Here is a 72089-nt window from a genome sequence, read left to right as displayed (position 1 = left end):
GATATTGAACAACTCACAATCAAACCGAAAAACAACCGAGGCCCTCGGGACCCCGTCCAATCACACGTACCAGTCCTAAAACATAACAGACCTACTTGAGGTCTCAAATCGCCCAAGCTAACATCAAAACCATGAATCGCACCTTAATTCAAGCTTAATAAACTAATTGTAATGACCAGGCCGGTCGTTTTGAGATTTGTAGTCCCGTTCCCCCATTTACTGCTCCTTTTGTGCTTTATAGCTGTTATGTGACTTGCCGGGTTAGTCGGTTCGGGTCCGAAAGGATTTCGGAATGAATTGAGACACTTAGTCTCAAAGTTGGAAGCTTAAGTTTAAAAGGTTGACTGGATGTTGACTTATGTGTAAACGAACCGGAATGGAGTTTTGATGGATCCAATAGCTGCTATGGGTGATTTTGGACTTAGGAGCGTGTCCGGATTGTAATTTGGAGGTTCGTAGTTGAATTAGGCTTGAAATAGCGAATGTTGAATTTTTAGGAAGTTTGACCGGGAGTAGACTTTTTGATATCGGGGTCAGATTCCGATTTCGAAAGTTGGAGTAGGTCTAGGGTGTCATTTTTGACTTGTGAGAAAAATATGGGGTCAATCGGACGTGATTTGATAGGTTTCGGCGTTGTTTGTAGAAATTGAAATTTCAAAGTTCATTTTAGGCTTGAATCTATGCGCGAATTGTGTTTTTGATGTTTTTTTATGTTATTTGAGGGTTCTACTAAGTTCGTATGCTGTTTTGGGACTTGATGGTATGCTTAGTTGAGGTCCAAGGGTCTCGAGTGAGCGTCGGATGGTTATCAAATCAATTTTAGACTTGGCATTTCAGCTGAAGACTGCTGGTTTCTGTTACTGGCTTCCTTGTATGCGATCGCATGAGAAGGTCCGCGACCGCGTAGGCTTTGTTTGGGCAGTAAGGATTTTTACCTATGCATTCGCGAGTGAGGTTCAGCGATCGCGAAGGTGTGGATAAGTTGTAAGTCACGAATGCGTGGGCAATGCCGCATTCGCGAAGAGATGAGGGGGGCACTAGGTGTCACGCATTTGAGCTTCGCGATCGTGTCAGGTTGGACGCGATCATGTAATTCGGATAAGGCTAAGGTACGCGTTCGCGTGGATGTTTCCACGTCCGCGTAAGGCAAGTTTGAGGGGCAATCTAGGTTGTTCCGTGCAAACTCGGGGGAATGGTTGCGCTCGCGTTGAAGGCTTAACTGGGCAGAATATAAGTTTCAAAAATGAGGGTTTTGAGTTCATAACTCAAAATTGATTTGGGAGCTCGATAGATGGCGATTTCTGGAGAGATTTTCACGTAAGTGCTTGGGTAAGTTATTTCTATCTAGTTTTTGTTAATTTCCATGATTATGCCTTTGATTCCATCATTAAGTTTGCGATTGGGATGGAAAATTGGGAAAATGAAGAAAAGTTCTTAGGCTAGATTTTTTGAGATTTTGATTGGGATTTGGATATCGGATTTGAGTAATATTGGTATGGGTGGACTCGATGCACTACAAGAAAATCACATATTACATGGGAATTTTTCTGGGGATTATGTAGGAAAATCCGCAGGAAATTTAGTTTCCTGCGGATTTTCCTTCTGAAAAAATTCCGATGGAAAAACCTTCGTAGGTAATTATTGCCTGCGAAATTCACAAATCCCCAGGTAGATTACTTGCAAATTTTCGAATCCGTATGTAAATTACCTGGGGTTTTACATTCGCATGTAAATTACTTGCGGATTTTTTTGTAGGAAATTCTAAAAATTCCATTAAATTTTTTAAAAATTTATGAAAATTAGGAGTTTTCTTGCGGATCATAGGGAAATATCTGCAAGTAAATCCCCATCAAAATTCCGAAGTAAATCTATATAATATTTTAGATAAAAAGAATTAAAATTACTGCTATAATATTGTTTTTATTAAAATTATTTTTATTATAATGACTCTACTCTACTATACGTGTATATGCCCCCATACATACTGAGATATTATGGCACCACCCCACACTTTTAGTTTTAGTAATCACTAATCATCACTAATCACTTATTAATTACCAATCCACTCCCTGCGTTTTGTAACTTACTCAATATATATACAAATTTATTTATTACGTTAAAATACAAGAAGGCTTCTACCACAGAAGCCATTTACCGTCGAACACAATTCCAACATGCTGAGCTTATAAAGTGGAGAAGTCCACATCTCTTTGCCGATATGGGACGAGATGTTCCCACTGTAATTTAAACGTAGTACTAGTTTAATATTATTATTATTATTATTATTATTATTGGTTTTTTTTTTTTTGGAAAAGGATACATTAATTAAGGATTTCATAATCAAACAAAAAATTATTTTTAGAAGTAAAAGCAAGTGAATTAAATTACAATTATATTACTTTTAAATTAATAATATTCTTAGTTTTTTTAAGTTTCATTTGTATTACTGGAATACCACATTAATTTCTTTTTATATAAATAACATATTGACTAACAAGAATTATTATACATCACAATTGGAAAGAATTATTTTGTTAATCCTAACAACATATATACAAGATTAAGTTATTTTAATATATTAGAAGTTAATCAAGAGATGATGTAAAAAGTAAAATATGATCACTTGAAATTAAGTTCCAATACTAAAATTTACAAACTAATATCATTTTGTACATACTACAATCAAATTTTATCATTTTAAATTCATGTAAAAACAATAACATACCTAAGATTAAAAAGTTAGTTATATTTTTATAAATGCAACATATTTTTCTCTGCTTAAAAATAAAATTAAATTGTACACTTATGCACAATTTAATATATTTTCTGATGATATTAACTGAAATATGCTAGATATAATTGTATCTTAGTTTTGTTATATCATTTTTTATCGACCATATTAAAACTTTAGTTCTTAATATAACAAAATTTATAATACTTATTTTTTTATTAAATTTATTTTAAAACTTAATGACTGACTATGTTATACTTAATGGCTTGCAATGTTCAATCCGAATATATACATCCTTAAGTCTTATATAGAGTCAATATTTTAATAATATTTATCTTAATAATCGATAAAAATATATAATAGATAAAATTAATACGGAATGATGTGTTTTGAGTTATAAAATAAAATTTAAAAATATAAGCTCTTCAAAATATTAAATATTGATCCTATTTAGTTTAAAAAAAATGCTAAGTATGAAAACAATTTAGATAACCTTAAAAGATTATAATCTATTGCGTATCCACTTCTTTTATTATAAACTTTGTATGAAAATGATTGTATAGGTACTGTGTATTCTAGACATATCAACTAAAAGAAAAATCACGACATATAAATTTTGTAGTTAAGCAGCAAAGTTTTGTCGCGCAATAAACGATTAATTATCAAAAATCATATCCAATTCAAGGTCTTATATTTTAGTAACCAAATAAAAGAAGAATAAAGATCTTATTTGATCTTCTTGCAACAATCTTACAAAATTAAGTTATTATCGCCATCTTCTAAACACCATGACCATAAGAAGTTATATAAAATTTGTCAAATTCAATTTGTATTTAAAAAATTAGAAGAGATAGAAGTGGTTAAAAAAGAAAGTGGTCAACACCTACGTAATCCGCACAAGTAATTTCTAGTTAATTTCTTACGTAATAACATTTCTAGATAAATCCCAAGCTATATCATCAAGAATAAATTTCTAGTAAAATTACAATAATAAAATCTCTATGCAATTCCTCAAAGAAGTAAATACCCAAGAAGTTTATTTTAACCAAATTCGCATCGATAAAATCTCTAGGTAATTCCCCAGGTAAGAATATTCCCAGGTAAATCCCCAAGAAATTATTCCTAATTAAATCCGCAATAATAATATCCCCTGGTAATTCCCCGGCTAAGAGAATTCCCAAGTAAATCCCCAAGAAAAAATTCGTAGCTAAATTCTCAACAACAATATCCCCAAGTAATTTCCCAAATAAGAAAATCCCCAGGTAAATACACAAGAAAATATCCCCAACTAAATTCGCATGTAAAATTACCTAGGGATTTTCCTTCGGATTAACATAGGATTTTTTTCTCATTTTCTTTATTGGTTTACCTGTGAATTTTCCTACAGAAATGTACGTGCCAATTCGTGTCCCCAGGTAATTTCCCAGGTAATATTTTTGGCGCATAATGGCGCCAAAATTACCTACGGATTTTTCTAGGAAAATATTTTTTTGCAGGTAAAATATTTTAAAGTTAGGATTTTTAATGTTTCCCATGAAAATCCATAGGTATTATTTGCAAATAAAATCCCCAGGTAATATCCCCATGTAATTAGCACTTTTCTTGTAGTGATGTCTAATTGGTTTTCGGATTTATGACTTTTACCTGATTCATTTGGTTGTGAACTGTGGAAGTTTGCCTTGGATTTGACGGCTATTCTTGGTTGTCATGGGGAAAAGATTATCGTGGATCCTAGCGAGGTTACTAGCCTAGTATGGTGCGATCAGAATTGGCTTGAGGTCCGTGGATGGATCTAAATGTGAATGTTGGCTCTATATCAGGCCGGATGTGTTCATTTCACCATAGCGCTCATTGCGGAGGAGTCTTCGGGCCTTGGATGCTACTTATGTCGTCAGCCATTTCGCGTAATCTCTATTCTGCCAAATGGGTTGTGAGGCGGTTTGATTATTCGCGCTCGTATTAAGATCCCGTGTAGTTTGTGGTGTTTTGAGAGCAGGATGTCTCTCAAGATGCAAGTCATTTATTGCACCTTAGTTGTGCTTGAGTTTTGTAGCATATGGCGTTATCCATCTCCCCAGGATTTGTATTATGCACTTCGCATGCTTGTGGTTGATATTCGGGTATTTCGTAGGTATAAGCATTTTGGCTTGATGGGTACTTCCCTATTTATTGTCATGTGTGTATCGGGTGACACGTCGCCACAGGTATATGGTTGGATTGGGTGGCACGGCGCCACGGGTATGTTGTTTGGATCGGGTTGCACGCCGCAACGGTATCGTGTGTGGATCGATTTGCACGCCGCAACAGTGAAATGTTGAGCACGATTTCTTAGATGTCTTTTGTGTGTCCTGTTTCTTGCCTCCAAGAAAGACTCATAGTATTTGATGGCCATTTTATTCGTTACGCGGGCTGGATAGTCCTTTCCAGGATTCGTTATTCCTTATGTATTACATTCGAGCTAGTAGCTTACTGGCGCATTATGGCATCATATGAGATCTTGGTCAATGTTTGAGGTGGCTTATTGCCAAGCAGCTTGTACTGGGGGAGACGAGAATATTGAACCTGGGATCAGTGCGATCAGATTTATATAAGGTATATTAAAGAGCAAATATTGTTATGTAATTCAGGATGAGGTAATGCTTCTTGTCATGAGAAGGGACTCAATGGTTTGTTGACTTAGCAGGTGGTTATGAATTTCTACATATCTTTTCTGTCGTGGCAGAATTGCGAGAGTTGGAGCAGGATTTATATGTGTCATAAGGTGCGTTGTGTGCATCGAATTCTTGGAATTTCGGCTATTATTCTCAGAGGATGTTATTATGGTCATGTGAATTATGCGGTGCATGGTGTGAATTCAGCAAAGGTATGTTATCACATTTTGGTACAGTGTGTAGTGACTGATACGGTGTTCGTATGTTGAAAGCAGGCCCGGTGGAGAATTCCGGATGTTGAAATTTGGCTCTACGGCTTATTTGACTAAATAAAAGGGAGGATCTTCATACCGGCTCTAGCTAATGTGCTCAACAAGGTTGTGGTAGCACGAGTAGGTGCTCAAGGGGTTAAACAGTGATTTCGGACAACTCCATAGCAGTTCTTAGCACGTTCGAGGATGAACATATGTTTAAGTGGGAGAGAATGTAACGACCTAACCGGTCACTTTGAGCTCTAGCATGTCGTTCGGCGGTTTGAGGCCATGAGTAGCTTCACTTCAGGTATTATGACTTGTACGTCTGGCCGAAATTGAATTTCGGGAAGTTCAGAGTTGATTTGGAAAGAAAATTCTAATTTTGGAAGTTTTAAGTTGGAGGGATTGACTAGGGTTTGACTTTTGAGTAAACGACCTCGGAATCGAGATTTGAATATTCCAATAGATTTGTATGATGATTTTGGACTTGGAAAGTTGGCATTTTGGAAGAATTTGGGTCGAAGTGTTTTTTAATGTATCGATTTCCGTTTGGGATTCCGAGCCTTGTAATAGCTTCGTATGGTGATTCTAGTCTTAGGAGTGCGTTCGGATGTTGATTTGGAGGTCCATATGTTATTTCGAGGTCATTTGGCGAAAGTTGGAAATTTGAAGGTTTTTAGGAAGTTTGACCGGGAGTGGACTTTTTGATTTCGGGGTCGGATTCCAATTTCGGAAGTTGGAGTAGGTCCGCAATCTCAAATGTGACTTGTGTGCAAAATTTGAGGTCAATCGGACGTGATTTGATAGGTTTCGGCATCAAATGTAGAAGTTAGAGGTTTTAAAGTTCATTAAGCTTGAATTGGGTTGCGATTCTTGATTTTTGTGTTGTTCGATGTGATTTAAAGGCTCGACTAAGTCCATATTGAGTTTTAGGACTTATCGGTAGGTTTGGTTGAGGTCCTGGGGGTCTCGGGTGGATTTCGGACGGTTAACGGATTGAATAGTGTTTGGGGGATATGCTAAGGCTGTTGATATCTGGTGCAATCGCACCTGCGTGGAAAAGGCCGCAGATGCGAGCCTGCAGGTGCAGAGATGTGGTTGCAGAAGCGACATTTGGACTGATTCGAGAGGGCCGCAGGTGCGAGGATGTTTCCGCATCTGTGATCGCGCAGATACGAGGAAAGCTCCACAGAAGCGGAATGCGAGCTGGGCAGCCGGAGTCGCAGAAGCAGAATGTCTCCGCATGTGCGGGACCGCAGGGGTGTGTTTGGCTTCGCAGGTGCTGAGCTGTGCTGGGCAGATGGTATGTGCGGTTGCGAGGTTTTGGCCGCACATGCGAGATCGCAGATGCGGTGGAATGGCCCAGGTGCGCTAGTCGGGCTGGGCAATATCCTCTTTAAAACGAAGGGTTTGGCTCAATTCCACTTCATTTCGTCCATGGGAGCCGATTTTGGAGCAATTTTGGAGTGCCATCATCATCAATTATTATGGGTAAGTGATTTCTTCGCTTTTTTAGTTAAATACAAGGTTTATATATGGATTTAGACATGAAAATTATTAGAAAATTGAGATTTTGAAGAAAAGACCTAGAAATTGGTATTTTGGATTTTGCCACGATTTTGGGCATGAAATTGAGAATAAATTATATATTTGAATTCGTGAGGTTATGGGTAATGGTTATCCTCGAAAGGTTTCGAAATCCAGGCATGTGGGCCCAAGGGTTACTTTTATCGACTTTCCAGGCGGAGTTGGGAATTGTTTAATTTGATTAATTATGGGTATTAGCACACATTTTTATTAATTTGCACATCGGTTGCGTAGTTTTGGGCCGTCAGCTTTGGGTTGAGATGTTAGAGTGGCGTCGGAGCTGGCTATGGAACTTCGGAGCGAGGTAAGTCTCTTTTCTAACCTTGTAAGAGGGAATTAACCCCATAGGTGAAATGATTTAATATGTGCTTCTATTAGTGGGGGCTACGTAGGCACGAGGTGACGAGAGTCCGTACGAAGCTGCTAATTATACTTATGCCCGGGTAGTCTAGGACCCAAATCATGTTATACTTGCGATGTTTGCACCCTACTTGTTAATTTAATTATTTAAAACATATTGGAACTTAATAAAGGAATTGTAAAAGGTTAAACTTTATTTACTTGAGTTTTGGACGGGTCATTAGACCGTTAATGAGAATTGATATTTCTTTGAATATTAATCCTTAATAAATCTTGAATTTGTTGTTTTAATGTATTTTATCTTCTTGTGGAGCGGGCCGAACGCCTCGGTAGCAGATAGATGCATCTGTGGTTTGTGCCGCCCTCGGCAGTGCACAGTTTAAATATTTTATGTTGGATCGGGATGTACGACCTCGGCATGAGTTGCGCATGATAAATCTTCGGAAATAATAATAATTGATATTGCTTCATTGGCTTGAAATATAAATTGTTAAATGATGAAAATAATGTTTCGGAATTCCTATTAGTAAAAGAATTGTTTATTTATTTTTTTGTTCTTGAGTTTTCAGTTGTTTCTACATAACCATGCTTAATTATAATATCGACATTTTATTGTTAGCCCATAGTAAGTGTCGGAGTCGACCCTTCGTCACTACTTCTTCGAGGTTAGACCTGATACTTACTGGTACCCATTGATTTACGTACTCATACTACACTTGTCGCACATTTTGTGTAGGTACATATATGTCTAGTGATCTTATCAGCACAGGCGCGGTTATTGCGGAGACTTATGTGAGCTGCATCCCATGCTACGAGCCCACGACACACAGAGTCTCCATCAGAGTTATTTATACTCTCCTGTCTAATTGTATTCCAGATAGATATTGTATTTTACTATATTTCCTAGTTGATGCTCATGCACTTGTGACACCGGGTTTTGGGGGTGATTATGGGTTGTTCAGTATTGTAGTTGTGAAAATATTATAATTAATCTATAAATTCTATCTCTTACTATTTAATTGAAGGAAATTATGATTTCGAAAATACTAAAATGAGTAATTAAGTTAAACATTTATTATTCGCTTTCCTGACAGCGGTGTTAGGCGCCATCACGACCTAATGGATTTTTAGTCGTGACAGACTCAGTCGCTTTCTTGGGGAACGTAGTATCGGCAGAGGGCAGAAAGGTGGATCCTAAGAAGATTGAGGCATTTTAGAACTGTCCTATACCCACTTCAACTACAGAGATCCGGAGTTTCTTGGGTTTGGCGGAATATTGTCGTCGGTTCGTGGAGAGGTTTTCATCTATAGCAGCCATTGACCAGGTTGACCCCGACGGGTGCCCCTTTTATATGGTCAGACGAGTGTGAGGCGAGCTTTCAGAAGCTCTAGACTGCTTTGACTATGACGCCAGTGTTGGTGTTGCCCAAAGGTTCAGGATCTCACACGGTATATTGTGATGCATCTCATATTGGACTTGGTGCGATATTAATGCAGAATGGCAGGGTGATTGCATATGTGTTGCGACAGTTGAAGGTTCATGAGAAGAACTACCCTATTCATGACTTAGAGTTGGCAGCCATTGTTCATGCATTGAAGATTTGGAGGAGCTATCTATACGGCGTGTCGTGTGAGGTATTCATGGATCATCCGAACTTGTAGTATTTGTTCAAACAAAAGGATCTCAATTTGAGGTAGAGGAGTTGGTTGGAGCTGTTGAAAGACTATGTTATCACCATCTTGTATCATTCGGGGAAGACCAATGTGGTGGCCGATGCCTTGAGTAGAAAGGCAGTGAGTATGGGCAGCCTCGCGTACATTCCAGTCGGTGAGAGAACGCTTGCATCAGATGTTCGAGCTTTGGCCAATCAGTTCGTGAGGTAGGATGTTTCAGAGCCTAGTTGTGTTCTAGCTTGTACAGTCGCTCGGTCTTCCTTGTTTGAGCGCATCACGGAGCAGCAATATGATGACTCCCATTTGCTTGTCCTTAGGGACATAGTGCGGCACGGTGGTGCCAAGCAGGTTATTGTTGGAGATGATGGAGTTTTGAGGATGCAGGGTCGTGCCCAATGTAGATGGACTTTGTGAGTTGATTCTTGAGAAGGCCCATAGTTCCCAGAATTCTATTCACCCGGGTGCCGCCAAGATGTATCAGGACTTGCGACAGCATTATTGGTGGAGGAAGATGAAGAAGAATATAGTTGCATATGTAGCTCGGTGTCTAAATTGTCAGCAAGTAAAGTATGAGCATCAGAGACCTGGTGGTTTGCTTCAGAAGATAGAGATTCCTGAGTGGAAGTGGGAGCGTATCACTATGGATTTTGTTGTTGGACTCCCACGGACTCAGAAGAAGTTCGATGCAGTATGGGTTATTGTGGGCAGGGTGACCAAGTCAGCGCATTTCATTCTTGTGGTAGTTACCTATTCTTCAGAGAGGTTGGTTGAGATTTACATCCGCGAGATCGCTTGTCTTCACGGTGTTCGTATCTATCATTTCTGATCGAGGTACGCAGTTCACCTCGCACTTCTGGAGGGCAGTACAGCGTGAGTTGGGCACGCAGGTTGAGTTGATCACAACATTTCATCCTCAGACGGACGGACAGTCCGAGCGCACTATTCAGATATTGGAGGATATGCTCCGCGCTTGCTATAGATATCGGGGGTTCTTGGGATCAATTCTTGCCACTTGTAGAGTTTACCTACAACAAAAGCTACAACTCGAGCATTCAGATGGCTCTCTATGAGGCATTATACAGGAGGTGGTGTCGATCGCTAGTTGGATGGTTCCTGCCGGGGGAGGCACGGTTGTTGGGTGCAGATTTGGTACCAGATGCCTTGGATAAGGTCAAGATTATTCAGGATCGACTTTGCACAGCTCACTCTAGGCAGAAGAGTTATGCTGACCGGAGAGTTTGTGATATTGCATTCATGGTCGGAAGGGGGGTTTTGCTCCGGGTTTCACCCATGAAGGGTGTGATGAGGTACGGAAAGAAGGGCAAGTTGAGCCCTAGGTATATCGGACCTTTTGAGATTCTTCAGAGAATGGGTGAGGTGGCTTACAAGCTCGCATTTCCACCTAGTTTGACGGAAATCCATCCGGTGTTCCATGTTTCCATGGTCCAGAAGTATCACGGTTATCCGTCCTATGTGTTGGATTTTAGGTCGGTCTAGTTGAAAAAGGATTTGACTTATGAGAAGGAACCGGTGGCTATTCTAGCATGGCAGGTTCGACAGTTGAAGTCAAAGAGTTATCCTTCAGTTCGAGTTCAATGGAGAGGCCAGCCAGTCGAGGCAACTACTTGGGAGTCCGAGTCGGACATGAGGAGTAGATATCCACACCTTTTCACCAGCCTATGTACTTTTGTATGTCCGTTCGAGGACGAAGGGTTGTTTTAGAAGTGGAGAATGTGCTGACCCGATAGGTCCTCTAGAGTTTAAACCTTAATTCTATGTTTCGAAGACTCCAATAGCTTCTTTAAGCCTTCTTTGATTTGTGTGCGCAGTTCGAGTGTTTTTCCAGAAGGCTTTTATGTTAAAAGCTGATAAAATATGAAATTTTACCTTAAAAATCTATTTGAGTTGACTTCGAACATTTTGAGCAAACGGACCCGAATTTGTGTTTAGATAGTCTCGGTGGGTCCGCATCATGATTTGAGACCTGGCGTATGCCCGGAATCGAATTCAGAGGTCCCTAGCTCGAGTTATCACTTTTTGTCAAAAATTGAAAGTTTAAAGGTTTAATGACTTAAAGATTTGATCGATGATTGACTTTGTTGATACCGGGTCCGTACTTCGTATTACATATGTGGATTCCCATATTGTATAAGGTTTCCTTTCTGATTCAGCTTTGTATTCATTGATCATAGAGGTTCTTGTGATTTGAATTATTTATTTGACTGTGCTCATTGAATATTTGGTACTGGTATGGAGGGATCGGGTTGCACGCTGCAACAGGTGAAATAAGGGTGGATTGATATGGTGGAATAAAGGTGACTTTGTACTGATATGGTAGGATCGGGTTGCACGCCGCAACAGGTGAAATAAGGGTGACTTGATACGGTGAAATAAGGGTGAATTATGATACTGATTCTGTTATATGGTGGGATCGGGTTACGCGCCGCAAAAACCTACGTGCTTCTATTTCTCTGTACGGTGTTGGTTTTCGGTTTTTCATACGGAACTCTAAGGATTTGTAATTCTGATCGGCACTGGTTTCCTTTGAGGATTTAGCTATTTTTTCAGTTGACTGTCTTATGTGGTTTTGTATTTCTTTTTCCTATTTTATTATATACTGCGTACAGGTTCTAGTGTAAGTGACCTGCCTTAGCCTACTTCATCGATGTTAGGCTTGGCACTTATAGAGTACATGGGGTCGGTTGTACTCATACTACACTCTGCACTTCTTGTGCAGATTGCAGCTCTTAGAGTCCCCTTTCCTTTTATTTAGCTATGTATTTTCCTTCAGACAGCTATATATTTATTTCAAACCCTTGTTTGTACTATTCTAGTAGCTCGTACACTTGTGACACCGGGTCCAGGGTTGTATTAGATATTTTAGTTATTATAGCTTCCGCACTTTACTTTGGATTATTCAGTTATTTAAGTTCTTTCTCATTATTTAATTTAAACTGTTGAAAAATGGATAAATTATTATAATATTGGCTTGCCTAGCAAGTGAAATGTTAGGCGCCATCACGGTCCAGAAGGTGGAAATTCCGAGTCGTGACAGTTAACAGCATTACTTAGCTAAAATTAGTGTCGTAATTCTCCTTTAAAATAATTAGGTGGCGACTCTATTCAATTAATTAAACCCCGGATTTACTAATATGTTATACTCTAATTTGACCCAATTAAAGTGGGGTATAACACTCCACAACAAGCAAATAGGCACATAGTTGAAACATTACTACATTAAGCACTTGTGCTAATGCTTCACTCAGAATGCCTAAGAGGTCATACCAGTTAATTAGGACAATAGAGACATTAACATGAATAGGAAAGTTAACTGCACTCTTATTTAAACCTAACATGCATGGAATCTAATCATGATAATGCACATTTGAAGATTAACAACATTCCATCAAAACTTTCAAGTTATCAGGACTAGTAGTGCTCAAGTTCATATGTGAGGATCTTCTAGACAGTGTTACCAAGTGATCATGAGATAACAAGAGAAACACTCATTTTTCAGTTTTTCAAGGCAAGCCAGGCATGTGATAGCATGTTACCATTTTAGGTAGGAAAACAGGATCATTATTGAACTTGAAAGTAATCATGCAACCAAAGTTTACCACACATTTCCCTTGTTATTCAAGTTATCATGGAAAACACATGCTTGCTAACATTAACCATATTATCTTAGCTAGACAGAACAACGTGTTGTCATAACAGGACTACCTGAAACCACTTCACTAAACAAGCAAGTCAACATGATAATTTGGGCAAGGCCATCAGTGGGAGTCATTTAATCAACTAAACACCATCAGCATGGTGCAATAAACATGAGGATCATTTGAGCAGTTAATTGAATGATGTAGGCATGGAGACTTCAGCTAATTAAACAGGATATCATGGAAGGCTTAAGAACATTCTCCAGTCAGCTTAATAAACATGACAATATAAGTATATGTATCTCTCAATCAGCAGAGTATAGTCTACATATGTCCACTAGCACATTATTCATTCAACCAACATGAGGAGTTGATAGAACTTTCCATAAAGATAATAATAATGTAAAAAATCATCTCAATGAGTTAAGCATGAAAAACAGAATTCAACGACCATCATGAAGTATTAATTCAACAACAACACGGGGGTAAACATATATAATTATCGAGAAATTATCGTTTGATTAAGACAAGAGTAACACAAAAGGGCGGATCAATATAAGAAAATCCAATGTTTACTGGTATCATAAAGAAGAATGGTCAAGTAATTAATAGAAATATCAAACAAACAAAACTACACGACAAACTTGAACGATTTAATAATAAAGAGGGGGATCATTGGTTTACTGACCTTCTTCGGAACAGCAAACCAGTTAAGGTAATCACAAGCCGTTTAGGAACCCAATCTCATAATCAACTCGCAGTGGTCGAAATCAATAATAAGTGAAAGAAAGAAACGAAATTAGAGAAGAAATTTAGAGTATTTAAACAGATACTACCTTCGTTTCAATTTATGTCAACCCATTTGACTGGGTATAGATTTAAGAAAAGAGAGGACTTTTAAACTTATAGTGTAAAATGAGGCACATAAATTTTGTGTGGCTATAAATCATTACATAAAGGTAAATTGTTTCCAAATAAGAAAAGAGGTCATTCTTTTTGGCATTGACTAAAAAGGAAGTAAGTTCACATATATTGAAACGGAAGGAGTAGTATTTATTACGTTTTTTAGGTAGTTCGTCCTGTTAGGTGAGAGCATTAAAGCCTTTATTTATAGTGGACATCAGAGCCTTTAGGGTTTATTTGAATTCAAACAGATAGTGGAATATGACGATTGAAAGCTGATGATAGCAAGAAGGGGGGAAAGGCGGGAAATCACAGTGAAGTTTTATCTTTCATTGATGAAGAAAATCGGTCGTTGCAAGCCAAAGGACCATCGGTCAAAGCCCATGTCCAGAGGTCACTATGTTTGACATCTGGACCGGCGCTTATCAAGATATAGTTGAGATTTTTGTGAACACACACCTGCATGTGACCAATTATAAACGAGCAGAGGAGAAAATAATTTTATTCTTACTCTTTCACTTTTAGGTCTAGGGTTTGCGGGTTGAGATTCAAATTGGATGATGAAAAGGGTAAGATCGATGATATTCGTGATTGACAAAGGAACATGGTGAAGTTTTGGTTGATTTTGAGTGACCTTGCACATATTAGTGCAATGTTTCAGGGATTGATGGGGACTGTGGAAAAGAGAGAAAAGAGAGAGGAAGGGGAAAGAAAGGGCGGCGATTCTCCAAAGAAATGATTAGGGTTTGGGAAGGGGTGGTTAATTAAATAGAGATATGGGACGGGATGAAAAGCCCTACAAAATCTTTCCTAAAAGCCGAGGTTTTGTGGTGTCGGGGTAGGCGTAGGTGTTAATAATAGTAGAATGTTCGGACTTTTTGGATTGAACAGTGCGTTCGGGGAGTTGATGGAATACATTTGCAGAGTTGGGCGTTTCTGCGGCTCATTATGCGGCTGCATAATCACTCTGCGGGCTGCAGAATGGCCACAGAGTAAGGCAGTCTTTGGGCCTTTTTGATTTTATTTTTGTGGCCCATTAAGCAACCGCAGAACCATTTTGCGGGCCGCACTATGATCGCATACCCAACCTTGATATTTTTCAGATGGAGGTTCTGCGACGCATTATGCGACCGCAAAATAGGTTTGCGGATCACAGACTGGTCGCAGACTGAAGCAGAAAATGTCAGTTTCGGGAGGACCAATTATGCGGCCCACTTTGCGGATCGCAAAAGCATTATGAGGTCGCATATGCGACCGCAGATCTGTGTCGGGGCTCCTATTTTGCTAATTTTTAAACCCGACCCTATTTCGTTAAAATGTATGCCATAGTCCATTTTAAGCATATTTTTGATACTTTTAGAGTGAGAGAGAGTCCTTAGAGTGGGGGAGTAACCTTCAACCTATTATCCAATAATTCTTGCTCGGTCCTTGAAGATTAAAAAAAAAATCCCCATCTTAAAGGTAAGAATCTATTCGCTAGCTCTTAATTTTGAAATCATACTGAAAAGGAAATAATTAGAAAGACATTCTTAGGTGTGGGGGTTGTTATCTTGCATGCATGTGTTATAAAATAATGTGGGAAGATTGTGAGCTAAAGATGGTAGAGAATGGGTTAAGGAATGATGGAATCTTTCACGAAAGGGCCTTAAAATATTAATTCACACCTAGTGTTTGACGATGTGCTCAAATGAGCTAGAATCATGATCATCTTCCTAATTTTGGTCCAAATTGTTATATTTCTAAAATAGATCGAAGTTGATAAGAATTTCGGAACGTTTTAAGTTTAAAGGAAACTCAATCGAGGTATGCTGGCTAAACCTCCTCTTCTTAGAATTGAATCCCATGGTATTAATGTAATCAGTGTAAGTCCTAAATTGATCGTTATAGAAATTACTATTCCGAATGTGCTTCCATTGAAAAATATATGTGCAATATGTATTCCAATGCTTTCATCATGTTATCTAATCATTTGAGGATGTGGTCAAAACATGGAATATGTGCTAAAAATGCCTAGACTTCAAGTCAAATTCGAATAAAGATTGTTATGCTAAATTGTGTGAAAAGTCTCTATGTGCCTTAGATTCTAAATTGCTCACCTGTGTAATCAAAGTCTTGAATGAAAAGCCTTATTGTTGTTGATGATGATAATAATGTTGGAATGTGGAAAAGAACTTGAATTGTGAAACACGGCCAAGTGCCAAATATGATATAACAATTGTGGCCACTAGTGCCGATAAATTGAAAGATGCGAAAGAAGTATGAAATGTGATGATTGGTAGAAAATGATAATGTATCGGGCGAGACAGCCTAGCCGATCGGGTCGTGATCGGACGCCATGCCGCACACATGGTGGTGACTGTGCTGGAAACTGTAATTGAAATTGTGATTATGGTTGATGTCTCGAATGAGACGATCTAGCCGATCGGGTCTTGATCGGACTCCGTGTAAGAATGTGGTGGTATTGTGGATGATGGTGTATCGGTACTAAAGATCTCCCAACCTAAAATCATGGAAACTTACTTGAAGGCTTATGTGATTATTAACTTGATGTTTTGGTATTGTTGAGGCTTCTACTGAGTTCATGATTGTTCCTTCTTGTATTACTGTTCATTCTATTGAGATGGTATTTAGTTATACATACTAGTACTATTCGACGGTACTAACGTCCCTTTTGCCTGGGGCGCCGCATCTATAAATGGATGCAGGTGGTCCCACAATAGGTAGCATTGATTAGTGATAGCGGTACATCCTCCTCCCAGCAGTCTTGGTGAGCCTCATTTCATTTTGGGGTCATGCATCTTTTGTTCCTTATGTATTGTACTTGAGGTATAGCCGGGGCCGTGTTGCTGGCACTTTTGTAGTACTCTTTTGTATCTATTAGAGGCTCCGTAGACATAGTGTGGGTTGTATATGGGTGCTGGGAAAGTCAGACAAAATATTGTTGTGTTTGAATCATTTATCCCACTTCAAACTATGAAAAATGTGTGATTTTGAGACTTTTATATGAAGTAACTAATGGAAATGATTTGGTACTGTATACATGATCTCCGTATTGCTTAATGAATGAGAATACGTCTTCTCTTTATTCATGAATGAGTTTGGGTAGAAAGAATCTAATAGGCTTGCTCGGCCAGGTTCACTCGGTTGAGCGCCGATCGTGCTCCCAAGTTTGGGGAGTGACAAGAGCCGTGAGATCTCTTTGATCAATGGCTCCGGATTTTTGTGGATAAAAAGAAAGAGAAGAGTTTTATTGGGAATAAACGGGAGTCGTTGGATTATTGGAGATAAAATGTTGCGAGGTTAAAAAATAAGGAGATATTACAGTTAATTATGGACCGTTATGATTTAGATCAATGGTCCACATGAATTGTGCTAGTTCTATGAGTGAATGGGAATGTGTGACGTGGAGCATTGTGATTGGCTGAGAGTAAATAGCATCGATCGCCAAGTAGGATAGTAGTGGGGTTGATCGGACTGGGTCAAGATGTTGGGCCAATGTCTTTTGGGCCATTTCTTTGGTAGTAGGCTCGAATTTGATAAAAGGCATGTTCATTTGAGATAAAATTAAGCAATTGAAAATGTAGCAATTTTAAGTTTTAACCCCCTTTTTAGTAATTTAATTAGCTAGACTTATTTAATCTCAATAGAATGTAATAAAATATAATTACCAAATGTATGATTAATTAGTTTTAGATTGTCAAAATAATTATAATAATTAGACTACTCGTCTATTAAATTATGAAAGCTAGTTTTATTTAATTAAAGCAATATAGGTAATATAATTATAAATATTTAAGACTGAATTGTTATTAATTACATAATTAATATTATTAACTATTAATATACTTATTGTTATCTATTAGATTATTTATATTTTGAGAAACTAGATATTATTAATTATAAAAATATTCTACTACATTTATTGCCGATTAATAAGAGTAAAGATTTAATTTTAAAAAGCGGAGGGTCAAAATTGATCGTCAACAGCTATTACATTGGCCTTCCTCGGATGATAAAGAATAGTGATATCATATTCCTTCAATAAATCCAATCATCTTCGCTGCCTCGAATTCAAATCTTTCTGTTTAAACATATGTTGGAGACACCGGTGATCGGTATATACCTTACAGGACACGCCATATAAGTAATGCCTTCAAATCTTGAGCGCGTGTACAATAGCAGCTAAATCCAAGTCATGACTAGATAGTTCTTCTCATAGGGCTTCAACTGGCGCGACACATGAGCAATCATCCTACCATCATGCATCAATACACATCCAAGACCAACCCTCGAAGCATCATAATAGACCGTATATGATCCCGATCCTGAAGGAAAAACCAACACTGGAGCCGCAGTCAATGCTATCTTGAGCTTACGAAAGCTCTCCTCACACTCGTCTGACCACCTAAATAGAGCAACCTACTGAGTCAACTGATTCAATGGTGTTGCGATAGATGAAAACCACTCCACAAAGCAATGATAATAACCAGCAAATGAGCAGGGGAATGATGAAGCAATGTTGATTAAGTTGGACTTGCTTGAGGAACATCGAAACCTAACCTATATAAGGATGGTGGCATAAAAGCAAAGGATCAAACTTTATTATAATCGCAGTGCAAATCTTCGATATTTCAAAGTCGGAGATTTGGTATTGCGGAAGGTAACTCAAAGTACTCAGAAAATAATTGCTGGAAAGCTAGGACCAACATTGGAAAGGCCTTACCAAATTTCATCTATAATCGGTAAAGGGTCATAGCAACTGGAAAATATAGATGGGGTAATATTACCAAGTAATTGGAACGTTACTTACCTCAAAAGGTATTATTGTTGAAGATATTTGATGATAATGAAAGTATGTGTTGCACTATTTTTTCCTTCATTCAGTTTTTGTCTCAATTGAATATTGTTTTTGCAAGGTTTTTAATGAGGCAGCAACGTAGAGCATACTACGAAGAAGGATCGTTGACAACAACAAGAAATCCAGTGTTCGAATTCTCATACTTGCATCCGAACACTGGGGGGAACTATTGTACATCATCGCACTAAAATGTCAATAAAACTTGGGACTGTTAGTTACGGAAGTTGTATCTTGAAGAACTTAAACTTATAAAATTTCAATTATTTTGAAAGACCCATGAGTTAGGACCAGGGGCTGGCTGAATGATCAGCCCCGTAGAAATAAACAATACAAGTTAGCCACATGTATTGGTAGCTTTATTTACTTAAGCGAATTATAGCTCATGTAAACGTAATTTTGAAAATGGAAGGAACAAATTAAAGTCCTTTTTGTTGTTATCTTATTTCTTTTCAAAATGATATGTGTGACGACCCGATAAGTAAATTTGAGAACTAGCCCTAATTTTTGTGTTCTGAGACCTCTCGTAGATCCATTTAGTATTATATGAAGCGTGTGTGATTCGTGTTACTTTTCGGAAAGCTTTTATGTAAAAATTTGAAGCAAAGGTGATTTTTGACTTTAAAAAAGTCTAGAGTTGACCTCGATCAATATTTTAGCTAAACGGCTTTCTATCAGAGTTTTGACTATTCCTGTAGGTGCGTATCATATTCTTGGACTTGTACACACGTTTGGTTGGGGTCCCGGGTTACTCGAGCGCCTTTCGGCACACTATGTGAAAATTTGAAAAAAATGAGTTTTTAAGTTGAAATCTTGAGTTTTGATGATCGATTCTTGTTATTTGAAGTTTTTTTATTTTATGATTTGAGGTAGTGAGTAGGTTTGTAGGATGTTATTATACTTGTGTGTAAGTTTGGTTTGGATCCCGAGGGTCTCAGGTGAGTTCCGGATGCATTACAGACTGATTTGGAACAACTGATGCATAGTTGATGCTGCTGTAAATTTGCAGGTCTCACATTTGCGAAGACCTGATCGCAATTGCAAGCCTCGCATTTGCAATGTAAGGCTCGCAAATGCGAACATGGTCTGGGGCCTGGGACTTCACATTTGCGAAGTAGAGTTTTCTTTTGCGAGCAGAGCTAGGATCACATTTGCGGTCTTGGTGTCGCATTTGTTACATTGTGCATGTAAGGACAACTTCACATTTGCGAACCGCCCATTAGGTTAGGTTTGCAACTGTTGGAGGAGCCCAATGGGCAGCTAAAATTAGAGAAAGAAAAATTAGGAAAAACGGGAAATTTCTTCAACACAGTAAAATAGGGATATTCAAAAAACTTACGAGTGTAGTTCCAAGATTCGGGGATAGGAGGTTCTGACACCAGTTTGCTGAGTTAGATCATGCTGATGACGATGGCATGATGATCGCGTTTGCTGTGTTACACCTTGCAGTATTATATTACGATGATGTTACCCCTGCAGTATTATATTGCGATGATGTTACGCCTCGCAGTATTATATTACGGCGATGTTACGCCCTGCAGTATTATACGTAAAATTATCGTAAGATAATTGACCTCAGTTCAAGGACAAGATTATTTGGAGATTATAAGTATTATGCTATATCAAACAAGTGATGAGTAAATTCGTGAAGGTGAGAGGGTAAGCAAATCGAAGAAAATAAATTTTCGTCAAAGTATGACATTTTGGGATAAAATATGGCCCGAGCTAAAATACCCGCTACTTATGGACTAGTACTATACAAGGTGCCAAATGACAATGATAGTAAGGTGTATAAGGTATGTCAAAATTGAGTAGTATTTTACGTCATTTGAGATAATTCCTAATTATGTAGATAATTGAATAATTATTGGTTAATGAGGGATTAACAAATAATTAATGAGTTAAGTGGATAATTTTTGGATAAGACCAAGTGCTCCTAATGTGGCAGTCAACAACGAACAAAAATTTGACTCTTAAAATCACATAAAAGGTGGCAAAATGTGGAGGAGTCTTTGGCCAACTATGCCACAAAGTGGGGGCCCACAAATCTCCAAGATAAGAGATTATTATACACAATTCAAGAGGAAAAAAGCTTATGGATGAAGCTGCCAAGAAACCTTGCAGCAAATAAAAAGGTGATGTTTTCTTCCTAGCGGTCACGGCAAAGAGGGCACGTATGATTTAATTGTATGGAGCTTGGCACTTTCAAATATTCTTTCATGGTTATTTGGAGCTTTACTTGTGGAGCCAAATATTAGTAGTACAACAATGCAGATTAAGAATATGATAAAGTGTGGATGAAGCTACAACAAAAATCCATACGAGATTACGTTATGTAATAGCAATGTGACTTGCAATTCTAAGAGAACATGATACAATCTTTCTCAAGAATATCATATGGATTTTTCCCAACTCTGATCCTGTTGTCACGCGTTTTGTCGCGATTGTCATGCGTTAGACGGATTGTCAAGAGAACTGGTTCAGGTATGTTAAGGCTACCCCTTCTTTCTTTTTGGCATGATGTATACGACACAAACGAAACGAGCAAATGCATAACTTCCACAAATGATTCTATTCATAGAAATACTAGAGGTGTCTATATTCTTGAATTCCCATGTGTCTTATTATCACAACTTCTGTTCATGGGTCTCAGAAAATACGTAAGTTGATTTCATGATATTAATCAAAGGCATAATGGTCTTATGACACTTCGAAAGATTTTATTGACGTACTTCTCATGCGTTGCATTCATTTACATTGACCCATGACCAGCTGGCGTTATATACGTGTATATATATATATATATATATATATATATATATATATATATATATATATATATATATATATATTATATGTATATGGGATATGGCAAAAGGTTATTGCGTTATATACGCACCACCACCTAATCAGCTGGTATACGTTGATGATTTTGCCCATAGTGGCCGAGATGATATGATCGGATGCCCTTAGAGGCTTGATGATGTTATGAACACGTGTATCTATGCACGACATGACATTCATACGCATATGCATGACACTATAAGTATGTCATGATTTATAGAGTTATCCACACTTACAGGTTGAGTCATTTACTCTATATTTCTTCCTTGTCTTTTATGTATTTATTTATGTGCCTTACATACTCGGTACATTATTCGTACTGACGTCCCTTTTACCTGGGGACGCTGCATTTCATGCGCGTAGGTCCCAATAGACAGGTCGAGAGTCCTCCAAGTATGCTATCAGCTCAGCGAAAGATGTTGGTGCACTCCATTTGCTCCGGAGTTGCTTGTTTGGTCAGTATGATGTAGACGTGTATTGTTTGGTGTGGCAGGGCCCTGTCCCAACCTTTATGATAAGTATGTACCTTAGAGGCTTGTGGACAGATGTCATGTATACGAATGCTTGTATGGTCTTGCCGACCTATGTTTTGAGTTTACAAATAATCATGTTGGCCTTATAGGCCCGTATATCACATGTATAAGTTTTCATATCAGGTTGGGTCGTTCTATATTGAGTATTCCCCTCTGTTTATTCTGGTTAGCCCATGACGGCCCGTTTTGCCCATTTGCCAATGAAAGTATAATAAGAAAGATATGGTATGTTGGTACTCGGTTAAGTAAGGTACCGGGTTCCCGTTGCGGCCCATAGATTTGGGTCGTGACAAAAGTGGTATCAGAGTAGTTCAGTCCTAGGGAGTCTACAAGCCGTGTCTAGTAGAGTCTTGTTTATGGGTGTGTCGTGCACCACACTTATAAGCAGGAGGCTACAGGGTATTTAGGACGGTCACTCTTTCTTCTTACTCTAGATCGTGTTGTAGAGCTCAGTTGTAAGAATCCAAACTATTAAACTCTATTTTATTCATAATAAGGCGATACCTACATCTAGAAAGACGCTTGGTAAGAGATATAGCCGTTGAACAGTTGAGTCAGAGGAACTCGATTTTTGCATCATGCTTATGATGTATAAATGTAATGTCTTCAGTAGATCATGTGTGTGTAAGCTCCTTGGTAAGAATCCCTAAGTCAAGAATACTTATCCACTCTTACGGTAAAAAAGGAATAACAGAATCGGAAGGAAAAGACGAGAGGTGACAGGCCTTGAGGAAACAAAAGAGTTAGGTCATAAAGTCATATCCACATTTCGAGAAATAAGTTCGTGACTCCAACGCGACTACCAGAAGAAAAATCTAGACCTACAAAGTAATAGAAATCAGTATGGGATGGTAAACAAGATAAACTAAACATGGATTAGGGACTGAGTGATTTGATAGTGGTTGACATCATGAGAATTTCAGATTGCGTTCTGGTGATAATAGAATGAACAACAGAAGAAGATTCATGAGAAATTTAGAGAATGGTCTTTCAGGAAGACGTTTCTCTAAAGCAAGCAATGCAAGCAAAGTTAAGCTTAGGGACTGGATGTGCCAATTACACTAAGTGTCACCCTCATGAGTAAGGAATTTCATCATCCTCGGTGCAGAAGGATTACCGCAAGGCGAGTAAGGATCATCAATGATGTGAAAAGACGATAAGGATGAAGAGGTAAAATATCTATATGTAGATCATCGTAGCGCTAAATCTCAGTACTCCCCTAAAGGGGGGAATATGGAGTGATGTGGCATTAAGTCAGAATTAAGTAGTTCTAATGATTATGGAATGGTGAAGGAGGAATGCGATAAAAATAAGAAAGGAATGAGATTGCACTTATTCAAACCCTACAGATATGCCACGAGTTATGCAAGAATGACATCAAGGAGAGGAAGTAAGGGTTCCTTCCCGGGATGTTATTGATAGATAAGAAGCCAGTGGGAGACGTAAGTTAGGGCAAATGAAATAACCCAAGAACGATTACGCGAAAATATTAATATGAGGACGGGCCAACGAATAGTTAGTAGTTGATTCAGCAAGAGCCTAGTTATGGCTAGACAAGAGGATACAGACAAATCAATAGATCGTGCAAGATAAACATAGTGAACCCCAACATGGAGAATTCAGTCTTGTCGATATGACATCGGGACCCTTGAGAAATATTCAGATAGGAGTTGGGGCAGTTAAAGGTATCGTATGAATGTTATGGAAATAAAAGAAAGTGCCACTGCGAAGATAATCAAAATATCAGTTCAGAAGCAACCCTACAAGCACAAGGGCATGGAGGTAAGTAACTACAGAATATTATAGGCGAGGAAGGACATCAAAAATTCCGACAAGTATGCGATATAATAAGCTCGCAACGCTACAAGAGTCAGAGGGTCCTCCCTAAGTACTACATTGAAAGACTAGCTGAAGAAGAAAGGAAGATGGCTTCAACCTAAGCTGAGTGACCCAACGAGGCCATGGTCTTATAATAACAAGTCTCACAACAACGTTGTATGCACTCCCTAAGAAAGTGGCACCTACCGTGGCTAATGGATGGGAAGTAAAAAAATCAGAAGTGATATTCAATATCATATGAGTTGTATGGAATTCCAATATGTATGGTCACTAAGATAATTTAAGTATGCACGTAACAAGTGGCAGAACGGCCAGGAAAAGCAATTGCTTGCGTTTACAGAAAGCTGAGAAGGAACGAAAGGAATTATTCGATCAATGATCCTGAGTTGGTTACGTTATGAATGCACTTAAGAGTTCGGAGTATTATCCATGCAGCATATATGTTGACAATCATACAGCAGTAGAAGGTTCCGGTATAAGTTAGAAGGAAGAATTGAGCCCGGGTGATAGACAAAGGATTGAATTTTTAAAGGGTTGTATCATGGATATTGCATAACGCCCATGAAAGACTAAAAGTAATAGCTAACACCACGAGCCGCAGGTCAGAAGATAGCTTAAGCCTACATAAAGTTGATCAGAGGAAAGAGGAAACTAAAGAGTTACATCAACTAAGTAAATCAGGAGTTTGATTATTGAACCTAGAAAATTATGGACATAGTGATTGAGAACACTGCAGGGTCATTCTTAATATCAGAGGTCCAGTTAGAAGAATACGAACCTCATAAGAAGTCAGTATAAACCTCTCATCGAATCATGTAAAAAGGTGCAAGTATTATAATAGAAGTTCAAGTTGTGGATGTGAATTATACCTATATGGAGGGGAGGTCGTGAAGGAGATAGAAGATGTGATGCAAGACTTTAAGGTAAGTAAGGTAAAGGTGTACAACGTTTGAGATACTCAAATGCAGAAGGTTGTGAATAGTCCATACTTCATATAGAAGGCTAGAAACGCGGGGATTCAATATCCAGGAATGATAGCGGCATCGTCAGCGGCATACCTTATAGCCTATGGTTTCTAGGTATCGAGAGGTCTAGTTAAGAAAGTAAAACAAGAGTTAGAGACGATGTGAGGTCTCACTTGATGTTCCATAATAACACAAGGAAATCTATGGTGCAAGGAAGTTGAAGGAAGGTTGCGAGTAGTATAAATGGATATGTATGGGTCACAAGCTAAAGTTTGGTAGAGCGACAAGATTGTAGGAAGACAGGAGTAAGGATAACAAAGGGCGAGTGAGAAGGTGACGCGGATGGATAAGCCCTCGGGATTAAGCCCACGAAAATGAGAGAGAGATGATGGGTGCTCTAAATTATATAAAGCTCAGTATATCCTGAATGAGCTCAAATGAGTCTATGACTAGTAGCATTTAGGAGAAATGGAATGCTGACCTGGTAATAAAATGAGGGTGCATTGGTGATAGATAAAAGATGATGTTTGGGCCTTTGATTGAATAATGATTTGAAGAAAAAAAAGGAGAAGGAGAAAAGATTTCGCGGACGTCACAAGATTACAATACCTCCATAAGGTGAATCATATTGAGATACTATGAAATACGATTATGGAAATCACTTCAAATATTTCTCGATGCGATATAAGCCCTAGTGGAAAGGTATTACGTAAGAAGTTTCAAGTTATCAGTGGTATATTGTAGATCAATATTGAAGCGATTCATAATGGATGGACAATAGTCACAGAGTATGGGCTGAAATTAGGTCGTCATTCTAAGATAAACAGTAATGAAGAAGCATTAAAGGACAAAGATTTATACATATAGGATAAGCAACAAGAGTAAGCTGGAACTTGGTAGCAGACCTCAGCAACGATAAAATTAAAGTAAGAGTTATGGTATAATATGACCTACCTAGATGCAGTAAAATCATGCAGATAGATAACCAAATCTATGAAACAAGATGTAGCAATATTCGCAATTTCAACGAAGTACGAACAAAGAACTTTAGTATACCTACAAATGCCCAGAGGGTCATTTTATCAAGCTTTGTATGTGTTTGCAAAGTGATGCCTATAGATTGGCTAGAAGCTAGAGCAAAAAAGGAAAGAAGAGTCGCATAGGCGCACTTACAAGGTCAGAGTCATACAGGCTGCATGGTAGAAGGTAGCAACAGTTACGAGATTGGAAAGATTTCGACCACAAGTCGTGGTATGAGAAAGAGGACTAAAGGGGGAATGCCCTGCCTTTGGATTTATTAAAAGAACAATTGCCTAAATGGAAAGGAGAATATTAAAGTATTCGCAAGAGCTATGGGTTATGAGAATGATAAGTGCATCAGTTAACATTCGAGGACGAATGTTCCAAATGGGGGAATGATGTTACGCCCTGCAGTATTATATTACGATGATGTTACCCCCCTGCAGTATTATATTACGATGATGTTACGCCTTGCATTATTGCATTATGATGATGTTACGCTTCGTAGTATTAAATTACGACGATGTTATGCACTATAGTATTATACGTGAAATTGTCGTAAGATAATTGACCTCAGTTTCAAGGACAAGATTATTTGGAGATTATAAGCATTATTCTATTTCAAACAAGTGATGATTAAAGGTGAGAGGGTAAGCAAATCGAAGAAAATAAATTTTCGTCAAATTTTGACATTTTGGGATAAAATATGGCCCGAGCTAAAATACCCGGTACTTATGGACTAGTAACATACAAGGTACCAAGTTACCATGATAGTAAGGTGCATAAGGTATGTTAAAAGTGAGTAGTATTTTACGTAATTTGAGATAATTCCTAATTATGTGGATAATTATGTAATTATTGGTTAATGAGAGATTGACAAATTAATTAATGATTTAAGTGGATAATTTTTTAATAAGACCAAGTGCTCCTAACATAGCAGTCAACAACTAACAAAAATTTGACTCTTAAAATCACATAAAGGGTGGCAAAATGTGGAGGAGTCTTTGGCCAACTAAGCCACAAAGTGGGGGCCCACAAATCTCCAAGATAAGAGACTATTATACACAATTCAAGAGGGAAAAAGCTTATGGATGAAGCTGCCAAGAAACCTTGCAACAAATAAAAAGGTGATGTTATCTTCCTAGTGGTCACGGCAAAGAGGGCACATATGATTTAATTGTATGGAGCTTGGCACATTCAAATATTCTTTCATGGTTATTTGGAGCTTTACTTGTGGAGCCAAATGTTTAGTAGTACAACAATGCAGATGAAGATTATGATAAAGTGTGGATGAAGCTACAACAAAAATCCATATGAGATTATGTTATGTAATAGCAACGTGACTTTCAATTCTAAGAGAACACGGTACAATCTTTCTCAAGAATATCATAAGAATTTTTCCCTACTCCAATCTTGTTGTCACGCGTTTTGTCACGATTGTCATGTGTTAGACGGATTGTCAAGAGAACCGGTTCAGGTATGTTAAGGCTATCCCTTCTTTCCTTTTGGCATGATCTATACGACACAAACGAAATGAGCAAATGCATAACTTCCATAAATGATTCTATTCATAGAAATACTAGAGGTGCCTATGTTCTTGAATTCCCATGTGTCTTATTATTACATCTTCTGTTCATGGGTCTCAGAAAATACGTAAGTTGATTTCATGATATTAATCAAAGGCATAATGGTCGTATGATACTCCGGAAGATTTTATTGACGTACTTCTCATGCATTGCATTCATTTACGTTGACCCATGACTAGATGGCGTCGTATACTCGTATATATGTATATTATATGTATATGGGATTTGGGAAAAGGTTACGGCGTTATATACGCACCACCACATGATCAGTTGGTATACGTTGATGATTTTGCCCACAGTGGCCGAGATGATATGATGGGATGCCCTCAGATGCTTGATGATGTTATGAATACGTGTACCTATGCACGACATGACATTTATACGCGTATGCATGACACTATAAGTATTTCATGATTTACAGAGTTATCCAGACTTACAGGTTGAGTCTTTTACTCTATATTTCTTCCTTGTCTTTTATGTACTTATTTATGTGCCTTACATACTCGATACATTATTGGTAATGATGTCCCTTTTACCTGGGGACGCTGCGTTTCATGCGCGCAGGTCCCGATAGACAGGTCGAGAGTCCTCCAAGTAGGCTATCAGCTCAGTGGAAGATGCTGGTGCACTCCATTTTCTGCGGAGTTGCTTGTTTGGTCAGTATGATGTAGGCGAGTATTGTTTGGTATCGCGGGGCCCTATCCCAACCTTTATGATAAGTATGTACTCTTAGAGGCTTGTAGACAGATGTCATGTATACGGATGCTTGTATGGTCTTGCCGACCTATGTTTTGAGTTTACAAATGATCATGTTGGCCTTATAGGCCCGAATATCACATGTATAACTTTTCATATCAGGTTGGGCCGTCCTATATTGAGTATTCCCCTCTGTTTATTCTGGTTAGCCCATGACGGCCCGTTTGGCTCATTTGCCAATGAAAGTACAATAAGAAAGATATGGTATGTTGGTACTCGGTTAAGTAAGGTACCGGATTCCCGTTGCAGCCCATAGGTTTGGGTCGTGACATGGTAAGTTAGATCATTCCTCCACAAAAAATCTTTGGGGCGTAGAGGTTTATCAAATGAGCAAGAGTAAGGGTTTCGCCGGCCCGGGAACACAGAAACCGAAGGCAAGCTACCATTCGTCATATTTACGGACCTACTTGAGCTAAGTAAACTTGGTAGTTTTGGTAAACTTCTAAAATGATGGGATTGATTTCCCGACCCATTCTTAAAGTGAAAGGGTACATGAAAATATGCATGTACCTGGTTTACTGAAAGTGATCCTTTCAACTTCATTAGGGGCTAAAACCTCAATGTTGTTCCAGCCACAATCTTCTTTTACAACGGGAATTCTAGCATGACGTATGGAAGAAGGATACCTACTAACATCTCTATTTCCGCCGTTATTAGGGTTAGGGGGTTCCTCCTGAACTTGGAGATTCGTCTCATAATTTAGTTGAGTAAAACTGGTAAGAAGGGAAGAAGTTTATAGGCGTCGGAATGCAAGACCATTATTACCTAGGTAACTGGCGAAAGTATTTGTCGAATCACGGGATAACACGTGTTCGTCTCATTAAATGCAAGGAGACGTGCATCCTTTCAAGTGTCAAAAATCGTTCAGGAACTTTCTCGCCAAGGAAAAGAGTCTTATCCATTTACCGGTAACATAAAGTTTAGTTAACAGAAAATAGGAGGTCTATCTTTATTGAGTGAAAGTGATGAATGCCAGGTGTATGCTCATCGAATTGTCACGTGGCAGTAAAGATATGTAGGATATAAGTCAACAAATAGCCGGCACCGGTTACGAGCATGTGATCGGTGTTGTGTGAATTCCAAAGACACTAGAACCAGGAATGAAAGTTTGAAAGGAAGATATCGGTTGAAGAAGATAGCATTCAAGGAGCAGCCGTTACAAAGAATTTTTGCATTTATACTCAGCCGTTATGCACCTATCAAGAGGGGTCTTTACTCATATTAAAGAGGGGTTTGATTTGGGGATCTTGTCTCCTTGAATTTAGCTATAAATATAGGAATTTGTACTCATTGTAAGCACGAAATACTTGTATGCAAAAAAGGCTAAACTTACTCTTGTTTCATTAGCATTCTTTCTGCTATATACTCTATTCTTGCTCTTGCATTCGGAAAAGCTCATTTCGCAACCAGGCTTGTATTTTTTTCAAGTTTCCTTAATTAATTTATTTATGTTCTTAATTATTTTACATTCTTGAATCAAATTAATTTATGTGTCTATAAAACACGTTATAAATTAAACTGTACCGTTTTACGGGTCAACAACCATTGTTTGTCATTTCTAAAAATAATTACACCATCAATTCTTATAAATTAAACAAAACCTTTTTTAAACGAACATTAAAAAGGACATTCCTTTAACCAGTGTGAAAACTACTCTTCCATCTCCGGCTTAATAGATGGGTAATCACATGGGGATTAACACTAACGATAGATATATGTAATCCCTGAAAATATTATGCTTCACATGGCCATCATAAATGCATTTGAAGGAATAAATGTGACCCGCAAAAAAAACAAAAAAGCACAATAATTGGATAGCTTTATTATAATGTGAATATGGAAGGGAAAAAAGTCAACGTTATCATCCATGAACTATCTACTATCGTATATATAATCCTCCAATCCTTTCTTGAATATGCTTTTATAATATGAACAATCTTCCAGGTAAACAGAAAAGGAAGTGAGATCATGCAATTAAATTAATATTTTTCTTTTCGAAATGATGGAACTATTGTATAGGGAAAAAACTGAATTTATATTGAAGGTGACGTGGCATGACACGTGGACTGGTCAAATGGTCAAAACATGATGATCAGTTAAGAGGCACGGACGATATCAGATACGAGGAGAAGAAAGTTAAATAGGCACGAGATGCTATTCAAATGATACGAGTCTCGTATCTATTTAACTTAATTAAAGCCAGGAGGTCAGAAGGAATTGAAGATATGAATCTGAATGGCATAAATGAGTCTAAATTCAGTATTAAATGTCAAATACGTTAGCGAATCAGTATTGAATAGGAATGATTGTGTAACGTTTCATTTAATGTCATTTAATGCTCATAATTGCCTCTTTAAGGCTAAGGCATTATACCTTTTCCTAGAAAAATCAACTATAAAAGGAGGAGGTCTCAGCATTTGTAGGGATAGGAAAAATCATTGAGATTACATTAAAATACAAACTTATTTACTGCTTTATTATCCTCAAAAATTTCTTATTCTTTTCGTCTCCTGATTATCAGTAACCCGATTTTTTCTCTTAATTTCTAGTTTTAACCGAAATTCTATTTTTTGGTTAAACAAATTGGTTCCGTTACCGGAAATCTGATAATCTATTCCTTTTTAAGTTACATTTTATTTGTTGTTATCATCATGTCAAACGACAACAACAACAACAACAACAATAATGCTGATGAAAATCAAATCCATCAGAATCAAGGAGATTTACACAACATTAACGTAGTTCCTTCCCCTCAAAATTCACCACATCAATCTCGTGAAGGTACTCCTGCACCAGAATCTCATGCTGACGAGCAAGGACAATATGAACATTTTGAGGGACCAGATGAAGCTTTACAAAAAATAATTGATGCACGGGTTAGCCAAGCTCTTCAAGCTCTAGTTAGCCGGTTACCTGCTGCATCACCCACACCTACGCCTAATAACAATACATTGGAGAATCCACGTTCTGGCCTTGTTAATTCTGCAAATAAGGGAACCCCCAGCGAACCACGAGAAACGGATCCAGATTCTTTTATTAAGGCGCACTCAGGAGCTCAAAAGGTTGAGAAGAGAATGGAAGACATTTTCAAAATCAAACAAGGGGACTCAGAATTGCTCAGAGATTTTGTTGATAGATTCCAATGGGAAAGGATGACTTTACCCCGTGTACCTGATAATTGGGCTGCAATAGCTTTTGCAAGCAACTTAAATAATAAAAGTTCAGAAGCCACTAGAAGACTTAAAGAAAGCCTTCGAGAGTTCCCTGCAACCACGTGGAATGATGTTTATAACAGGTACAGTACAAAGTTGCGAATCGAAGAAGATACCGTGCCTCGATTTCAACATGAAGAAAGGAGCAGTTCCAGGAGATCCGAAACTGAAAAAAGATCAGGTAAAAACAGGTACGATCCTTATATGGGTCCTGCAGGAAAATCAACGATATGATCAAAAATCAAGAAACAGGGAATCTGGTTCTTCATCAAGGTTCAGGAATGATCGAAACAGACAAGAGTCACGAGATGATGATGGAAGTTTGAAGGCAAGATTTGGTGGATATAATTTCAATGTCACTACCTCCGAGCTCGTAGCTGTTTTGAGGAGCATGGGAGATAAGGTACGGTGGCCGAAAGAGATGCGGTCAAATCCAAATAAGCGCAATCCAGATCATTGGTGCGAATTTCACAATGATCACGGGCATAAGACTTCGGAATGTAGATTCTTGCAAAGTGAAGTGGACAATCTATTGAAACAAGGGTATCTCACTGAGTTATTTAGTGAGAAAGGTAAGCAAGCCTACATAAAAAATAGGCAAGAACCACCAAAGCCCCCATCACCCAAGAGAACCGTGAATGTTATAAGTGGGGGAGAAGATATTTATGGAGTAACATATACGGCTTCAAATAAAGTTTCCAAAGTAACAATCACGCAAGGGAAGCGAGTGCGACAGACCTTAGAAGATGAAAGTATCACTTTTGATGATACAGATACAGAAGGAGTGATCACCCCCCACAACGATGCACTGGTAATATCTTTACTTGTACATGACATTAATGTAAAACGAGTTTTGATCGATCCAGGAAGTTCCGTAAATATTATACTACTAAGGGTATTACGTGAAATGCAAGCTGAAGACAAAATGATACCGAAGGCGCGTACCTTGTCCGGGTTCGACAATTCAAGTGTAGTAACAAAAAGAGAGGTAGTTCTAACAACTTTTGCTGTAGGTGTTGTTAAAGAAACTAAATTTCAGATAGTAGATATAGAAATGGCTTATAATATGATCATGGGGAGACCTTGGATCCATGATATGGATGCTGTCCCATCAACTCTACATCAAGTTATTAAATTCCCATCTCCATGGGGAATATGCCAAATCAGAGGCGATCAACAAACATCTAGAAGCATCAATTCCGTTGCAGATTCAATTGTTAATGGTGGAGACAAATAGCAATTACAGAATTTAGGTAAGGGTAACACGGAGTCAACCTCACCTGAGCAAAAGCAAACAGATGTGGATTCGAGACCTGACACCATTCAAGAACCGGAGGAGAACAAAAATATCAAAACAACGATAGAAGAGCTAGAGGCCGTGGTGTTGTTTATACACTGGCCCGAGAGAAAAGTATACATAGGAGCTAATCTTAGCCCGGAGGTAAAACGTAAATTGATTGAATTTTTAAAAGCTAATGCAGACTGTTTTGCTTGGTCCCATTCTGACATGACAGGGATAGCACCGAAAGTCATGACTCATAAGTTGAATGAAGATCCATCATATCCTCCCGTCAAGCAAAAGAAAAGAAAGCAAGGAACTTTGAAAAATAAGGTGATTCAAGAGGAAGTTCAAAAGTTACTAAAATTTGGTTCAATTCGTGAGGTAAAATATCCTAACTGGTTAGCTAATACTGTTGTGGTTCCTAAGAAGAACGGTAAGTGGCGAGTCTGTGTAGATTACACAGACCTTAATAAAGCCTGTCCAAAAGATTCTTTTCCTTTACCGCACATAGACTAGTTAATTGATGGTACTGCAGGACATGAGCTATTAAGTTTTTTAGATGCATATTCAGGCTATAATCAAATCAAGATGGATCCAGGTGATGAAGAAAAAACTTCTTTTATAACAGACAGGGGGACTTACTGTTACAAGGTAATGTCTTTCGGTCTTAAGAATGCAGGTGCAACGTATCAAAGGTTGGTCACCCAAATGTTTCAAGAACATTTAGGTAAATCCATGGAAGTATATATAGATGATATGCTAGTTAAAACTCAACATTCAGAAGATCATATATCGCACCTATCTGATACGTTTAAAATTTTACGAAAATATAATATGAAGTTGAATCCAGAAAAATGTGCATTTGGAGTGGCATCAGGAAATTTTTTAGGTTTTCTTGTTTCTAACCATGGAATTGAAGTGAATCCTGCACAGATTAAGGCCATTGAAGAAATTCCAGATGTACTTACGAGTAAAAAAGAAGTTCAAAGACTAACTGGGAGAATTGCAGCTCTGGGGAGATTCATTTCCAAGTCTTCAGAAAAATGCTTCAAATTTTTCTCAGCTTTAAAGAAACAGGATCATTTTGAATGGAACGAAGATTGTTAGCAAGCACTTAAGAATCTGAAAGTATATTTGTCAAATCCACCGTTGTTGGCAAAATCAAAGGTAGGAGAGAAGTTACTCATCTATCTTGCCGAGTCAGAAGTAGCGGTAAGTGCTGTTTTAGTCCGGGAGGATCAAGGTAAGCAATCTCCTATCTATTATGTAAGCAAGTCTTTGCTAGATGCAGAAACACGGTACCCGCAACTAGAAAAATTAGCGCTTGCTTTGATTATGGCATCTAGATAAGACCTTACTTTCAATGTCATCCCATTGCTGTGGTTACTGCTTTTCCATTACGAAACATTTTGCATAAACATGAATTATCAGGTAGATTAGCGAAATGGGCTATAGAATTAAGTGAGTACGACATCACTTATCAACCTAGGACTGCTATAAAATCTCAGGTATTAGCTGATTTCGTAGCTGATTTCAGTCAGGGGATGCAATTAGAAGCTGAAAAAGAATTGCAAGTTTTTAATGGTGCAAACCCGGGGACTTGGATTTTATTCACTGACGGTTCATCTAACGTAAAAGGCGCAGGTTTAGGAATAGTTCTCGTACCACCCACGGGTGAAACTATTAGACAAGCTATAAAGTGTCATTCGATAACTAACAATGAAGCAGAGTATGAAGCTGTCATTGCAGGTTTAGAACTGGCACGAGAACTTGGCATATCACAGATTATAATCAAGAGCGATTCTCAACTTGAGGTTAATCAAATACTGGGGACTTATACAGCCAGGGAAACTCGAATGCAAGAATATCTTGAAAAGGTACGAGAGCTAATAAAACAATTCCAAACTTGGAAGGTAATGCAGATCCGAAGAGACGAGAATGCAGAAGCAGATGCTTTGTCTAACCTCGCGTCTGCAGCAGACGTAACAAATGATGCAAATGCTTCAGTCGTACATCTATTTCATTCCGTTCTCGAACCTGATAAGAATGAGGTAAATTTTAATCATTTAACATGGGATTGGAGAAACGAAATTGTTGCTTTTTTACAGCATGGAACCGTGCCTATTGACAAAACAAAGGCTCATGCACTTCGCAAGAAAGCTGCTCGTTATTGTTTGCATCAAGGGAATCTTTATCGAAAGATGTTCGGTGGACCATTAGCAAGGTGTCTCGGACCTTCTCAAACAGAATATGTGATGAAGGAAATACATGAAGGACATTGCGGAAGTCACGCTGGTGGGAGGTCGCTAGTAAAAACATTGATTCGAGCAGGATATTATTGGCCCAAGATGGAAGAAGAAGCTAACGATTTCGTGTCTAAATGTGATAAATGTCAAAGATACGGCAATAATATGCATAGACCAGCTGAACTACTCCACCCTGTCATAGCTCCGTGGCCCTTTATGAAATGGGGAATGGATATCGTAGGTCCATTGCCACAAGCAAAAGGTCAGGTAAAGTTTCTACTTGTGCTTACAGATTACTTCACTAAATGGGTAGAAGCAGGGGCATTTAAACAGGTGCGGGAGAAAGAAGTTAAAGACTTCATTTGGAGAAACATAATATGCCGTTTTGGGGTACCAAAGGAAATCGTGTGTGATAATGGACCACAATTCATAGGAGCCCAAATCACAGAATTTTTTCAAAGTTGGCAGATTAAAAGGATAACATCTACACCATATCATCCAGTGGGGAATGGACAAGCGGAATCCACGAATAAGGTTATCATCAACAACTTGAAGAAAAGGTTACAGGATTCGAAAGGTAATTGGCCCGAGGTATTACCTGGGGTATTATGGGCTTATCGTACAACGACAAAAACAAGCACGGGAGAAACCCCATTTTCAATGGTTTATGGTGCGGAGGCTTTGATTCCAGTAGAAATAGGAGAACCAAGCACACGGTACGTTCAAGCAACGGAGGAATCAAATGATGAAGAGATGCGGGTGAATCTTGATTTGTTAGAGGGAAGAAGAGAAGCTGCACTAATAAGAATGGCGGCACAAAAGCAAGTAATTGAACGATATTATAACAGGAAAGCACGCCTCAGATTCTTTAAAATTGGGGACTTCGTGCTTAAAAAGGTGTTCCAATCTACAAAGGCTGCTAATTCAGGAAAGCTGAGTCCAACATGGGAAGGACCATACAGAGTTCGTGACATTGCAGGAAAAGGAGCATACGAGTTGGAGACAATGGATGGCAAGCTGTTACCCTCACATTGGAATGCTGTCCATCTAAAAAGATACTACTTTTGAAAAATGTATCCACGGTTAGGTATCTCTATGTTAAAATTCATTTTTTAATCATTAACAATTTTACTAACGATTTTAGATGCCAGGCAAAAACCCTAACTCGTGCCAAATGATGAGTCACGACCTGTACGGCAAAATGGAATATTCTTAAATTCCCAGCCCAGGGTTACAATTAATCTGATGGAAATACACACGGGTTAGGTAGTCTTCATCTCTAATCGCACCTCCGAGTCCCGCAAATTTTTCTGTTTCAGGAAAAGGACAAAGTTAAGAGGAAAAACAAGTGCTCGAGGCTTCATACTTCACCGCTCAAACACTTGGGGGACTGTATAATGAACATAGAACAGATACGTGCGGAAAATAGATGCGTAAATCAAGAGATAAGTGTCGAGCAGAGGTTATGGAATCCCAGCATAAGCATACATCATAGTATTCTTTCCCATGAGAACAACAGAGTCACCTCTCAACACTCATGAGAACAATAGAGTCACCTCTCAAACCCTTCCTAATACATGAAGATGGGGTCATGACTATATACTGAAACGGGTTATAAGGGAAAACCTTGTCTAAATTATATTTACTTTGTAAAAATCTGTTACAAGAAAAACAGTTACGAGAAAGTTATAGATGTACTTCAATACATAAAAGCTTGTTCAAGTTCATGAATAAAAACTTGTCAAAGTTGTGGCATACAAAACATGTGTATTCCTATTTCTTTCATCGTATTATAACACCATTATGAAGTTGAGACGTCTTCTTCATTAAGTGTCGATATATGAAAAGGGCCCTCTTTTATAAACCTCATGTTAATAACTCATGAGAAGAATCATAAAGCAATTTCAAAGGATAAAAATGCTAAACTATTCTATAAGTCCTAAATAGATAAGAAAAAGGCAAGAATAGAACATATTGAAGTACCAAAAAAAACTTCTTAAAAAAGACTAAGTAAAACTTAGTCAAGCAAAATGTTTTTACAAGTGCCCCATTATGATAACTAGGGACTTAACCAAAAAATCTCTTAAAAAGGTCAAGGGATAAAACCACCAATTAATAAATAAAAAAAACAACAAAGGAGTAAAATATTCAACTTGTCACTAAAGGGGTTGGAACTTCTGAAGTTGCAATGTCAACTTCACTTTCAGAAGCAATTGTAGGCACGGTAGCAATTTCTGAGGAAGTAGCGGCAGTTGGGCTTGAAGTGTTAAAGTCACCGAGGGAAGCAAGAGTCACGGGAGCTTCAGCTTCCACGGACTGTATCAGTGAAGTTTCACCCTCAGGAGCTGGAATTGTAACATTTTCAACTTCAACAGAAGCGACTCCTTCATTTAAAGGTTTCTCAGCCACGTGAGTTTCATCTGCCGGAGAAGGAAAGTCAAGTGGTTGTTGAGTCATTTCAATGGTTCTCAAAACCTTGGCCAATTCCGATTCTAAATCAAAGTTTTCTTGACTGGCCTCAGTTAAGGCATCATGGCGGGAGTTTAGAAAGGCCAAGCTCACCTCTGTGTTAAAGTTCTCCTCAAGAAGCTCATAATCCCTTTCCCACGAGGCAAGATCATTTTTTAACATTTGATTTTCAGCCAAAGTGGAATCAAGGGTAGCTTCAAGGGAGGCACGAGAATTCTCTAAGGCACGAACCTTATCAGAGGAAATTTGCAAGTCAGCCTGAGCCTGAGACAAGTTTTGAACCAGCTCTCCCGCGTACTCTTCTTTCTTGCTCAACAATACCTTAAGTTCTCTAATCTCTCCGCCGGACTTCCTTAAAAGACTGTTATTAGTAGGAACCTCAAGTGTTACACTCCTCATAGCCATGCTTCTGCTACTAGAACCCTCATCTGCATAATGAGAAGAGGAAGGGGGAACTATAGAAGGAGGAATGGTAGAAGAGGTGAAAATAGTAGTAGTCGAAGGAGTCGAGGCAGGTAAGGGAGCAGAAATTGATAAAGAGGCAGGAACAAACAAAGTGGGTAAGGAAACACTTGAAATTAGAGGAGGAACAGAAAGAACAGGAACAGAAGATAAAAGAGGAATTTCATCTAAAACCGGACCTAATTCACCACTTTCGAAGCCCTCAATAAAGAGGCGATGAGTGGATTCAGGGGTGTCCCTTGGAATGGTTTCTTCATCAGAGGTAATAGTAACGGGTTCGGAGGTACGAGCAGGAGAGATTTCAGTTTCATCCTCAGAAACAATGCGCCTCCTGGTTCTAGGGCGAGCTGTCAAAGAGGTATCCTCATCTTCATCAACGTCAGAATCCTCTTCAACCACTTTCCTCTTTGACAGCGAGGCTTGTGCTCTTTCCAAAGCAAGAGGAGTACTGGAAGAAGCTCGAAGGGTGATAGCTACTTCAGCCGACATCCCTCGAATAGCAAATCCTGACAAAAAGAAGGATAAAAAATTAAAAGAGGGGAAAAGAATTTAACACACGAGAAGCAAAAAGGGATGTATACCGTGAGTTTTCACTTTCCAACCATGTTTGTTGGAAATAGATTTCCAAGTTCGTGCCTCCATAGGCACGACTTTCAAGACAGCATCTACCCAACCACAGAAATTAGGAACGGGTTCCACATCTCCCATGGTTGCTACAAAAAAAACGCAAAGGAATAATAATAAAGTTAGAAAAGAAGTTGAAATAACGAAAGCAGATACGGCAAGGAAGAAAATACTTACGTGCAAAGTTCCATTTCTCAGGAAAAGGAATATTTGATTCACCCACCAAATCAATTGTGGGAACAACAACAAACCGGGTGTACCAGCCACGGTCGTTAGTATCTTCAGGGTTAACCAAAACCCTCTTACTTCTTGCAGTTAAGGTAAAAACACCATTGCGGAATAGCTTGGGGTGATAAAGATGAATTAGATGAGGGAAAGTAAAGTCAACATCAGCTTTGGTTGACATATACCTCAAACAAGCTACTGTTCTCCATACGAGGGGACCAACTTGAGCCAAACAAATTTTGAAAAAACGACAGAAATCAAGTATGACTGGGTCAATAGCAGGAATAAATCCNTTCTTTTAATCTTTTTCTGAGCATTTTTAAACTGCTCTTTCCAATTGGTTGCCTCAAGCTGGGCTTCTCTAGCTATCCTCTCAGCCTCAAGAAAAGTCTGATCAGACTCACGAGCCTTCTTTCTAAGAGGGAAATTCTTCCCATCAATTCCTTACCAATGAGGTTAGCCTACAAAAACAACTCATGAAAGTTAGAATTAAAAAGAAAGAACTTATTAAAAAGTAAAGGGAGAGTACCTTCAATATACAGTGAACTATATCATTCATCAAAGTTAGACAACTGTGACTGTCCATCTTCTTTTTCTCAATATCCCCAATTAAGGGTTCAAGCCAAACATCTGCTCCGCCAGACTTCATTAAAAGACTGCTATTAGCAGGAACCTCAAGTGTTACACTCCTCATAGCCATGCTTCTGCTACTAGAACCCTTCTCTGCATAATGAGCAGAGGAAGGGGGAACTATAGAAGGAGGAACGGTAGAAGAGGTGAAAATAGTAGTAGTCGAAGGAGTTGGGGCAGGTAAGGGAGCAGAAATTGACAAAGAGGCAGGAACAAACAAAGTAGGTAAGGAAACACTTGAAATTAGAGGAGGAACAGAAAGAACAGGAACGGAAGATAAAAGAGGAATTTCATCTAAAACCGGACCTAATTCACCACTTTCGAAGCCCTCAATAAAGAGGCGATGAGTGGATTCAGGGGTGTCCCTTGGAATGGTTTCTTCATCAGAGGTAATAGTAACGGGTTCGGAGGTACGAGCAGGAGAGATTTCAGTTTCATCCTCAGAAACAATGCGCCTCCTGGTTCTAGGGCGAGCTGTCAAAGAGGTATCCTCATCTTCATCAACGTCAGAATCCTCTTCAACCACTTTCCTCTTTGACAGCGTGGCTTGTGTTCTTTCCAAAGCAAGAGGAGTACTGGAAGAAGCTCGAAGGGTGATAGCTACTTCAGCCGACATCCCTCGAATAGCAAATCCTGACAAAAAGAAGGATAAAAAATTAAAAGAGGGGAAAAGAATTTAACACACGAGAAGCAAAAAGGGATGTATACCGTGAGTTTTCACTTTCCAACCATGTTTGTTGGAGATAGATTTCCAAGTACGTGCCTCCATAGGCATGGCTTTCAAGACAGCATCTACCCAACCACGGAAATTAGGAACGGGTTCCACATCTCCCATGGTTGCTACAAAAAAGCAAAGGAATAATAATAAAATTAGAAAATAAGTTGAAATAACGAAAGCAGATACGGCAAGGAAGAAAATACTTACGTGCAAAGTTCCATTTCTCAGGAAAAGGAATATTTGATTCACCCACCAAATCAATTGTGGGAACAACAACAAACCGGGTGTACCAGCCACGGTCGTTATTATCTTCAGGGTTAACCAAAACCCTCTTACTTCTTGAAGATAAGGTAAAAACACCATTGCGGAATAGCTTGGGGTGATAAAGATGAATTAGATGAGGGAAAGTAAAGTCAACATCAGCTTTGGTTGACATATACCTCAAACAAGCTACTGTTCTCCATACGAGGGGACCAACTTGAGCCAAACAAATTTTGAAAAAACGACAGAAATCAAGTATGACTGGGTCAATAGCAGGAATAAATCCCAAAGTAAAGGGATAAGTGTAAACGAAAGAAAAGCCAACCCTATAAGAAGATATTCTTTGGTGTGGGGTAGGAATAACTATGTGGGTGTCATCTCTCTCTTCGAACAATTTGAATCAAAGGTTCAGTAATTAAAGAGGGATATTTATCAGCTCTCTCTAATTTAATCACTTGGTCACGAAGGGATTCTTTGTCATGTTCGAAAGATAAATCCGTTGGCACAATTTCTTCAACCAGAGGCTCTTGGTTAGACTCAGAAGGTTCTTTGCCCTTAGAAGAGGATCTGTTAGAAAGAGAGCCTCTAGAGATATTGCCAGAACTAGAAGAAGGAGTGATGGAACCAGAGGTACCACCACGAACCGACCCTGTACCACGAAGCACACTTCCTCTACCTTTTCTATGTCTAGAAGGAGCATTGGGAAAACTATCAAGAATTGGGACTCTTTTAGGGTTAGGATTTGAAGACAACATAGTGAGAAGATATGAACAGAAGGTATGAACTGAAGAAGAAGTGAACGAGAGTAAATAGCAAGAAATTTGGTAAAAAGCTTGTGAAGAAGAAGACAAAGGAAAAAGGGGGCAAGTTTATATATAAACTCAACCGTCGATAATTAAGAAGTGTAATGATGGAAAGCCTATAATAAAGGCAACTATCACTTCGTGAATAGTGGAGTTAAAGAAGCCCTAGAAAAAGGCTGCAAAATCGCAGAACTAATGAGAATGTGACACGTATATAGTGCATTAATAGAAGAGACAATTGAAGCGTCGACACTGTCATAGCATTGATTATGGCAAAAATTCCCTTTTTAATGAAGATCCACTTCCCAAATATTTAATTGATAAATAAATGGAAAGTGGGGGGACTATCTGTATAGGGAAAAAACTGAATTTATATTGAAGGTGACGTGGCATGACACGTGGACTGGTCAAATGGTCAAAACATGATGATTAGTTAAGAGGCACGGGCGATATCAGATACGAGGAGAAGAAAGTTAAATAGGCACGAGATGCTATTCAAATGATACGAGTCTCGTATCTATTTAACTTATTTAAAGCCAGGAGGTTAGAAGGAATTGAAGATATGAATCTGATGGCATAAAGGAGCCTAAATTCAGTATTAAATGTCAAATACGTTAGCGAATCAGTATTGAATAGGTATGATTGTGTAACGTTTCATTTAATGTCATTTAATGCTCATAATTGCCTCTTTAAGGCTAAGGCATTATACCTTTTCCTAGAAAAATCAACTATAAAAGGAGGAGGTCTCAGCATTTGTAAGGACATGAAAAATCATTGAGATTACATTGAAATACACACTTATTTACTGCTTTATTATCCTCAAAAATTTCTTATTCTTTTCGTCTCCTGATTATCAGTCACCCGATTTTTTCTCTTAATTTCTAGTTTTAACCGAAATTCTATTTTTTGGTTAAACAACTATATTGCTCATGCACCTCATTTGTACAGTAATCTTAAACATATTAATCCTTTTCAATACTCATTTTCAACAATATAAAGGTAGTAACGAAAGATAACATGCATAAAAATGCAAAAAAGTAATAAGAACAATTGATTCCGACTAAGAGCAAAATAATAATTATATCACAAAACTCCAAAATGCTTGAGATTAATGAAATTTAATAGATTAATACATCCATTACATTCTGGATCGGAGGAGCAGAGATCTTGCAAGGCCGGGCACGACGTCAAGAAGGCTAAAAATCTTGCAACCAGGCTCAAGCAAGTCTAATTAATAGGGTTTTAAAATTAAAATTTTAATCTCCTGTGTAAGAATAAATATAATTCCTCTTCTTTTGTTCAAGTTCGTAAGCAGCTATTTGGTTGTTGTAGACCCGAAGCCCTTCCTCCAGCATTAACACATAAAGCTTCAGCTGAATGATCTTTAAAATTAAGATTCACGTCTTGTAGCGTTATCTCATTGCATGGATTTGTTTTGCTGCAATCGAATTTTACTGCAACTTCTGTGGCCGATGTCCCATGTATGTCGTGATACTTTATATCGCTGACCTTAATACCAGAGCCCTGAAAATGTTTCACAAGAAATGAAATGAAAAGAAATTAATATTTTAAGTTATATGTACTGATGGGATTAATATTTTAATTTTAACATGTAATAGCACATTAGTTACTATTTTTATAAGATTATCAACTAGTACTTATCAAGAAATTTACGTGTAATTACCTAATAAGCTAAGTGACCTGATTGTATAAATATTTTTTACACCGTCCGAGTATAAAGCTTAAACTCTTTTATATAACATCAATTAATGAGGTAAAATACTACTCTCTCCATTTCAATTTATGTGAACATGTTTGACTGGGCACGGAGTTAAAGAAAAAATGAAGACTTTTGGAAATTGTGGTCTTAAACAAGTTAAAAAGGGGCCCAAAATATTTGCGTGGTTATAATTGCTTCTAGGGTAGAATTGTAAGTTTAAGCTAAAATGTTTCCAAATTTAGAAAAGGATCATTCTTTTTGGAACGGGCCAAAAAGGAAATAGGTTCACATAAACCGTAACCTATGCATTAACTCTGTAAGAAAATTTACACAATTAGATCACTTATAAGATAATTCCAAATAAATATTTACGACAGACATTAATTAATAACCTGATAAAAACAATATCTAACCTGCTTTTGCGGATTCAAACTACAATGGTAAGACAAAATAGTTCTGTTTTATTTTAAAAACTAAGTTACCTGATCAGGACAATTTCCATGGTCTGGGCAGTAATTTTGATCTATGATGATGGGATTTTCAACATTATTCATCACGGCGTGTTGAAAAAGAACATTCCTTACGAAGCCATTGCTAGGCCTAGCCCATGTTTTGACCCTCACTCCATTCTGGGTTCCAGTAAACGTTGCCGTTTTAACTGTCACGTTTTGAACTCCTGGCTCTTGCATATCCCAACCTAAGCTCCCAATGCTGCACCAATCCAAAATTATTAGAATATTTAGTAGCCGCAATTTATTATAATAAGTCGATCAATTTATGTACTATGTAAGTGCACAATATACTATAATTATCAAATATAAATATGTTTGGTATGACAAAAGCCATATTACAAAAAGTAGTTTTGGAAAAATATTTTACTATAAAAGGTTTCGGATGCATGTGTGGTTGGAGAGCGAGAAATATTTTCCCAGAAAAACTTCTATAGACAGATAATAATATTAGCAAACTAAATGGTGTTTTGATGAAACTAGTGAGTATTAGAAATAGATAATAACCTCTAATTATTGGTTGTGAATGAAGTTAAGAGTTGATATAATTGTGAGGAAAAATGATTTTCTTCCAAAAATAAGAAAAGTAATTTTACACGAAAAGGGGAAAAAGTTGTCCGTGGTAATCAAAAACTATTTACAAGAAAATAATTCCCGTCATATATACGTACCAAAACACACCCAGAATATATTTAATTTCTAGCTAGCTAGTGATGTTATACTAAAAATAATTTTTTTAGACCTTATTCCGTGGCCGGGGCCGCAGGCGATGTTTTCGTCCACAAGTTGGAGTTGCCAGGACCAATAGAGATACAATCATCGCCAGTTCCAATATGAGAATTCATGATGGTGACATCAGTCGATGACTGTATATGAATTCCATCAGTGTTGGGGCTATTTCCGGGAGCTGAAATCTTCACTCCTTGTAACTTGGCGTTATGGCACCCATCGAACAAAATGTGGAACATTTGACTGTCTTGTGAAGTTAATCCACTTATTGCAACGTTGTTTGAGTTGTAGAAAGCTAAAGTCTGCACAAAATATTTTTGTATATATGTTAATCAAGAAAAAGAAATATGAAGTATAAAAATGATATCTATGATTGATTTTGCAGATTCAGTATAATTCCTTGCCTTTTATTAAAGGAGTTACTGCGAAAACAATGATTTTGTTATCTAGAAAAAGATTTATTCGAGAATAGTTTAGACTCTAACTTAAGCCACACAAAACTAATTTTAAGTGCTAAACACATTTTCTATTCTACCAAAGATTCATCCCAGCACTTTCCATTATAACAAAGATTCCGGTGCAGGTTTACTACTGGATAACGGGAAGAGCGACAAGAGAAAAAGCAATACTTTTCCCGTAAAATGCATGTTTTGTTTAATTACTCAGAGACAAATTCAAAATCTAGAGTTAGCGCTGGTTCAACATGAGTGATTTTTTTATAAATAAATATTTTAATTTTTTCTTATATATGTATACGTAATTCTAATTGAAAATATTATTCATTTGAACACAGAATCTGCTTTAAATATGCCACTGCTTGTTTCATACAAGCAGAACTTTTTTTTTTCTTGTTTTTTTTTTTTGTGTGTGTGTATATTTTGCTGTACTGGAAAAGGAAAGGTAGACATACCGTAATTCCTTTAGGACAACCTTTGCCGGAGTTTTTGCATGCCCAAAGACGGGCACCTTGTCCATTTAGGGTTCCACCAACGATAGAAACTCCATTGACTCGTTCGAATTTAATCCAGTTTCCAGATTTCCCAATAACATTATAGTCAGAGGGAGCTATAAGTGTGCCATCAATACGTATAGTAATGGAATTACTCTTGCATGTTTGACCGTAGAAATATGCATTACCAAGCAAGTAACTTCCCTTTGGCACGAAAATGGTGGCAGGGCTAGTAGAACTACATGCTGCAGTCCATGCACTAAGAAAAGCCTTCGACGAATCGGATTTTCCATCGGATTTTGCTCCATAATTCAGGACACTATACATGGAATCTGCTGCTATTGACAAGTTGAAGAAGAAGAGGATGAGAATTACGACGCTCATTTTTCCCATCATGTTGAAATTGAGACAAATAGTGAGAGGCTTGAGTAAGGTATGTGGTGAGGAAATGTAGAGTTTGGAAATGATATTTATAGGGGGGAAAAGAAGAGTTAATTAAGCCGAAACTGCGTCAATATTACTGTTTTTCCATTTGGACTTTTTTTTTTCTTTAACAACTAGCAAACAAAAGCTATTAACTTTGGTAGCGTATCTTTTTCCTACTTTCTTCTAATCTTTCCCTTTTTCATAATTGAAAATATTTTGTCAATGGTAGTAAGGTACTTTTTTTGTTACAAAATCTTTTCTTCTTTCTTTTATTGGAATAAAATTATCTTTATTTAGTTATTGGAGAATGAGGAACGTTTAGACGTAGCATTAGAATGTATACAATCAGCCAATCACATGGGAAAGATTTTGCAATTGCTAGCTGACTCCATATTTTAAGGGGAAATGCGACAGAAAAAGGTTCTCAAATGCATGGCCATTAATTTTGGGATCCGTATCCTAATTACCCTTGTATAAGCATTTAAAAGATAATCTAGAAAAAATAAAAGAAGCTATCGAAAATTAAATTACCGAGAGATTGAAAATAAATCGAAAACTACTTCGTGAACGACGTAAGCCTTTAAGAGATTAGAGATCAAATCGAATTAAACACAGAAAATTATTAATAGTGCCGCCCCAGCTAAAGGGGCAAAGCTTGGCTTGACATATTCGAATCCACACTGCATATGGCCTATTAAAGGGGAAATTGCTCCTTATTAAGCTTGGCTTTATTTTTTGGGCTCGAATTTCGGATTTTTTTTTTCTTTCTCGAAATATATGGTTAAATGTTAAGGGATTCTATCCGATCCACCACGACCTTGATCGATAGTTACATGTATTTTCACTTTTAACTGCTAATATTACTTCTTGTGGATAACATCCACTGGACCCAATGTTACGAAAGGAAAAGAGAATTAAAAACATTACATAAGTAAAATAATAAGTTAGGTTTTCTTGAGGTTTTAAGAGGGTCCAAATATTTCCTGTATCCCCCATTTGTATTTGGTCAACAGCCAATCAGATGACAACACTTGATATGTCCAAGCAAACATGCTCCTTGTCGAACCTTTTTCTGATGCATTTGCTTGAGGCTTTCTTGATTTATAAGTTGTGAGTTTCTGTTATTTGTTCAAATGGATGGAATTTTTCAATTCGAAAAGATTGTTTCCCTCATCTTTTAATTTACTTTTAGAGCTGGACAATCAATTTACTCTAGGGAAGCCAACATCATAGCACACTAACAACTTGTTCCTATAATATTCTAGCCTACATAAGAACCTATATAAACAACTTTTATAAAAAACTTTGAAGTACTTAGAAGTACGTAACACGTTATATCCATGTGAATTAAGCCAAGACTCAAACACAACTTTTTATGTAGGAACTAGAATATTTTATACAAATGTTTGAAAATTTGGCTTCACTGCACTACAGGGAAGAATGGATGTATATGTCTGTTCTCTTACTGTTGCAGAATCTTTTTCTTTTTTTTTTTAAAAAAAAAAAACCCAAGCATTGTGCCTAATTTAAGCCTTCCATTACGCAGGGAATGATGACAATATCACGAGGAAATTAAAAGCTTATACTATTGAAAGTTTGATTTGGTTACTAAAAAGATTCCTAACCGTTTGAACAAAATTAACTTGACTCTCTACCTCGATAGACTGTTACTTTACGTCATTCGGACCTTACTAATCAATCAACGAACTTCTGTTTAATTTCTATATGATTTATGGATCATTCAAGTGGTAGCAGAGTTGATAAATTAGTGCTTGTAAGTACTTTTGAAGGAAAAAAGAAGCGGACTTTTTGAAGTTAATCAAGAGAGTATATCTTAGTTTCCATCCCCCTTCCCTCCCCCAGCCCTTAAAAACAAAATTAATAAGAAAAAAATGGTAGTTGCTAAGTGTTACCATATCTTTATATATTTTTTGGACAAAATTATTCAATAATATCTATGATCGGTCGTTTATGTATTTGAGCCCCATTTTCTTATTTGATGCTTTCCGTATGCTTAATTATTGTTTGTGACTTGCATGGATGGTTGGTTGATATGGGGAGGTTTGGAAGTGAATCGGAACACTTAGTTCCCTTGTTGGAAGCTTAAGTTGTAAGATTTGACCAAGGTTTGACTTTTGTGTAAATGACCTCGAATTGGAATTTTGATAGCTCCGATAGGTCCAGATGGTGATTAACTTGGGCGTATGCCCAGAATTGGTTTCCGAGGTATCTAGATAAATTTGAGGCTAATTGCCGATAGTTGATAATTCGAAGGTTTGGAAATTGATAAGTTTGACTTATAATTGACTTGGTGGGTATCGAGGTTCGTTTGGTATTTCAAACCTTGGGATAGATTAGTATGGTGATTTATGACTTGTGTGCAAAATTAGGACTAATTCTGAGTAGTTTAGATGTGGTTTGGCATAAGTCTGAAAACTAAAAGTTTGGATAGTTCATTAAGTTTGAATTGATGTGTGATTTGTAGTTTTGATGTTACTTTGTGTAATTTGAGACCTCAAGTAAGTCCGTGTCATGTTTTGAGACTTGTTATGCTGGGTCGGGGTCTCGAGGGGCCCGAGTGGGTTTTGGACCACCTAGAAGAAGATTTGAGTTGGCTGGTAGTTAGGGGTTTTGGTGTTTCGCACCTGCGGAACTTTCGCATAGGTGCCAGGTCGCAGAAGCGGCCCATGTTGCGCATTTGAGATGCCGCAGAAGCGAGGAAGGCAGTAGAAAAGCGAGGTTGGCCTGGGCTTGGGGAGATCGCAGATGCGTAAGTATGAGCGTAGAAGCGTGCATAGATGTGCGCATGAGCGGAGTCCGGAGAAGCATTGTTTTGTTGCAGAAGCGACCAGATTGTCCGCAATAGCAGAGTTTACTGGTAGGATATTATAGTCGACGGTCAGCTTCATTTTATCATATTTTGAGGTTAGAAGCTCGGATTATAGCAATTTTTGAGGCAATATCACCCACGTGGATTAAATAAAGTTTCTAACTCGGATTTGATTATTATTCATGATTCTATCTTCAATTTTGGCATTTGATTGGTGAATCTAAGAAAAGAAATTGGGGTTTTGTAAGAATTTTGGTAAGTGAATAAATAAAATTTGAATCCCGGTTCGGAGTCGGATTTGGATGAAGCTTGTATAGTTGGACTCGTATTCTAATAGGTAGTCAAGATTTGAGTTTTTTTGGGTTCCGGGAAGCGGGCATGGATTGACTTTTTGTTGACTTTGTGCAATTGATTAAAGATTGAGCCTTTGTTCTTCATAACTATTTCCTTTAGCATTATTTAAAATAATGATGTATTATTTTACTAGATTTGACTCGTTCGAAGGCCGATTTGAGAGGCAAGGAATTCTTGGAGTATCTATTCTCGCTCGTTCGGGGTAAGTAGCCTTCCCTATAGGCTTGGTTTGAGGATTTTTTTCTCGATAGCTAGGATATTTGTTATACGCTGGGGGTGGCGATGGTGATAATGGCATATGCATGCACCATTGTTATTCATGATCCAAGTAGACTTTAGGCTATTATATGCCTTATTTTGCTATCATGCTTCTTTGATACCGTATTTCCTCCACTTATATGAATTGTAAGAGATTATCCATGCGAGAAATCATGTCTAGATTATATGCTTATATGTTTAAGATATGATAGGGCTATTCAGTACCAGAAAAAGGCCTATGGCAATGGTTTGAAAAATGTTGCAATAAATAGTATTACCGTTGCAATAGACCTTTTGAAACGGGTTTTAAGGCGTTCCATCAGATCCCGTGCCAATAGATTTATTGCAACGGTTGTTAAATCGTTACCATAGGCCAGTTTGTCGCAACGGTTTCTAGGGAGTTGTCATAGGCTTACTATTGCAACGGTTATTTAATCATATAGGACAGTTTCAGACCGTTGTGATACCACTTTATCAATGATTGTTAATACTATTGGAACAGTTTGTAATGCTATTGCAACAGTCGTTAGGAGCTATTGCAACAATTTTTTAGGCCATTGCAACAATTTGCTATTTTGAGCTATTTTCCTTAACTGTAGTTATATTTTCAGTCATGATATGATATCTACGTGTTATAATCTCTGTCTCTGTGTACCTTTTATATGTTATCTCACATGTTGTTAGCGGGGAAGGACAATTATTCAGCGCACTAAATCTGGTGAATGAGGTTCCATATTCATGAAAAGTCAGGTTTGAAATGATCCATGTTAGTCCTTGTGTGTGTTACGGGTTTGAGCTCATTGTAGCATGTTAGTACATTCCGTGTGGTATTCTGATTACTGGTACTGTGAGATATTGGTATATTGAGACTCGATGAGATTGATAACTGATTTTGGGTCATAGCGTCATGTTGATATTGGTATTAAGGTGATGTTTGCATCAAAGCCCATATTGGGCTGAGGGATATTGATCGTTGACTTTGATCCGATCATCACCTGAGCTAGGATCCGCCCCTCCGGAGTCAAATAATAACCTGTGAGTATAGGCACATGAGATGTGCTTAGTGAGGGACTTATGTTAGGAACCCATACAGTGCTGAGTGTATGTGTGTGTGATGATCCAAGGGCATTGTGCAAAGCACCGTGAGAGTGGTGAAAGTATGATTGAGGGGTACTTGTGCCAAGCACTCTAAATATGCTGAGATTTTATATACTCGATGTTTAAACTGTCATATTGTTGACTTGGCATGTATACTTATCATGTAGGCATAGAGATACATTTTCCTCATGCTAATTGGTATGTGATATCTCTATTTAACCTTTTATGCTTGAAATCGCAGTTTACTTTGATAAATCTTTGTTTAGGTGATTTTCGTGGAAAGTTGATGTCTTGACTGATATACTTGAAAATCATGTTTATTTCTCCTCTTATTGTGATAGAGTTGAACCTGATATTATTTGAGCTGCTTTTCCTTTTTCCATTATTATACTAGTATTGTTGTTGTCGGCTATTAATAGTGAGTACTGGACCTTGCCAAGCTCGTCAATGCTTTCAGGCCGAGTTTAGGCTTGCTACTTATTGAGTACATCAGGTCGGTTATACTCATACTATATTTTACACTTCATGTGCAATTCTTGGTGTTACTGATCATGGTGGTTGCAAGTTAGCCGCATCCGTATTTGTTGGATATTTCGAGGTAGCCCTGTTATTCTATTTGCATGTCCTTGAAGTCCCCTATTTTATAGCATGTTATTACTGTTCAGTCTTCCAGATAGTATTATATTTTGTTCGTACTTTGTATTTGATATTCGAGCTCATGTACTCGGTGACACTGGAGTTAAGGGCGATTTCAGTTGTATCATCATTTGACTTCAGTTATTTATGTTATTCGGCTATCTGAGACTGTTGTTGAAGTTTATTTATGCATATTTATTCTTGTCTTTCCTAGCAAGCAGTGTTAGGCGCCATCATAGATCTGATGGGATTTGGATTGTGACAAGTTGGTATCAAAGCACTAGGTTGCATGGGTCTCATGAGTCATGAGCAAGTTCAATAGAGTCTTGAGGAACGGTATAGAGACGTTTGTACTTATCTTCGAGAGGCTACATGGTTGTTAGGATAACTTCTCTTTCTTGCATTCTTTATCGTACGAGTTTGTTATTCCTAAGTTTGAACTTTGCTCTTCTGTTCTCTCACAGATGCTGAGGACACGATCTTCTGGTACTGCCGATCAAGCGCTAATACCTTAGGTCATGGCCGCGGGAGGCCAGGACAGAGGTAGACGCAGGGGTAGAGCACACATCACAGTTAGGGGCCCTATTGGGGAAGCCAATGTGGAACCACCAGTCGCTCCCATTGAGAAGTGGATTCCAGACCATGTTGAGCCGGTGGGACCTGCTTGGCTCACCCATTATTTATTTGTTATTCCAGTTGTTCAGGATGCTCTGGTCTATGTGGTGGGTCTATTCTAGAGTGGCTTAGGCCAGAGCATTTCCTACTACACCAGCTACTTCCCATGCAGGGGGCGGAGCACAAACTCCAGGTACGTATACCCAAGGGCAGATGGCCCATGGTTATAAAACCACTGGAGTTTTACCAGTTGGGGGAGTTCAGCCTACTATTGGCCCATAGCCTGAGGGTAGGTCTGCGATATTAGATGATGAGCTGAAGAGGCTGGATAAGTTCACAAAGTCGCATCTTCCTCACTTCAGCGGTACACCTTCAAAGGATCCCCCAGGAATTGTTGGATCGTTGTCATGAGATTCTGTGCAATTTGGGACTAGTTGAGTCCAATGGAGTTAACTTCACCGGCTTCCAGATGCAACGTCTAGCCAAGAGATGGTTGCAGGTTTATGATCTAGGAAGACCAACAGGATCGCCTCCTCTTACTTGGGCTCAACTCTCCAAGTTTGTTTTGGAGAAGTTTGTGCCATGCATCAGGAGAGAGGAGCTGAGGAGCCAGTTTGAGCACCTTCAGCAGGGTCAATATCAGTTACCGAGTATGAGATGAGGTTTATTGAGCAATCCCGTCATGCTACTATTTTGGTTCCCTCTGAGGAGGAGAGAGTGAGGAGATTCATTGATGTACTTTACTATAATATTCACCTTGTTGTGGCAAAGAGGGAGAGACCTGGACTTCGTTTCACCGAGTTGTGGAGATAGCACATCGTGTTAAGCGCATCCATAGTGAGACTAGAGATATGAAGCAGGGTAGCGACAATATGTCCCAACATTCAAGTAGCTTCAGTGGTGCCTCATCTAGAGGCCAAGATCGATTTGGGAGAGGCCATTCTAGCGGGCCAACATATCATACACCATCACCCAGTCGAGGAGCTTTTGTGCAGCCTTCATTTAGTGCACTTCTAGCGTAGAGTTGTCATCTTGCTTCATCTATTCAGGGTTCATTGTTACCAGGTTCTTATGGGGTCCGAATCAATCCCCGCATTTCCCCTATTTTTGTAGAGGTTTAGGGAAGCAGGGAGGTCAGACTATGATTCTTGCTTCGATTACTACACCACCCTCTCAGCCAGCTCGGGGTAGAGGTCATCCAGGACGTGGTCGTCCTAGAGGTGGAGCTTAGTGTAATAGAGGTCAGGCTAGATGCTATGAATTCCCAAGAAGCACTAAGGTTATCACTTCTGTTATTACAGGTATATTCTGTGTGTATACGGTTATGATTTCTTTTACAAGAAAAATATACACGACATGATTGCACATCTACACTACCTTTTACGTAATTGAACATTCAAAAAAAAAAAAAATTCTTGTTATAAAAGCATGTGCCAAACCACATATATATAGAAGATTATTGGCTTATAAAAGTTATAATAGTCAAAATGCATCACATGCTATGAATTCGCAGGATCAGAAAGAAACCATCCTAAAACAAGGAACCCCCAAAACAAGTTACGTGCATTAATGAACATATTCACTGTCCCTTCCTCATGTCCCCTCTTTATACGTTCTGAAAGAAAAACTAGTAAAACTAGTGTGTATAAGATCGAAATTGTCAACCTTGAATTGTGGCTATGATCCATAAAAGAATACTTCATAATATCAACATTTTATCCTTTTTCTTTTAGAATGGAGAAGATGTTGACAAACGGGCCAACAGTGTTCAAGAATGTGATGGGTCCTGTGGTCTACATTTTCTACCTTATAAACTGTATCAAATAGAATTATTTAGCATCTTAGAATTTTCTAAGTCACTTAACCTTGCCCTGGGTACGGCACTTTAGGCAGGTAGCGGCGGATTCAAGATTTTAAGGTCGTGGGTGTTCACCATTTTTAACGTAAAGTTGCTACCAATCACATAGTATAAGTATATAACTATTCGAACGCAACATAAATAAAAATGAAAAATAAAACTTCTAGTCACAAATCAAGTTGGAATCGAACTCGTGCCTCTGGATTCAAACACACCTTTAATTAAACCCCAACACCACGACACCCACTAATCTTTTTTGTTCGTGGGTGCTTGCTAGAATCCTATATCAATGGATGCTAAAGCACCTAAAATTAATACATAGATCCATCACTGTAGGCAAGAGTACAATTAATGAATGTATACTATTAGATAAATTGATAATATTATTCTTAATCTGTTTAAAAGGCAATATCAATAGTTTATCTTCTTGTTTCTGGTCAGTGGAGGAAGAACTTTGTATTTAATCCTTCCACCCTTGACGAAAGGTCTTAGTTCGAGTTATGAAAATCATAAACTTTGTGTAACAAATGCTAAGCTCACTAAGCTCAACAATGGAGAAAAGTTCTGGAAAGAACAGAGTATTGGAAGGGAAAGAGAAGAAAATAGCGTGAAAGAGAGAGAAGCAGAGAAAAGAGGAAAAGAGGAATATTCATTTAGCATAATCTCCCCACTCTGTTACAGCTCGTACAAATACAGCTACGAATGCAAATACTACTACACGTGTCCTAGACTATAGAGAACATACAGAAACTTAGATGGACCTAATTGAAATAGAATAAATATCCACTTAAACCATAAACTGGACAAAAGTGTAAAACTTCTAATCTCTAATTAACAACTCAATAACTAACATTTCTAACATCATCTTCACTCATTACATGCCATCCTCCTTTGAGAACCTTGTCCTCAAGGTTCAAATTGGGGAAACTGGGATTTGATGAAGTTGTAGTCTTCCCATGTTGCTTCCTCAGGCAACAGATTTGCCCATTGCACAAGAACCTGAGTGGCAACTACATTTCCTTTCTTCACCATACGCCTGTCCAGAATTGCAATTGGTTCCACTAGAGGCTGTCCATCAAACATATAGGAGGCTCAATGGAAGGAATCTGACCATGCCCCACCCTTTTCTTCAACTGAGAAATGTGAAAAACTAAGTGTATCTTGGATGAAGGGGGTAATTGTAACTCATAAGCTACTGGACTGATCTTCTTAATGATTTGATAAGGACCATAAAATTTGGCTGCTAGCTTCAGACTCTTCCTTACATCAATTGAGGTTTGCCTATAAGGTTGTAATTTGATGAACACCCAATCTCCAACCATAAACTCCCTTTCTGTTCTGTTCTTGTCTGCATAAAACTTCATTATGCTTTGAGCTCTTTCTAGGTTCTCTTTCAATAACCTTGCCATCAATTGTCTTTCTTTAATTATTTGACCTACAACAGCTACTTTGGATTGTGAAATCAATTCAAAAGACAACTGAGGAGGATCATATCCATATACAACTTTGAAAGGGGTCATTTGAGTAGCAGAGTGGTAATTAGAATTATACCAAAACTCAGCTAAAGGTATCCATTTGCTCCATTCCACTGGTTTATGGCTGGTCATACACCTCAAATAATTTTCCAAGCACCTGTTTACTCTCTCAGTCTGCCCATCTGCTTGTGGGTGATAGGCTGAGCTATAAACTAACTTAGTTTGCAACAAATTGAAGAGCTCCTTCCAGAAGATACTGAGAAAGACCTTGTCTCTATCAGAAACTATGCTACTAGGTAAGCCATGCAACTTATAGATCTGGTCCAGAAATAATAAAGCTACCTATACTGCAGTAAAAGGATGAGTTAAAGTTAAGAAATGGGCATATTTGCTATACCTATCAACCACAACCATAATTGTATCTTTCCCTCTTGACTTGGGCAAACCTTCAATGAATTCCATCGATATGTGTTCCCAAGGTCGCGAGGGTATAGGTAGAGGTTGCAATAGACCCGGATATGCCACCTGTTCATTCTTACACCTTTGACATATTTCACAGTTCTTGACCACCTTTTTAACATCTTCCAGTATTGAGGGCCAATAGAACACAGATTTAACTCTATGGAGGGTAGCAGTGATGCCTGAGTGACCTCCCAAATTGGAAGAATGCACATGTTGTACCAATTGCTGTCTCAAATTTCCTTGCTTACCGATCCAGACCTTCCCTTTGAATCTAAGGATGCCTTGCTGCAGTGTTACTTCAGTTGAAGCTGCAGGATCAACTGTAAGAGCACAGACTATCTTCGTTACTTCCTCATCCCCTTCATAACTATTCCTGATCTCCTCCATCCATTTTGGTTGCAATTGTATTAACATTTGACAAGCAGCAACAGCTTCTGTTGACATTTGCCTCCTGGAGAGGGCATCTGCTACTGAATTATCAATTCCTTTCTTGTAATGGATCTCAAAACTTAACCCCATCAGCTTGGTCAAGCCTTTATGCTGCAAGGCAGTGGTGATTTTCTGTTCTTGGAGAAACTTAAGGCTAAAATGATCAGTCATTATAATGAAATGACTAGGGATCAAGTAATGTCTCCATTTGTCGACAGCATGTAATAAGGCAATCAACTCTTTCTCGTATGTTGAGAGACCTTGATGCTTTAGGCTTAGTGCCTGACTAAGAAAGGCAATGGGCCTCCTATCTTGCATAAGAATAGCTCCCATACCTGTGCCACAAGCATCCACTTCTACCACAAATGGTTTGCTAAAATCAGGTAGGGCTAAAACTGGGGCATTAGTCATTGCCTTCTTGAGTGCCTCAAAAGCTTCAGTAGCTTCATTATTCCAGTGGAAACCCCCTTTCTTTAACAATGTAGTCAAAGGTTTACTAAGTGTAGCATAACCCTTAATAAACCTTTTATAATAACCAGTGAGACCGAGGAATCCTCTTAACTCTTTGATATTTGTAGGTAGGGGCCAAGTAACCATTGCTGAAATTTTGCTAGGATCTGTACTGACACCTTGACCATTGATAATGTGACCAAGGTACTCTACTTGTGGTTGGGCAAAGTCACATTTATATCTCTTGGCAAACAATTCATGTTGCCTCAACAAGTCTAAGACAATCTGCAAGTGTTTCAAGTGTTCATCCAATAATAAACTGTAGACCAGTATATCGTCAAAAAAGACTAAGATAAACCTCCTTAGATAGGCCCCAAAAACTTGATGCATCAAGGATTGAAAGGTGGCTGGTGCATTTGTTAAGCCAAATGGCATAACCCTGAATTGCCATAGTCCATGATGTGTTCGAAAAGCAGTCTTGTGCTCATCTTCTGACTTCATTCTCACTTGATGATAGCCAGACCTAAGGTCTATCTTAGAGAAAACTTTGGCTCTTTTCAACTCGTCTAACAAGTCCTCTACCATAGGAATAGGGTACTTATTCTTAATTGTTAAAGAGTTTAACCTTTTGTAATCCACACATAGTCTCCAAGAGGAATCCTTCTTCTTTACTAACAATGTAGGTGATGCAAAAGTAGACTGACTAGGTACCACTGTCTGAGCTTGTAGCATATCCCCAATCATTTGTTCAATAGCATTCTTCTGATCATAGGAATATCTATAGGGCCTCAAGCTGAAGGGTTGTGCTTCTGGAATTAAAGAGATGGCATGATCACAGTCCCTAGGTGGGGGCAGTCCTTTAGGTTCTTCAAAAACATCAGCATATTTGTCTAACAATGTTGAAACTGCTGATGGTAAGTCCCCTTTTTCCTGAGTACAGATAGTGGAGTTGAGAACATACACCTCAGCTATGCAATGGCAAGCCTTCTTAATCAACATTTTGAGCATCTCTTCATTGTCGATGGTTATCAATTCCTTGCCTTCTTGCTGCCCTTTTAGAGTAATGAACATGCCTTCTTTTACAAATGATAAACTTAGTGGTTTGGTGTTAAGGACCACTGGAGCAAAATGATCAATCCAGTCCATACCTAGTACCAAATCACACCCACAAATTTGCAGAATTCTCATATCAAAACAGAACAACTCTTCTTGCATCTTCCACAGAAATGCAGGGCAATAACTATCAGAATACAAGATATCTCCATTTGCCACAACTACTTTCATGGACCTACCACACGGAATCTTCTCTAACTTCATTATCTTCACCACTTGAGGGTTCAAGAAACTATGTGTGGAACCACTATCCACTAATATAGTGATAGGTGTTTTCTTCACATATCCAGTGATTTTCAAAGTTGAGGGTGAACTTGTTAACCCCACAGAAACACACAGAGAGAGTGTTGCTTGTTCCTCCTCAAGTACTTCTTCCCTGGCTTCCTCAAATACTTCCTCTTCCTTCGGAGGGTGCATCTGCACCTCCTCCACAACTTCAGTTCCCTCCATCATGTGTAGATTTTTAGGCTTGCATTGATGACCAGGGAAATATTTGTCATGGAATTTGGAGCATAAATTCTGTTGCTTCAATGCTTCGAGGGTGGAATTTGGTTTGAAGGGAGCTTGACCTCTTTGGGTAGGATAAGTGAGTCTGAGAGGGTTGGTTACAGGTTGTTTAGTGATTGTAGGAGCAGGAAGTTGTTTAGTAGTAGGATAAGTGAGTTGAGGGTAAGGTTTGGGGGAGGCAAGATAAGTTTTAGGAGTGATGAGTTTGGCTAAGGCTTGAAAGGATTCTTCGTAGAGCTTTGCAGTTTCAAAAGCATCCATAAGAGAGGCAGGATTAGCAAGGATAACTAATGGTTTTAGTTCAGGCCGGAGGCCACTAACAAAACTCGATACAAAATGGGATTCATTCAATAAGGGGTTATTAATCAACATATAGCTCATAAGTTCCTCAAATTTCTCCTGAAACCGATCCACACTGGTAAGTTGCTGAATTTTGTTGAACTCATCGACGATGTTCATGGATCTCATCTTTCCGAACCTTCGACAAATCTCAGCACAAAACATGGACCATGAAATCTGACCCCGCCGGCTAGTAAGGTAGCTATCGAACCAAACATCAGCTTTATCTTTCATGTGAATGGTGATATAATCCAATTTCTCTGACTCTTGAATGTTATAAATACGAAAGAATTTCTCGCATTTTCTTAACCACCCCCTCGGATTTGTACCATCAAATTCTGGAAAATTGAGCTTAGCTTTAAGCAAATTACCATTTGACGTGTGTTCTACTGGGTTCACTCCTTGAATTGGTGGTGCTGTTGGGGTGGGTAACAGAGGCGGGTTTGAAGAAGAGCCGGATGTTGGAAAATTGGGAATAGGGTAAGGGTTGGTATAATGTGACGGAGGAGCTGGTGGAAATGTAAAACCACGACCTATGGGTGCCGAACTCGGTGAGAAGAGTGACTGAGTTAACGGTAATGCCGTTGAGGTTAGCAAAGGTAAGGTAGAAACAGAGGTACCTGATGTTTGGTCGGTTTCACGAGTAGCCATAGGTGTCTGTGGTTGAGGTGAAGGGGAAACTGAATCTGACCTCCTGTTATTGTCTAAGCTTGCCAGAATGAGTTCCAATTTTTCATTCGTGTCCATTTCCAACCGTTGATTCCTCTCTTGGGTTTCTTGAAGCTGGGAGGAAAACTGAGTTTGTTGAGTTTCAAGAGCTTCGAACCGCTTCGTCGTATCAGCCATAAATGATTGGAGCTGAGTTTTAATTTCATTGACACCCTCTGTTAACCCTAGAATCTCTGGATTTTGAGGCATGGTAACCCGATTTCCGGAGCCCAGCCGGCTCTGATACCAATGTAACAAATGCTAAGCTCACTAAGCTCAACAATGGAGAAAAGTTCTGGAAAGAACAGAGTATTGGAAGGGAAAGAGAAGAAAATAGCGTGAAAAAGAGAGAAGCAGAGAAAAGAGGAAAAGAGGAATATTCATTTAGCATAATCTCCCCACTCTGTTATAGCTCGTACAAATACAGCTACGAATGCAAATACTACTACACGTGTCCTAGACTATAGAGAACATACAGAAACTTAGATGGACCTAATTGAAATAAAATAAATATCCACTTAAACCATAAACTGGACAAAAGTGTAAAACTTCTAATCTCTAATTAACAACTCAATAACTAACATTTTTAATATCATCTTAACTCATTACACTTTGGTAAATAAGCGCTTTACCTCCTTTAGTAAACTTATCCGACGACCAACATGAATCTGGATTAATCACGTGGGCTTCGAACGTCAAATAGTCAAACAAAACAAAGTAAAAAGAAAAGAAAATTCGAGACACTTTATACTGTCATACAAGCCTAATCCATCACCCCTTCAATGTGATGTTCCTCTTTTTTTCGTTAAAAGATTATTCTGTTTCAGTTTATTCCTGCACTAAATATATACTTCATCTGTTTTAATTTATGTGAACTTGTTTGATTGGCTGGCACGAAGTTTAAGAAAAAATAAAAGACTTTTGGAATTTGTGGTTCTAAACAAGTCAAAAAGGGGCCAAGAGTATTTTATAAAAGCTTCTCATTAAGGGTAAAATTGAAAGTTTAAGCTAAATTGTTTCTAAATTTAGAAAAAGATCATACTTTTTGGCACGGACCAAAAAAGAAAATAGGATCACATCAACTGAAACGGAGGAAGGGGTAATATACTTCTGTGGCATCATGCAAGATGAAAACAAATAATGTAGAAAAGCACGGAAGACTTGAAGTGAAGCATTACTCGTAACAAAATTATGTAGCAGAGGAGAGGCATGATTGACCATTAAATTTAAAACATTATGATCACGAAAATTATTAACTAATAATTGATAATTATTGAAAATGCAACTACTCCATTATCCAAATTCATAATGTGGTTTTGATCTTATGCCTTCTTTTTCTAGAAATAATCATCAATCAATTATTATCATTGAAGTACAAAAGGTACATTATCTCAACCAATTTGAGGCCATATAGCTGGAGAATGCTGTATCTTACTGATTGTCATTAATTTCGAATCATCTGTTACATTCTTTATACATCATCCTTATATAATAATCATTCACTATAAAAATCAAGTTTTTTCGGAACCAATCTTTTATGTTATGATATAATATATGTCCTCTATAACAGCAATTTACTATAGCATCCAAAAAATATTGGAACAAAGACGGCTGTTATAGAAAGATTTGAGTGTACATTTTCTTTTAAATTTCTGGCATACTTATCCATATACTTTATTGCACATATATAGGATATGTGTTTACCTCAAAAATACGAGTAACAATTAAACTTGGTTTTGTGGTTTTAAAGATATGTGATTTAGATCAATACTAATTAATAATCCAGTTATATGAAATAGAAACGAAAGAAAGAAGTGAATAAAACTAATATTAGTCAACAACAGTGACCTCGAGAAGGTGGCCTCGAGGTGGCTTAGGGCAGTAAGAACAATTAAGTAAAAGAAAATAAGAACAATGTAAGCTAAGGAACAATTCTGATGAACAGCAGGTAAAAGGTAGAGAGTATATTCTTTGCATAGTAAAAGATGATGTTACAAATAATTGGAATCCCCCCTTATATAATGGGGGAATCCTAAATAAGGAATATTTTCATTTACAATAGGGAATATTCTTGGTACAACTGTCTAACCGTCTAGTACGGAATCGTACAATCTTATTCTGTGATTTACGCCGTGACTTAGGGGACGTGGCAGAAATCTAGCTTGTTTTGGTACAACTCCATAACGGTAGTATTTTGAGGTCAAGAACACTTGGCCTCGGCATTCTCCGAACTCCTGCTTCCGGGTATTACGCTCTTTCTTCGAGCTCGAACCTGACCCACCGGTTTCGAACTTGACTTCTCCCGGGCTTGGACCTAGGGCGGAACCTCGAACTTCCACATCAGGGGCATACGATTTTGACCGCATACAGATAGTCCCCGCGTTTTTTAGAATAAGATGATAAGAAACGGTTTGTACCTCAACTTCCCCGAGCTTCTCATGGTGATGTCACGCCCGTGAAGTAGCTGCTTGAAACGACCGAAAATGTCACGTCGGCGCTCTTCCCCAAAAAATCAAATGCGTGTCAGTGTTGGTCGGCCACTTGTGCCGCCGGTCCGTTGCCGCCTTTCAATAAATAGGAGGCTATCTTGTTGAACAAAGAACCGTGCATTTTTCATCTTTATCTTCTTTTGGTCTTCTCCTTTCTTTGCTTCATTCTTTAATCGTCTATTTACATGGTTCAAACCTATGAACACATGGTCATATGGCAGAAATTTAACCAGTTAAGCAAGGTTTTCCCTTTCAAAGCTTTGCTTCGAAGCAACGTGAGAAGGGCGCCGAATCCTTCTCGCATCAGAAAATATGCGAACTTTACACTGCTGCTCATCTCTCTTAACTTCAACCTGATGTAGCACTTCATTCCTTTTGCACTCCATGGAATGAGGTGGCACTATCGTCACTAACTTTTGCATCCCACCCGGAATAATGTTCCAAGGATAAACATTCTTGGACCGTTGCTCATGCACCTTGCAACCCTTTTGATTTTTCTTCTTGTGATAGAAGGTGAAGCTACATCTTCTGGTCTTTTTCTTTTGCTGCTCTTTTTTAACGGATTACGGCCCAGAATTTCAACCGAACGTTCAATCTCCGCTTCTGGAAATATGATTACATTTATCAAAGACTTTCTGCCTCAAACCTCTTTGGGTACGAAGATATCCCCAACGGTCAAAACGGGGTCCCCGTGAAGGAGGCTCTCGAAGATGATGCTCTCGAGAACAGGGCCTTAGAAGTAGATTAGGTTTTTGGCTTTTGTTTCTTTGTTTCTGTGTAAGTACCCTTCGTGGGTGTTGTAGTTACATTTTGTAACCATCCCTCGGAAATATAAAAGGATACCTTTATCTTCCTTTTGGCTCGTGTTGAATTCCGTTCTGTCTTTATTTGTCAAAAATGTGATTGTGTAATTTTAACGACTAGTCCAAACACCAGACTCTGGACATAATAATCCCTTAGGTTTCTAATCAACCAACATAATATCCCTTAAGGCTTTCGTTAATTCTCGAGCTGAGCTTAAATCGATTCGATGCGAACTCGGAACGTCGGGATTCCTGAGCCCGAGTTAAATGAGAGCAAGGCCTTGAATTCAAAATAAAGTTAGCCCTTAGGCTCCGTAGACGATCATCAAGTGAGAACTTTCTTCGAACTTGGGTAGCCCTTAGGCTTAGCAATCAGACGAGTAGTTGCTCGAATCCTGAATAAAGTTAGCCCTTGGGCTTTTTTATAGTCCCCGAGCAAGAAATTTCTCAAACTCAGGTAGCCCTTGGGCTTAGTAATTAAGTGACCTCTTCGCTCGAACTCGAAATAGATTGATAGAAACGAATTGATCTTTGACGTTTTGATTCTAATGCCAATCCCGTGACGTCAGTGATTGAAGTGACTGAAAAGGCTGCTTTTTGTGCGGTTTCCAAAGTCATTGATTGGAGGCGGCTGACGGTCGGCCTTTTGGCTTCCAAAGTACGGTTAAGTGACCTCTATAAATGAGCAAACTTCATAACCTTGCAAACTTTATTCTTGTATTGTTCTCAAAGTTTTATTAGTTCCCTCAACTTCTCTGAATTCCTCCTTCTCTTGTATCTTACTATCACACTTTCCATTTTCTTTGAGTTTCCGTGTCGTGATGGCTAAAACCTCCAAACCGCTTCCCCAGAAAGAAAAATCTTCTTCATCTTCTCGACCGACCAAGAGCAAACCGGTAGTGCCCCCTCGAATTGAGGAGTGCATCCCTCTGCCATGTGAAATAACTTCCGATTTTAAAATCGAGAAACTTGTGTCGACACCAGGCCAATGCGAGCCCATGTCTCGATATGTTTGCTTGATAACCAAGGACGAGCTTGCGCAAGCAAAGGAGGACTGCAAGTGGGAGAACAAAGAAGTAGTGATTCCTTCCTCCGAGGAGGACATCACTACTTATAATGCGGGGTACTTGAGCGCATACACCTACCCATTTATGCTGGGTCCTGCAATTCCGCCTTAGGGTCCCATAGATCCGGTCATTCTTGATTTTTGCCGACGATACCGAGTGACGCTTGGCCAGATCTGCCCTTCATTTTGGCAAATCGTTTACTTGATCAGATTCTTTTCGAGCCAAGTCAAGGGGATGTCACTCACCCTCGACCATCTGATCAGACTGTACAGTCACCGACTTTATCGAAGTGGCTTGATAAAATTACAACGTCGATCTTTGAAATCTCTCTTCTATAGCATCGACGAGGACAAAGACCGAGGGTGGATGAGCCAGTTTGTCCGAGTTAGGATCTCCGACTTGATTCCTGTAGATTGGATGCCGTATCCCGAGGAGTGGAACATGAAACATAAGTATATGGCAGGTTTATACCATGCTTTCTTTTCTCTTTACCCTTTTCCTTGGTCTAACCCCCTTTTGATGGCGCAGCCACTGCTTGGTTTCCTGGTGGGGTCCTGGACTTCGAAGGCTGGGTCCGAAAGCTGGCTTCCGCTTCCTCTTACTCGAAGTGTTGCTGGCGAGATTCGGCCAAGGGCCGATGGGACGCCAAAAATCATGGTGAGCTCCCTTGTATGCTTTCTTGCACTTCTATTTATAGTTTATTTACTCCAGTTTTGTATAGGTCTTGGAGACGCCATTGCCATGCGGCTGGCTTCGGACGATGATGAAGAAGTTATGAAGTCTTCTAAGGAAAGAAAGAGAAACAGAAAGTCACCCGCAGATCCCCAAGAAGAGCGTGGCTTGAAGGTCCAAGGTCGATATGGCGGTCTTATCTCCGGAAACGGCCCAACGCCTACGGGATCAGGAGGAAGAAGAAGATGACGACTATCTGTTGATAGCCCGTGAAAGGAAATATGCCGCTGCTTCAAAGTCCGTCGAGCCGGTGAAGGTCGATGTGGCTCATTCCATAGTCGAAGAAATCTCCGAGGGGAGTTCAAATAAAGTCCCCGAGCGTTCGCGTAGAAAAACGACATCTTGCCTAGGAGGTCATTTGGAGGGTGAGGCCGAACGGCCCAGTCCCGAGCCTCTTCAAAATAAAGAGAACGCCCGAGTGTATCATTTGGGGTAATCAATGTAGATGATTCGCCTCCTAGCCCCGAGTTTTCCGATGGGCAAATCTGAGATGCTCAGAATACGAGGTCTTCTGAAGTGGAAGCAAGCCATGAAGGACATGACATCTTTCGTGAATGCCTTGCAGGGCTCGAAGATGGCCCCAATCCAGATGCTTCTTTCATTTTTGATGAGGCTCGTAGACTCTTCAAACAAGTGAGTTTTCTGTTTGTTATGCCCGCGCCTATGTTTTTTGCTGTTCTGAACCTATCTTTCCTCTTTTTCTATGCAGGCTATGGTGCTCCACACAAAGGCATTTTCCAAGTCTCGAACTGATCTTTCTCGATGTGAGGCTGAGCTTAAAAAGGTTTCGAAAGAGAGGGACGATCTTAAAACCCTCTATGTTAAGAGAGAGGTGGAGATCAGCGATCTTCGAGCTGAATTGATGTAGGCTTGCCAAGGATGGGCCGAATATGTTGAGAAGGTAACATAGCCTTCGAGGGCCCATTATAAACTTGCATGTTTTGACGTCTAATACCTTTAATTTCGCAGTTTTATCAAAAGGCCGACTTGGTGGCGCAACTTTAGGAGGAGCTTAAAATGAAGGAGGCCGAGACCTTGGGGTAGAGGCAAAGCATGGACAATCTCGCCTCTGAGAAAGAAACTATTCGAGAAGAGCTGGCTTCCCTCGAACGTCAGTTTCAAAGTGTGAAGGAGGAGAGCCTAGCTCGAGGCCGCGACATCGAGGAGCTTAGAGCTAAATCCATTGCTGAGTTGGCTAAGGCCAGGTTTGATACTGAGGCAATTATGTCTTTGTATCGAGCCGATGCTGAAGCGGCTAATATTCGGGAAAAGGAGATCTCTTCTACAATGGAAGTTAAGTTATCGAGTACACTTGATCATGCTAGGCGTCAATCTCGGAGGGCTACCCTCGAGGAGGTACACGCCCGCGGCTTTGATCTATCTGCCGATATTGAAAGGGCGAAGATTTTAGAACAAGAGGTTGCCGCTCTGCTTTCCGATGAGGATGATTCAGCGAGAGGCTCTAAGAGTGAAGGAGATGAGGGTGAAGTCTCTGGGAATGAGGCTTTCGAAGATGCGGCTCCCGAGGACGCAACTGCCAAAGATGTGACTCCGAAGTAGTTTTAGTTTGCCTTATTTTGTCTTTGCACAAGTATCCTTGTGAGAACATCCTCTGTAATCATCTTTTGGAAATATAATAGGAACTCTTTATCTCATTTTCGATTTGCGCTGGATTTCATATCGTTTTGATTTATGGAATACCTCTTTTGCATAACTTGAATGAGAATTCACTTGGGCTCGGGACATAGTGAACCCTTAGATCCTTATTGATAGAAATAGTAATCCTTGAGCTAAGTTTAAATCGATCCGGCTAAAGCTCGGGATACCGTGACTCTTGAGTCCGGGTCGAGTGAGAAGGGAGTCCAGTATAATACGTTTTTGGCCCCTAAGCCTTTCGAAGTTGGCCCTTAGGCTCTTTAAGTTGGCCCTTGGGCTCTTATATATCGGCCCTTAGTCTCTTTGGGCCGATTCGGCCTTTTAAAATGGCTATATAATTTTTCCCTCATTTTGGCTTAAAAGACTTAGTGAAAGTTTAATTATGCCTTAGCATGTGTTTTTTGTACCCGTGGGTTTTTTTTAAGGTTCAACATGTCGAAACCTTGTTAGCGATTTGTTTATGTAAACATAATCGAATACCTCTTGAGGTGTCTCCGACGGCCGATGTTATTGAAGCCCTTGAATATTTCAAGGGCCGAATTTATCGAGGCCCTCAGATTTTTCGGGGGCTGAATTTATCGAAGCCCTTCATATTTTGCTTTTGCCAAGGGTAGCCTGATTTAACCGGTTTTTAAATGTTTGAAGGCCTTTAATTTATAGTGGAAGTCGGACGTCTCCGAGCCGCCTTATTTGGCCGTAGCCTTTATATGACCGCTGTCTTAAGTATGGACGTAGCCTTCGGGTATGTCACTTGGACTTGTTCCCCGATAATATTCGAACTTGTTCGAAAAGTTAGTCCCCTAGTATATTGGCCTCGGCCTTTATTTCGGGGGGATGCCTCTTTGAGGTCTTATGAGTCCGAGTTTTTGGTAACTCGGATGCATTGACTATCGGTGACAGTCCCCTAGTATTCGGGGGTGTTCTTATGCTTTGGCTCTTGAGCCGTTTCCCGTAGGATTATAAGTGTAGAGTTCGTGTAATAGTAGACTTCTTTGAGACACAAAGTGTTTTTGATATTAACAGAATCGATACATGCATACATGCTTTGCTGCTGGGGCTTGACTACTATATGGACACGGTTCATCTGACCGTTTGGCCCATTACAAAGTTTTCTTATCGAGGTTCTCTTAGGCATGAAGTATTTTTTTTGAAAATATAATCTCCGAGGGTGATGCCCCCCAGTATTCAAGGTTGATTAAAAAGAAACCTTGGATACTGTTGAGTTTTCCTTAGGCAGGACATAGTTGTTGCCTCGTTAAAAACCTTGCTGGTAAAATCTATTTAGGACAAAACCCGAGCCAAGGGAAAAAGAGTGTAACGTATGCTTTAAAACCTAAGGCCTTCGTGTAAAAAGGGGGTGTCTACGAGATCATGCGCCTTTAAGAGATCCAATCATGCCGGCCTTGTAAGATCCTTTACTAACGACTCCGAGGGCTCAATGCGGTCCTATCTTGCTATCCGCGATAGCAATATCTTCGAAAGCCTCGACCTAGTCGAGAATGATTTTGATGCCTCGATCCGACATCATGAAGCCGAGAAACTTACCCGTGATAACCTCGAAACGTTGACTGTTTCTTGCAAATGAGTTAAAGTAGTCCTCTGCGCACAGGGACTTAACCAGTCATATCATTAATATAAGCTTTCATTATTTTACCAGTTTATTCTTCGACGTAATCCCTATCATGTTTAAATGGGACAAAGCAATGCGATCCATTTTATCAATAAGAAACTAAATGAGTTTTTTCCTGTGTTCGGGGATTAATCCCGTTCCCAGGTGTATCTTTCTCTTGAGCGGTTGACTTGGTAGCATCGGGCTTTTCGGGAATAATGGGGGTTCGAGGATCTGGGGAGTTCCCTTCTTCACCTTCGATTATCTGTTATTCCGCTTCTGTCGAGGCTTGGAGCTGTGATTACTACTTAGCCACCTACTTACCTTTGGAGCTCGACTTCCCCGAGGCCAAGGGTTCCGGCATCGGCACCACTTCCTCGATTGCGAACATCTCTTTTGCAGCATGCTGTTCCCCGTAGACTGTTTTCACTCCTTCCTCTGTCGGGAATTTTATCATCCGATGGAGAGTCGAAGGCACTGCCCTCATGTCGTGTATCAATGGTCACCCGAGGAGTGCGTTATACCTCATGTCACCTTCGGTAACATGGAACCTGGTGTCTTGTATGGTCCCGGCTAAATTTACTAGCAAGATAATTTCTCCCTTCGTTGTTTCGCTTGCCATGTTAAAGCCATTCAGCACCCGAGATGCGAGTACAATCTGATCTTGCAGGCCGAGTTGTTTCACGACCCTCAATCTGATTATGTTCGCTGAGCTATCTGGATCCACTAAAACACGTTTAATTTGAACTTTATTTAAAAGGATAGAGATTACTAGGGCGTCGTTGTGAGGCTGGGATACGTCCTCCTCTTCCTCGTCACAGAATGATAAGGCGTCCTCGGGCACATAGCTCTGAGTCTGTTTCTCTTTTGTGATTGATACTTTGGTGCACTTGAATATTGGTCGTTGAGGGACGTCGACTCCGCCAATGATAATGTGGATTACATGATGTGGTTCTTCTTGCTCATTTTTCTTTGAGTCTCTCTCCCTGAAGTGATTCTTAGCCCGATCACTTAGAAATTCTCGAAGGTGACCCTCATTGAACAAGCAAGCTACTTCTTCCCTCAGCTGTCTACAATCTTCTGTCCGATGACCATGTGTACCATGGTACTTGCACATTAAGTTCGGGTTTCTTTGAGAAGGATCGGTTTGTATGGGCCTGGGCCACTTGGTGTCTTTAATTGTCCCAATAGTGGAGACAATTCCTGATGCATCGACGCTGAAGTTGTATTCTGATAATCGAGGGGCTTCTGTGGGGTCGGAGTGCTTGTCAAATCCGTTTTTTATCATGAGTCCCCGAGAGTTCTGACCACGATCATTTCTTCGATCACCCCGGGGAGTGTTGCAGCTCGGCCCGCTGCTCCTTCGATCGGCATACGGCTAGTGCCGCTCTTTGTAGAATCTCGATTCTCGATCTTTGTACCTAGGGGGCTTAGCTGGGGATCTGTTAGGATATACTGAACCCGAGGGAGCTCCCAACTGGTCGTCCTCTACCCTGATCTTTGACTAATAACGATTGTGCACGTCCGACCATGTCACGGCTGGATATTCAATCAAGTTCTGTTTTAACTGCAGAGAAGCGATTGAACTCCTTTCATTCAGACCTTGCATAAAGGCCTGCACTACCCAGTCATCGGATACTGGAGGTTATTCCATTCTTTCCATCTGAAACCGAGACACGAACTCCCTTAGCATTTCGTCATTCCTTTGTTTAATTTTGAAGACGTCCAATTTCCTCGTGGCTACCTTTATGGCCTCGGTGTGGGCTTTAACGAAGGCGTCCACCACCACAGAAAATGAGTCAATAGAGTTGGAGCTAAGTTGTGATACCAAATCATAGCTCCTTTTGAGAGTGTTTCCCCGAACTTTTTCAATAGCACTGACTTGATTTCATCATCATTCAAGTCATTTCATTTGATCCCACAAGTGTAGGAAGTAATATGTTCGTTAGCGTCCGTTGTTCCGTTGTATTTGGGTATGTCGGGCATACGGAATTTCTTAGGAATGGGCATCGGGGCTACGCTCTGAGGGAATAGTTTTCGTATGAACTTCTTGGCATCTAGACCTTTCAAAACTGGAGGTGCCCCCGGTATCTAGTCTACACGGGAGTTATAAGTCTCCACCTTCTTGTCGTTATCTTCAATTTTATTTTCTCCGGACTTGATCCTTTTATTGAGCTCTACAAGTATTTTCATAATGGTGGGGTCAGTCCCCGAGCTGTCTCCATTTGGTCCTTCCGGCGTTGGTTCAGCACGTCGATTATTTTCCTGTTCGGCTACACTGGGGGTCTTATTCTGACTTTGAAGTTGAGCGATGGCGATTTGCTGAGCCTGCAACATCTCAAATATCACTTGGAGGCTAACTCCTCCATCTCCCGCTCCTGGCGTTCCTTGGTCCCCTGGTCGAGCATCCCTGCGTACACTCCCTTCGGGATCTGTGCCTAGGTTGGTGTCTATAGCAATATGAGAACCAACATCAACTGGTTCCACGTTTGGCACTTCTCCAGGGTTTGCCGGTGGCACACCGACCCCTACGTTGTTGTTTTTACCAAGACCTTCGTTGTCATAAACGGGTGCGTTTTGTGAGCTAGACATGTTTCAGCCTGAAAATCAAAGATTTTTGACAAGAAAAGGTGTAAAAAATAACGTGTGTAATAAGAATCAGTAAAGAAATAATCACTATTATGTTTAGCCCTACGGTGGGCGCCAAACTATTTACCTCGAAAATACGAGTAACAATTAAACTTGGTTTTGTGATTTTAAAGCTATGTGATTTAGATCAACACAAATTAATAATCCAGTTATATGAAATAGAAACGAAAGATAGAAGTGAATCAAACCAATATTAGTCAACAGCAGTGACCTCGAGAAGGTGGCCTCGAGGTGGGTTAGGGCAGTAAGAACAATTAAGTAAAAGAAAATAAGAACAATGTAAGCTAATGAACAATTCTGATGAACAACAGGCAAAAGGTAGAGAGTATATTCTTTGCACAGTAAAAGATGACGTTACAAATGATTGGAATCCCCCTATATAATGGGGGAATCCTAAATAAGGAAAATTTCCACTTACAATAGGGAATATTCTTGGTACAACTGTCTAACCGTCTAGTACGGAATTGTACAATCTTATTTCGTGATTTACAATGTGACTTAGGGAACGCGGCAGATATCTAGCTTGTTTTAGTACAACTCCATAACGGTAGTATTTCGAGGTCGAGCACACTTGGCCTCGGCATTCTCCGAACTCCTACTTCCGGGAATTACGCTCTTTCTTTGAGCTCGAGCCTGGCCCATCGGTTTCGAACTGACTTCTCCCGGGCTTGGACCTAGGGCGGAACCTCGAACTTCCACATCGGGGGCATACGATTTTGACCGCATATAATATGCAGGTGAAAAATTGTTCTTACTCTTTTAATATTTGTTGTCTATTTCTCGTGGATGATTTTAATTTAATATAAAATATTACTATTTACTGTTCGATTATGTTTAAGTTATATAATTATTGATACCGTAAAGAATTTCTATGCTATCAATGAATTTTAACTCGTAATGATAGGTTAGTTTACCATTTTTATCAAATCTCCTATAAATTTATCAATAAATTTACATGTAATTATCTAATAAGTGACCTAATTATGTAAATTCATTTACGTGATCAGTGCATAAAACTTAAACTTTTCTATTATTACCATTGGCAAGAACTTTCACTAGAATTTTTTTTGTCATTGGAATAGATTGTTCCCCACTTAACAAAGTGTTTCTTTTCTGTTTTACTACCTCTTCTACAACTACTAGTCATCATGAGATCAGAATTTGGCTTTCTATTAAAGGACTCTTTTGGTAGTGTACATATAATTTCGTAGTTGCGAGATTTCGTTGCCGTAATATACTATATTAAAAGCACGAAGGCCCTTAGCGAAATGTCGTTCGCCTTTTTTACCCTTTTAAAATAAATGTTACACTAGACAAAATAGTAATTTAATTATTTTCCTAATAATTTGAACTTAAGAATCCGTTGAAATTTGGTTATTAATCTTTCCTAATTTGAATTATAAACCTAAAATTAGGACTTTATATCAATTAAATTTTACCTTAAATAAATAGTAAAAAAGTCAACTCTTTCGGATTTTTAACTATCCCTTTCTTCTTCGAAGTCTAAATTGATTCCTCTTTCGTTGTCTTTGTTTTGCAAACATCTACTTACTACTCACTATTATAAATGCAAGAAGATGTTATGCCAAATAATGATCAATAAATTTATCCTTTTAAGATAAATTACATTAGACAAATTATTCTTTTGAATACTTTAAAATTAACTCTAAGTTTTGACTATTTAAATTTATTCTTGTTTGAACAATGTACGAACTCATATATTAAGGTACTTAAAGTATATCACAAAAATATCTAACTAAATTTAACTTTAGATAAATTAATATTAACTAAAACACAAGGGTTTTAGAATTTTTCATGTTATAAATGTTAGGATAAAATTATTGTTACATATAAATATTTAAAGCTTGGATGAGCTGATGTGAATTTGAATAAAAAAAATTATTTCCTTTAAGGTTGAGAACAAATAATTAATTTCTATATTAATTAACTAATTAGCAATTAAAAGTATCAAATTCAATTTCTTTTCAAATTCATAATAAATGTAAATTTATTTTCAAGTTGAGAAAACTCTTAACCTATATAAATTTATTTTTATAAAAAGAGCAGTGATAATGGACGATATCAAAAATAAGAAAAATAGTTACTTTGTAGTATTAAAAGTCAAATTAAAAAAAATACAAACTTGAATCAATAATGATAAAATAGCAGTAGACAAATTCTAAATTGAATTAATTTTGTAATTAACTTTTGTTTCTATTCACATTCATTTCAACACATGATAGTTCCCTATATTTTTTATAAATTAAATTATTTTGGTAAAATATTAACTCAACATTAATCATTTTTAGACTAAGCATCATTGCCTAAGGATTTTTCCTATGATATAGGGCAACCTCTTTATTTTCAAATCTCTAAAATAACAAAAGATTTATCTTTTTAATTTATTTTATTTGAAAAGTATTTTTGTGATTTACATATTTTTAATATTAGGTAAAAAATAATAATTTTGAAA

The 72089-nt window shown here is 38.7% G+C and overlaps 1 pseudogene; it reads right to left on the bottom strand.

The window, feature by feature from the left end:
- Positions 1–42207: 42207 nt before the first annotated feature.
- On the bottom strand, positions 42208–45514 carry LOC109208748 (annotated as a pseudogene).
- Positions 45515–72089: the final 26575 nt, after the last annotated feature.

This window comes from Nicotiana attenuata, unplaced genomic scaffold (genome assembly GCF_001879085.1).
Source record: "Nicotiana attenuata strain UT unplaced genomic scaffold, NIATTr2, whole genome shotgun sequence".
Taxonomy (NCBI): Eukaryota; Viridiplantae; Streptophyta; class Magnoliopsida; order Solanales; family Solanaceae; genus Nicotiana; species Nicotiana attenuata.
Note: the sequence above shows the minus strand (reverse complement) of the source record. Positions and strands in the feature narration are given on the sequence as shown.